Genomic DNA, 62,910 nt, shown 5'->3' on the forward strand with positions numbered 1-62,910 from the left:
ATTTTCTCAACATTATCCACATCATTTAACCTTAATTCCTGCAGACATATATCACATTTCTTTTTAAATGATATAGGAATTGAAGTTAAAATCAAAGACATTATGTCAAAAAAAGGGAAGAAAAGTAGGCGATATACATCATTCCTTAACCTTTTTTGCATTGTCAACATTTCCAGGAGAATTCCTCTTTCGCCTTTGGCGTTTATATGGATAGTCTAAAGTGTTTTTACCTTTCGCCAGCGTGGGAGTGTCCGCAGTGTCACCTGTGTTGTCGGCGATTGTCTGAGTTGTTCCACTTTCACCAGCTGGATGCGATGATTCCTCTCGGCCCTGTAGGCTTCCTGCAGGTGTAGAAATGATCTGGGTCGCTCCGGTCTCTCCCTCTGAGCACGTAGGCTCCTCTGGGGCTTGTGGACCTCCTTCAGGGGTTGAGCCGATCCGAGTCTCGCCGACTTCTACAGCTGATAGCGCAGGAAACTCCGATGCTTGCCGTCTCTCCACAGACGAAAGACTGGGCGGAGATGCTCCGCTGCTTCCAGCAGGTACTTCCGGTGTCTTCCGTCTCCCTCCCGGGATCAGAGATTCGGCGCTGCTCTCAGAGTCCTCGCTGTCTTCGCTGTCGCTGGTATCGGTGCTGCTTGAGTCACTCCCAGATGTCGAGTCGTTCTCACTTGTGTGTAGTTTATTTTCTTCCCAGTTGTTATCCTCTTTATCGTTTGTTTTGGTTTCTGTGTTATGTGCGTTTTGTGTTGCATTCTGGTCAATGTCTTTTTGATTTTTCGGCAGTCTTAGTTTATAGCTGTAAGAATTTGGGCATTGAAAATATATATGCCCAGTTTCATTACATAAATTACATACTTGTGTATTTCTACAACTCTTTCCTTTGTGGCCAAAGCTTCCGCATTTCCAGCACTTTGTTTTCTCACAGTCCTTTGCCTGATGGTCGGAATCGTTACATATAAAACATCGCTTTGTTTGGCCGGGGTATGTAATCGTTCCATTGTATGGTCCCATGGAAATGGAATTTGGTATCTGGAATATACTTCCGTCGGGGTTTTTCTTGAGTTTTATTTTATATCTCCTGACTCCATACCATATCCCGAACTGGTCCAGCGGCTTGTCAACAGGGTTCAGTATCTCACCAAACCTTAAGAGGTATTGTTCTACATCCGAGTCAGCGATTCTCCCAGTCCAAAACTTGACTACAATGCTCTTTACGTCTTGTGGAGCTGATGTAGTCATCTCCCAGTTTTTCCAGAATTCACTTCCTGTATTATTATTAAAAATTTGAGAAAATGTTTGAAGTGCCTGTTCTTTGGTAAAACATATTTCATACTCTTTTCTGTTAGGCATTGCAATAAAAGAGTATACATCTGTAGTCGATATCCATTGACTACTTAAAAGGTTTACTCCGACTTCAGACCTGTCTGGCGCTTCTCCTTCTCCACTGTAACGTAGTCTGACCCAGTGCCTCCCCGCCGACGGCGAGGAGGCCACACGGGGTGACATACCGAACCCCGGGTGGCGATAATTATCACCTCGTTAAAGGTGTTTTTGTTGTTGATGTTGTTGTTGTCGTTAAAGTCTTTAGTTTCAAATTACGAACGAGGGTACCACTTGCAAAAAGAGAGTATTAATTACCACCCTTGCCTCTGCCAGACATGATGCTGCTCTCGAAGTCAAGTCACTCAATAAAAGTTCTCGCGCAGCGCCCACCTATTTATCCACACTCGACAGGACCTAGTTGAGAACAGGCGAGGAAGCGGGCCTTACACCAACAGTCACACAATGGCTCTCTTTTTCGAAAACAATCACTAGGCACTGCTTTTCACCTGCTAACGTCTTCTTCTTCCCCATTCTCTCTCTCTCTCTCTCTCTCTCTCTCTCTCTCTCTCTCTCTCTAAATACACACACACAGATGCAAAACATTATTAGTATTATCAGTACTAATGTTTTCATTAGTAGCAGTAGTAGTAGTAGTAGTAGTAGTACAACACAATAGTCAGGAACTTTGGGTAAAACATACATAGTAAAGCATACAGCCAAAACACTCATCAGCGTAAGGAGGTTAGAAAAAGCCGTGTGTGTTTGTACAACATTGACATTACTGTTTCAAACACAAGACGTTCCTTTTGAGCACGTCCTTTTGGACTCAAGGCCCATATATACTACAGTCCTACGTCCACTGCAACTACAGGTCGCACATAGTAGCACAAGCCTTTATTAGTAGGCCCAGCATTCAGCGGATCAGCACCAATGTCTATGTTCACTTTGAACCCAGTCCACATTCTACCACACAAGTACTTCACTAACTTACAAGCACCACAGAAAGGAATGCAAACACAACTCTCAGGCCTTGCTTTATCAGCTCTCGCAAATGCACAATATAATAGACTCTCGAATGTTGAAATTAGCTACATTGTCTCAAACCCTTATCTCATTCTTAAAAAGTGTCACTCACAAGGAAAGCATATGCACTTCGACAGTTGTGCAAGAGAAACTAACTTAACACACATCACACACAAGTAGGAATACAAAGTCAGCCTTCGCACTGTCTAATCACTGGCCTTCTCTTTTCCCATATGCACTGTGTTTGAACCTAAATGTCATGCATCAACCAAAACTGCACCTCCAGAATGACAGCTGAATTTAAGATTGGCAAAATATGTCACAGCAGTTGCATTCGTCAAATAAACTATGAGCAATTAAGTAGTGCCAATGAGATAGTTACAGCAATGTGATATGTCCAATGAGCTCAAAAAGAAACGGACACTTTATTCTACTTGGCCAATCAAACACAATTATGAACTGGGATTCTGATGGTTGTGCGCCTTTTAACTCACTGTAGGAAAATGAGGTCAGCTATATAGACAACACCTTTCATTACGTATTTAATTACTTCGATTGAGGTCATTACTAGAATCAGTAGTAGAAGTACAATACCTACAACCTACCTTCTGTTTTAGGCGGCGTCGTGTGTTGTGCCGGATGGGACATGACTGCCCTCGTGTGGCCAAACTCGGGAACGGCAATTTCCCAAAAATTGCTGTATTCTGTTATTAAGCTTTTATTGGCGGTGTTCAGAAGTCTATATTTGTAGTAGTTAGAAAACAGTGGGGTAAGAAGTAGTAGATGCTATGAAAACTCACTCACTCTCTCTCTCTCACTCACACACACACACACACACACACACACACACACACACACACACACACACACACACACACACACACACACACACACACACACACACACACACACACACACACACACACACACACACACACACACACTCTCTCTCTCTCTCGCTCGCTCTCTCTCTCGCTCTCTCTCTCTCATCTCTCACCCCATACCCCCTCTCACTTCCACACACTGGGGCAGTGGTGGCTTAGCGGTTAATGCTCTTGCTTACTGATCAGTAGGTTGGGGGTTCAATCCTGTCAAGCTGCCCACTGAGCAAGGTCCTTAACCCTCTCTGCTCCTGGGGTGCCATATCATGACCCTGCACTCTGACCCCAGCCTCCTGACATGTTGGAGTATGTGAAGAAAACAATTTCACTGTATATGTGACCAGTAAAGACTCATTATATAGACTTATACATGACTTTTTTTATTCTAAAAAAGCAAAGCTGCTAAACTAATAATTATGTGCAGATGTAAAAAAAAAAAAAAAAATGCTAAACACATTCTCTATTTGTGTGTGTGTGTTTTTTTGTACTGTATGTGTATTTCATCAGTGTTGCTATGAGCTTATTTCTCGTAGTAGCAATCTTCTTATAGCCTAGGCCATCTTTATGTAGAGCAACAATTCTTTTTTTCAGATCCTCAGAGAGTTCTTTGCCATGAGGTGCCATGTTGAACTTCCAGTGACCAGTATGAGGGAGTATGAGAGCGATGACACCAAATTTAACACACCTGCTCCCCATTCACACCTGAGACCTTGTAACACTAACAAGTCACATGATACCGGGGAGGGAAAATGGCTAATTGGGCCCAATTTGGACATTTTCACTTAGGGGTGTACTCACTTTTGTTGCCAGCGGTTTAGACATTAATGGCTGTGTGTCGAGTTATTTTGAGGGGATGGCAAATTTACACTGTTACACAAGCTGTACACTCACTACTTTACATTGTAGCACAGTGTCATTTCTTTAGTGCTGTCACATGAAAAGATATAATCAAATATTTTTAAAAATGTGAGGGGTGTACTCACTTTTGTGAGATACTGTAGAAGGGGAAAATAAGAGAAAGAACGTGACAAAAACCTCAGTCTTCCACGCACGCTCTCACCAACACGCTTCACTTACTCCACTGTACTCACGCATGCGCACACACACACACACAGAGAGAGAGAGAGAGAGAGAGAGAGAGAGAGAGAGAAATGAGGGGAACTCTATTTAGTTTTACATATTAAGTTAAACCCAAAGTTAATAATGTTTAATAAATCTGTCACCACCCTGAAGTTGATTATTTTCATACCAGAGTGTGCAGAAGAATTTCTTATTTTATTAAAGAACGACACATCATACTTTTTCTCAGTTTATAGTCATGTCTAATGTTACAGAACACCTGTGAGACAAGTTAGTTCCTGTTATCCCTTACATTATAGCAGCTATAGACAGTCATTCGTGCACCACCCTCTATTTTTTCTCTCCCCCAAAGTTAATAAGAAAAATGCAGCCCTCCATTCTAAAGAATTTCCCATGAAAGGAAAATAAAATGAAATAAAAACCTTCCTAATTAAACCCTTCTGTGCTTCATACTGTGTCACTATTCATCCATCCATCCATCCATCTTCAACCGCTTACTCCTTTTCAGGGTCACGGGGAACCTGGAGCCTATCCCAGGGAGCATCGGGCACAAGGCGGGGTACACCCTGGACAGGGTGCCAGTCCATCGCAGGGCACTGTGTCACTATTCCTTCTAAGAAATAGACGGATTCCCCATTGACTGGAGGGAAGATGAGGAAATTTATTATGTAGTTAAGTTACTATGTAGTTACTGTATAGCACACACACACACACACACACACACACACACACACACACACACACACACACACAGAGAGAGAGAGAGAGAGAGAGAGAGAGAGAGAGAGACATACTGCAGTATTCTAATATCCATCCATGTCCTTGTATAAGTTTTAATTATAGGACTAACATGTTACAGTGAGAGCATTCATTTAAACCTGCAATTTGGCATGTAGCCAGAACGACTTTCAGTAAGTAGTAATTCATTCCTTGTAAATTTACATGTCAGAATTACACAATTTATACAATTAAAAATGTCCTCGCCAATCAGATAAAGATCTGCAGTAATATATTTTACCTACATTTTCTGTAATAAGTTTGTTTAAATGTTGCTGAGTTATACTTCAGTAAAATAAAGTGTACAGTACTAAATGAGCAATACTACAGTAAACTTATGAGTGACTATTTAAGCATTAATTAATTATCATTTATAATAATAATCATTTAAAATATTTCACAATATATTTATTAAGTCTTAAAGTGCTTTATAATTATGTATATTACATAAAGAACAATTTTACTGGAATGTTGTAATGCCTCATTAGAGTTGTAAATATATACAAATCTTTGTTACCAGATTGCAAAGCCTTATGTTCAGCAAGCTTTTTAAAATGTTAATAAAATTCTATAAATAAACTCTTACTCATTTAGGCCGATATTTTTATATAAATAATTTTTTTTTAATATTTCACCTGGGGTTGTTGTTGACCAAGGAGTTGCCAATGTGAATCTCAGCACCATTTATCTGTTCTGAACAGCAGTCGCCTCTGTTAGTGACGATTACACTGCTAATATCATACACCGCCAACAATCCACCCTCCACCATGGGTTATACTGAGGACTTGTAGCAGTACATGAGTCGAAATTCATGTTAGATGCTTTGTTGTCATCGATAGCAAAGTAAGCAGGATAATTGTTAGTGTAAAGAAGATTGTATTGCTATTCCTCCTAAGGCCACATCGACTGGATGGGAGAAGAGAACATATTTATTCATTCATTTATCTTACACAAAATTTTATTTTCATTAATAGTTTGTTTACATACACACAGACACACACACACACATGCACACGCACACACACACACACACACACACACACACACACACACACACACACACACACACACACACACACAGTCGGGGCCAAAAGTCTGAGAGCACTAGTGGAAAATGTTTCTATTTTACATTTTTTTTCTTATTTAATTTTATAATTATAATTTTCGTAATAAAATTACGAAATTGTATTATTAACTACAACTTCAGTAAAAAAAAAAAAAAAAAGTAGAACCTTTAAAATATTTACAAGATATTCAGAGTTTCTTAATGTTTACAGTTGCAGAATTTAAAAAATTAAATATCCAAAATATTAAACATTTACTTTCTTTCTTTTAAATATTAAAAAATTCTAAAACCTATTTATTTCAAAATGTAAAAGAGAAAAAAAATCCAGATTTTCATTGTGGTCTCAGACATTTGTGTGTGTGAGTGTGTGAGTGTGTGTGTGTGTGTGTGTGTGTGTGTGTGTGTGTGTGTGTGTGTGTGTGTGTGTGTGTGTATTTCTGTATTCTACTATACTGTATTCTTACCTTGCTGATGGGGTCAGAATCGACTGCAATGAGAAAATGCATATCACTGCGTAAAAAAATATATACATTATAGGAACATTTGATAGGTTGTGTTTTTAATCTATAAAAGGTATTGTCTTTTTAAATTATGACAATTTACAAGTGATATTAAATCAATCATAGTGTACTGTAAAACGAGATTTTTTAAAATACTTGAAATCAGTTTGATACTTGAAATCAGAGTTTCAAGTAAAAGAAAAAGCATGGGCCTTTGTGAATTCTCCATTTTCTGCTTAACTAGAAAGATACCAACTTTAGACAATTTACAAGAGCACTCAAGGATTAAAAAGAAAATAGCCAATTGAGGAAGCAATGTACCATTCACCACTTAATAATAAGACTTTAACTGTGCACATCAAATTATATGAAGTGCATCATATAACAAATATACCATTCACTGTGCCAAAATAAAGGCACAGTTTAGAGAGGTTTCTTACCTTCTTCGACATAGATCAGAAAGTCCTCTCTTTGACCCTTTAAACTCTGAGCTGTCCACTTGGTGTATCACTAAATGATTATTTAGTTTATTTAAAAGGCAAATGCACTTTGTGTTCTTCAAATGCAAATAAGTTTGACTCAAATGACAGTCTACAGCAAAGTTTAAAAAAACATGAAGCAAAAACCTTCCATTTACATTTTATACATATATAAATATATACATATATAATATAGGTATAGGTTTTATCCAGCAAGATAATTGATTTATGAATCAATCAATGTCTGATTCATAAAAACTGTTGTACAAATGTGTGACGCAAAAGCAAAAATGTCAGGCTAAAACTGATGTGACGGATCATCCAGCAATTCCCTTTAGTCATCTGATGATGCATTTATTATAGATTCTCCTTCAAACATTGTTTAATTGACTTTCAGAGTTAAGAGGTTTTCATTTTTGGCAATGAGACACAGAATCATTACTGTAACAAAACATTAATAACTTCTCCATTTGAACTGTTAAAATGTGCAGAATCATTGTATTTCAATATGAAACTGTTCTCAAAAAATAATATTAGACACCAGGATAATATTCATTAATAATAGCACATAATATTCAATAGTTAGTTAGTTCCGTCCGCGCAGCGGGGCGCATCGGGCAACAAGCATTCGCCAGCGGGCTCGGTCGGAAGCGTCGATTTCCACATCTTCCCACTTGACATCGAGCGCTCGTAGATCCTCCATGAATGTTCGTCGCCAAGTATTCCGCGGCCGCCCTACTCTTCTCTTCCCTCGTGGCGGCGTCCAGCGCAGCGCGATCTTTGCGTGGCGGTGGTCAGACATCCGTAGAATGTGTCCTGCAAAGCGCATTCTTCGCTCTACGACCATTTCTGCCAGGCTGCGGGAGTTTGTTCTTCTTAGAATTTCTTCATTTGAAATACTATCACGGTATGATACACCGAGTATTCTTCTCAGGCATCGTTGTTGAAACACATTCAGCTTGTGGATGACTGCCCTCGAGCTCTTCCAAGTTTCAGATGCATAGATGGCGGTTGGGATGATGATGCTATTAAACAGGCGAAGTTTGCTGTTGGTGTGGATAGTTCGCCTAGCCCAAATCGGTTGTAGCTGTTGGAAGACTGCAAATGCTCTGCCGATTCTGCGATTGACATCCACGTTAGTCCCACCATCCGTAGCCACAATGCTGCCAAGGTAGGTGAACTGTTTGACTTCTTCGATCAGCTGGTTGCTCACCGTGATCCGCACCGGCGTCATCCGGCCGACGGCCATGACGTTGGTCTTGTCAGTGCTGATCCGTAACCCAACTTTGGCTGCTTCGTGCTCCAGGCTAGTGGTCATCTCCTGTAAGACTTTCCCATTCTGCGCCAATAGCACAATATCGTCGGCGAATTCCAGGTCGGTCAGGCGTCCCTGGCCTGTCCACGGAATTCCAGACGCTGGCTGTGTTAGTGCTCGTCGCATGACGAAGTCCATCATCATGAGGAAAAAGAATGGTGAAAGAATGCAGCCCTGTCTGACTCCAGTCTTGATGGTGAAAAAGGCAGTATGACCTGTGTCCGAACCGGATGCAACAGCTAGAATCCTGATATAAGTTCTGGAAAATGGCGATAAACCGCTGTGGAATGCCATATAGCCGTGCGATGTTCCAAAGCGATTTCCGGTGGACGCTGTCAAACGCCTTCTTAAAGTCTATAAAGTTGACCAAGAGCGGTTTCTGATATTCGGAGCTTTGTTCAATGATGTTTCGGAGAGCAAAGATTTGTTCAGCGCACGACCGACCGCTTCTAAACCCGGCCTGTTCGTCCCGTAGAGCCTGATCGACTGCTCGCAGTATCCGTTTGAGGAGGACGAGACAAAATACCTTGCCTGGAACAGACAGAAGGGTGATGCCTCTCCAATTGTTACAGTCTGCGAGATTACCTTTCTTAGGTAATTTGACGATGACACCCTGTCTCCAGTCATTTGGGACACGTTCCATGTGCCAGCAGTCATTGAGCAGCGTAGTGAGCACCCGTACAACTTCATCACCACCCGCTTTCAGCATTTCTGCCGAGATTTGGTCAAGACCAGGTGCTTTGTTGTTTTTCAGATGACGAATCGCTGCAGCGACCTCAGCATCCATGATGTCGCTCATGTCCACTTCCAGCTCACAGGGAGGAGGAAAGACTGTAAAGTCGTGCGTGGCTACGGGAGCCGGCTGGTTTAGGGTGTCTTTGAAATGTTCCACCCAACGCGCGTCCTGCTCTTCTTTGCTAACTAGCATCCTGCCGGTTGTATCCCTTATCGGCCCAGTGGAACCGCTTCGGGCCCGAGTGAGATCTCTGACCACACGAAAAAGAGTCCTGCTGTCACCCTGGTCCGCAGCCAGTTGTGCTTCAGTGCCCTTCCGGTCCAGCCAGTCCTTCTTGTCTGCTCGGCAACTCCTCTTGACCCTGCGGTCGAGTTCTCGGTACGCCTGCGATGCTTCATTTCGCTCCTCTTCGGTCTTTGCTTGATCGCGCTGACGTTTCTTGACCCGTCTTTCATCGAGCAACGACCATGTCCGGTCCTGAATCCACCGTTCTCGCTGCGTTCCACGCCGTCGACCAATCGTTCTCTCTGCCGTCTCTATGGCAGCATCCTTGATCTGCGCCCATTGTTCTTCGATGCTGGCCGAGTTGTCAAGAATCTGGAATCGATTAGCGAGTTCAATGTGGAAGTGCTCGGCGTTCACGCGGTCCTTCAATTTCTCGGAGGCAAATGACCGAACGGTGTTGCGTCCGGCCACTCTTTTCAATTTTAGTCGGATTGAAGTCACAAGCAAGTGGTGATCAGATCCGACGTCGGCGCCGCGAAAAACCTGTACGTCACGTAAAGCCGAGCGCCACCGTCGATGGATGCATACATAGTCGATTTCATTGTGAGTGGCCCCATCTGGTGACCGCCACGTCTTTTTGTGAATCCGTTTGTGAATGAAATATGTATTCCCGATGCAAAGGTTGTTAAGATTGCATAGGGATAGGAGACGCTCTCCATTATCGCTTGTTACTGCTGCCGATCCATGAGGTCCGATCACGTTTTCCCAGCCCTGCCGGTCGCTACTGAGTTGCGCATTCATGTCGCCAAGGAGGATCTTTATGTCATGGTTGGGGATAACCGTGATTGTGTCTTGCAGCTGGTCGTAGAAGGCGTCCTTCTCTTCATCATCTGCCTCATTTGTCGGTGCGTAGACTTGAATAACAGTAATTTTAGCATGGCGAGACTGAAATCGGGCGGTAATTATGCGATCACTGATCGGTTTCCATCCAACGAGTGCCTGTGCCGCGGTTTTGCTCAGGACCATCCCGACACCGTGCACGTGATGTTCTTTGGCTCCCGAATACAGGACGATCTTCCCGTCGCTTATCATTTTTCCATTACCCGTCCACCTCATTTCGCTGACACCAAGAATGTCAAGCCGGTAATTATCGAATTCGTGCAGAAGCTGCTCCAGTCTCCCACACTGGTACAACGTTCGCACGTTCCAGGTTCCAATTCGTGTGATCGTATTGGCGTCGAGTATCCCATTTTGCATCGGGCGCTGGACGACCTTTCGGCTTTGCTCCAGCACCGTCATCAAGGGAGAAACAGGGTCATCGCGCCGGTATTGTTTAGACCGCTGGTTTTTGCTTGTTGTTTCCGTAGCAAGATAGATTTTACGGGATCAGGGTGCTAGCCTGATGCCCAACCCTCCTCCTTTTTCACCCGGGCTTGGGACCGGCGTCGGCGGAGATATAATATTCAATAGCATTGAATTTATTAAAACACTGTGCTATTCTATCACACACCTTTGAATCATGTTAATTTAAATACTATAGTTATAGCACCTGTCAGTGCCAACATCCCCACAAGATTTCATAATGTAATGGATTTACATTAATACTACATGAATCGATCACGCTCACTTTATATAATTCAATCTTGTAATTAGAAACTTGTGTAAATTAAGCTTAGCATAAGCAGTGCAATCATGTTTTGATGAGAAATTTAATATTTCTTTGTAAACTATAAATCATATTTTTTCTCAAATCTAGTCTACCGCATGTTCCATGTTTTGTTGAAACATTGTAATTGTAAAGCGACATTGGTTATGAGTAAGGAGCTATATAAATTACACATATTATTATTATTATTATTATTATTATTAACAACAACAACAACAACAACAACAATAATAATAATAATAATAATAATAATAATAATAATAATAATAATAATAATAATGTATTTATTTATTTATTATATATTTTAACTGTTGAAGCATATGTAATTAAATGGTGATTTCAATGGTGGTAACACTGTATACTGTGCCTTGAATCCAGTTTCAGGTGTTTTGGAGTTCGTAAAAATAGTATTTTGAATACATTTTGCATTAGGCTACTCAAAGCAGATGGAGTGCCGATCTTATTTGCTTTTGCAGGATGTGTTTGAAAAAGAACTTAACTAATTCATGTGGCAGCTGCGCAATGCATAAAATCATGCAGATACAGGTAAGTATTTCAGTAAGCTTCAGTTAATATTCACACAAACATCAGAATCTCAGTGATCTCAGTGATGATGGTATGAATGTTGGTGCCAGACGAGCTGGTTTGAGAATTTTAGAGGCTGATCTGGGATTTTCACAGACAGCAATCTCTTGAGTTTACACAGAATGGTGGAGAAAAAACAACACCTTGTTGATGAGAGAGGACAGAGGAGAATGGACAGACTGGTTCGAGCTGACAGGAAGGCTATGGTAATGATAATTCTTTACAAGTGTGGGGAGCAGAAAACCCTCTTGCAACATACAATACGTCTAACCAAATGAGGTGGATAAGCTACAACCATATTAGGTTCCACTCCTGTCTGTGAGCCAAGAACAGGAACCTGAGGCTAGAGTGGGCGTTGACTCACTGGAACTGGACAGTTGAAGCATGGAAAAACATTGCCTGATTTGATGAATCTTGATTTCTGTTGTGACATGTAGATTATAGGGTCAGACATTGGCATCAGCAGCATGAAAATGCCTTCCTTGTGTCAACAGTCCAGACTGCTGCTGGTGGTATAACGGTGTGTAGAATGTTTTCTTTCTATTATGTGATCCTATGTGAACCTTTGCTTTCAGCATATGGTGTGAACCCCTTGGTCAGAAATAACCGAAACTAAACATTTTCCCTGTTTTTACTGTTGATCAGTCCTGCACATCGGCTTGTAAGAATTTTAGCTCGTTTCTCAGTACAGAACAGCTTCAACTCTGGAATGCTGGTGATTTTCCTGACATGACCTGCTTGTTTGCGGTCCTTCCACAACATTTCTATTGGATTAAGGTCAGGACATTGACTTGGCAAATTCTGAAACATGAATTTTATTCTCTTTTAACCATACTTTGGTGGACCCATATATGCTTTTTGTGCTTAGGGCTGTTGGCCTGCTGCATGACCCCTGTCCAAGGACATGCATGGTAGGCTGATTGGCATGTCCAAAGTGTCTGTAGTGTATGAATGGGTGTGTGAATGTGTATGTGAGTGTGCCTTGGACTGGTACTCTGTCCAGGGTGTACCCTGTCCAGTGCCCTATGATCTCTGGGATAGGCTCAAGGTTCCTGTATGATAGGAGATGCAGAAAATGGAAGGGGGGGGTGGATGGAAAACAGAGTGAAATTTTATTATCCTGAGTATCCAGTTACACAAATGGAGAGGTGAGTTTAGATTTGGCTAAATAAATCATACAATCTAGAAACAAACAAGTGGGATATAATCAGTGGTTGATTTTAGACACAATCATTCCTGATATTATTAATAATACTGCTGTTGGTTTGAGTTGAGCACTGACAATCAAATTAAAAGAAGATGAAGCCAGCATTTAATGGTTTGGGGTTGTTGTTTTTTTTTGTTTTTTTTTTTACAGTGAAGTGATAAGAAGAAATCCTCAGAGACTGCTACAGTGTCCTCCCAGGAATCCATGGCTAATCATAGGCTAAAGTGTTTCGGAGACATTCTGGACACTGTGTAATGAGAATTTCTTTATTGAGTCTTAGTTACAGATTATTGAATATGTTGCATGTTAAATAAGATTCTGATACTAACAATGGGAAATGTTGATTTAAGAGAATGGAATGCTCTGAACCTTGATGAGCCAAATAAGATAAGGTGTAAAATCATGTAAAAAAAAAATAAATAAAATGTTCGCATATTATATAAATTAAAAAATCCCATAATTGTCACAAATAAATAAATAAATTAAAATCCCATTAATATTTGGTAATGTGCTGTACTGAGAATCATCATTCTACAAACATTGGAAATTCTCAAGCAGGTAAGTGTTTAAGGGAAGGAGCAAAGTTTAAAGTGAACACATTTATGCCAGTGAGTAAAACCTCATTCTTACATGATCTCAGCACTTTCTGTGTTTTAAACATGCTTCCAACCATACAAAAATTCATCATGACTGATGACTGATTGGCTGGGAGGTGACAAGGATTCTGAGTATTGTTCAATAAAGCTGATGATATATCTGCAGTGAAAACTGTAAAGGTGTACAGATGAATGAGCAGTTCTTACAACCAGGATAATCTGAGTGTTTTCTTTTCTACTATATTAACCTAAATTCTCACTATCCCAGAAAAGCTACTGAATATACTTTATCTACTCAATAATATTTCTGAGAGAAACTTAACTAGCAATATTCTACCAGTAAATCTAGCTATTGTTTTAAACTCAAACCGAGGTATATCTATGCTAAACCCAGAAATCAAGAGGCATGTTTAATACATCAATCACATAGTACATATAACAGGGTCTGTACCGATGCTTCATAATGAAATTCCAGGACTTTCAAGCACTTTTCAAATACTGTGTATGCTTTTGTTTTCACAGACTATACAAGAGATGTCATTCAAACATATTCTTTATTTCTTCTTTTTAAATTCCAAAAGATATTATTATTAATAATAATAATAATAAAAACACAGCCAATTTTAATATAGCTCCTTTTCCCAGCCGTGATGGACTAAATTTGTATTTCCCAGGCACTGATTCATCTTCACTATAATGTTAAAATACTCCAAGTGAGTGACAGGAGCACTGTGTCCACACGTTTCTAGATGATGTCATGCGCTAATTAGCATATTCATTACATCATTACATCGTATTTTCATTCTGCCTAAAGTCAGCCCTTTACAGCCAAATTCCCAATAAAGCTGTTTTCATTTACGTATTTTTTCTGTTTCTGTTGTCAGACAACAGGACGAGTATGAAATAGTGACTGAACCACGGCCCAATAAGAGACTACATGTTCACCAGCAGTCACTTTCAAACCTTTTCCAAGCTGCTGATCTACATTGTTAAAATCCTGATTTTATAACCGTGATGTCATCTGACTAAACCACCACACACATAAGTTAAAGACAACGGGTGCACTGTGATTTCGTGCTATATTTCCATGTAAAATAATCTCTCAGAGAGAAAGTTAGAAGTGAATGAATGTGCTGCTCCTCTCTTCCCCTCACTGAACAGAGTAGCCGCAGAGAGAGGCGTGTCTCCGGGGGGAAAGCAGGACCTCACACTCACCGGGCAGTACTGGCCATTCTCTTCTACAGAAAGTAGCTAAGGTTTGGCTAAAAAGTCGCTAGATATGACGCTAGGAGCTTTTTTGAAAACGTCTGCACGGGGAGTCCTATTTTGAGTGAAAGGATTGTATTCATGTTCTGTAGAAAATAAACCCTTTAAAGTTATTTAGTGATTTCGTATTTATTGACTTTTTATCATCCAAGCAATTTTAAGCCTTTATCTCTGTAATGTTCTTCCCTATTTGTGGATATTCTCGAGTGAAATAGACGAGGCCACCTAGGGAACACATGAAGTTACGTAGGAGCAGTGATGAGAATGAAATGACTAATAAGATTAGAAAGACATTAATAATGTTACTATTAGCAGTAAATTTGTGTACTTTATTATGATAACTATACTGCTATGTACATGATATAATGTTAATGTGTTAATATGTTTTAAATGTGTTTGTGTGCTGTCCTTATACCGTGTCTAGGTCAGTCTCCCGGCGCGCGCGCACAGACATATATAGTCAAATCGGAGCAGCGAGCCATAAGATCTGTTATGACGTCACATTCAGAGTTCCATAAGTTTCCTGATGGTATGCTTGACGGTTGTTCCGTTTATGACGCCGCAAATGTCGAGGTTTTTAAACGTTGTGGTATCAGAGCGGGCCTCTGTATTCATTGAACGGAGTAGTATTTAATCATTGGTCTATCTAACCTTTTCATGTGGTTAGTTTCTTTGTTTGTTCATCTGTCATGTTTAAGAATGGACACTGAAATAATATATCCAGATATGTGTACAGCTGCTGTGTGACAGTGTAAACTTAAAAAACCCCAACATTTCCATGTCTAGAGAAGAGGGTGCGTTCTTTAAAAATTAAATCATAATGATGATGCTGTGAAACAGTTCAGAAGCTCCGTGTATTGTCCTTGATACGTGAAAACTAGACAATGCACAGTAATAACACTGATGAGCTGCGTCAGTGTAAAATAGCCCAAACCTACCTTCTGTTTCAGGCGGCGTTGTGTTGGATGGAGCTTGACTGCCCTCGTGTGTCCAAACTCAGGAACGGCAGTTTCCCTGAAGGGGTATTCTGTTCCAAGTTTGTGGTAGTTAGCCAAGAAATATTACATGATTACTATTACTCTCTCTCCCCTTTTTAAAACCCGTTTACGATAATTATTGTATACATCACCTTTATTTTTGTAATCTTCTCCCCTATTTGTGGATATTCTTGAGTGAAATAGATGAGGCCACGTAGGGAACACATGAAGTTACCTAGGAGCAGAGTCTAAAATATCTTTTTGAAGGACCTCAAACTATTATCATTTGCTATACTATTGATCATTACGTTACATACATCTTATTCGTATATGGAAAGTACTTAATGAAGATAATATACTTTAGATTTTTTTATGTAAACATTCAAGTATTTGTTGAAATGCTTTTGTTACTGATAAATACATGTACATTTAAATTGATTTTGTTCTGTCTGTGATTTTGTAGATCTGGATGTTCAGCTGGTCTCAGTTCAAGCATCCTCCTCTGTACTGACTCCACTATCCCCAGCTTCATCCCATTCATCAGATTCCACAATTGTCCTGGAGTCCACAAGGAAGAGGAGGAACCCAACAGGGTTAATGGAGCAGAATGAAGCAAGACAGGTAAGCTTTGAATAAATGCATTTAAAATCCTCAATTACATAATTGTTTATTATTGATACTTATCTGTAGAAGTGTTTTGTAAATGTATTCTCGACATAAAGGAAAGGCATTAAAAATCCTCTTAAATTTCCATGAGCATGTCATAACGATGTAAGATGTTTTGGCAGAAAGTTGATTGTGTTCTGAGGGTCAATCCAAAGGGTGAGGAAATCTTCAAGGAGTATGAAAAGACCAAAACACTAACAGATGTCACACATAAACAGATGGTGAACGTCCTGGTTGCAGACATGTTAGAGCTACATGGGTAAGAATTGGAGGTCACTTCCCTCCCTTTATCATCACAACAGATTCATGTGGCACAGATAAAGAATGCTATTCTGTGTTGCTATAAAAGGGGAATTTATCCTTTAACTTCTTGCAAAACATACACACTTGCAAAGTAAACTGATTTATTTTGAAAGGATGATTCCATGGTCAAGTGTGAAGACCAATTATGCACTGGGAATTGTGACACTTTTTCCATACCTCCAAGATCCTTTCTCCAAACATGGATATGTAAGTTCTGTCTGAAAACCCAAACCAGTGTGTTTTTATATTTTCTTCCCTTTTATAGTTTTAAAGTTAAAATGATCTTGTTTTAGATGAGTGTTTATAGGTTGCTCAGCTTTGTATTTTCCACTTGTTTTTGTAATGTTATATAGTCATTGTGTGAACTTATTGTGTTGAGTAATTCATTCTTGAAGCCAAGCACGAGATGCCTCTGTTTGGGTCTTTTCTTAAACAGGAACACTACTACGATCCTTTAGGGTAATACTGGCTTCATTGCATGGAGGATCAAGACAGTTCAACATAACACCTGTGCTGGCTCCCGGTGTTATTCCAAGACTGTTCTTCAGGATGGTCCAAAAACCAGACGAGAATCTCTGTTATTCTGTCAACAGCGATTTGGTGAGGAGTGCAGGGAGGCGATATCTACAATACGATATTCCACTGATGAATCTGTGGTCAAAGAGAAGATGAGAGCGACTTTCCAGTATCGGCAGAAGATGGTCGGTGAGGATGCATCATCTTCTGTCCTGGATTTGTTCACTCGTTTCCTTGCTGTATCCAGATTGGTAAGAAAATATTTAGCTTTGGAAGTAGTTTTGAAAAGGAAATGACCTTCTCTGTAGTTATTAAATGAGTTCACTGGTACAGCAGAGAAAGGAGTTGTTCAATGATCACCATAACAACAACATGCCGGTCCAAACTGAGAAATTCAACGTTCTAATCTTTTATATCCCAAATGTATGCATAAATAACACAGCAGATCTTAAGTTTTAGTATTTGACCTTTTATCCATTTATGTCCGTTATGTTTAAACCTGTATAAACCTTATTTAAAGATCGACCACGATTTCTCCATGATGTTTGGTGACGAAGTGTCCAAGAAGTTCCTGGCAAAGTGGTCAACATTCTTCAAGCCAAACATCATTGCAGACTGCAAGACTCTTAAGAATATGGGCGAGCTGCTGTCAGGAACTGAACCTGAATCTGAGGACTACAATGGTCAGTATAAATTGTTATGTATTTTAAAAATGTTCCAGTCTTTAAAAAAATAATTAAAGAGAGATCATTTAATTATTTTGTGATGTCTTTAGGATGAGACAGCGATATGTCCTCAATCCTTTTGCAGCTGCATCTGCTCCCTCCAACCTCAAGAGGCCAGAAAAAAAATATCCAAGATCAGTTCAGCTCAAGCAACCAGCCATCTTGTGAGCTATCTTAAGGTATGCAAAAGTTAATATTTAAACATCAGATCTTAATTTTACGAACTCTTGAGGTGTAGGTTATTTTGGGATTCTGAGACCTGCATCTCATTTTGCTTACTCCACCTACAAACAAGATGTGACGGTGCTAGTGATAATGTAAAAAAAACATGCAGTTTTATTTTAATATTTATTTTATGTCCCTTTGCTGACCTTCAGGAAGGAGCCAGTGTGACTACCTTCATTGAGAGTGCTGACACAAGACAACCATTCCTCCTCTGTATCAGTGAGCGAAAGAAGAATATCCCAAAGTTCTACGTTATTATCGACCAAAAGGCGATCCCATGTAAGGCGCACACGTCAGTGGCAGCTTTTGATGAACTGAAAGCTCACTATGTCTTCAGTTTCTCATATGATGAAGCTCTTTGTGATTTCTACACATTTATCCAAACCACCATCTATAACATCGATGTCAGAAGAGCAAAGCAGAGCCCGCGTGTTAAAGAACTTCGAGCACGATTGCTGCAGCGAGATTAACAGTCTTGAAGATGTTCACGTGTTTTGTATGTAAAGCACACCTCAGAACTTGTTTGGCTCTTCGTCAACATTTAAAATTTCAACATGGTTTATATCCTAGCAAAAAGTTACATTTAAAATGTGGAGAACCAGGTCGCCTGTTATCATTTCCAAAACCATGCACTGTTCTCGCAGCAAAAGCACACTTTACAGATTCTACTCTATTACAAAGATTTTGAAATTGCTAACCCTCTAGATTCCAAGAGTGGGATCCACAAACTTGGTTGTATCTATTTTACTCTAAAATAAATAAATAAATAAATCTTCCATCCAAGTGTAATTCTGTACTGATTAATGTACATCTTGCAGCTCTATTCTACATGGAAGATCTTAAGACATATGGTTTTGATGTGATACTAAAGCCCCTTATTGATGACCTGAAAATCTTAGAAGCCGAAGGCATACAGCTTCCTTGTTTTGAACAACCATTGTTTGGCTCAGTAATTCAAGTAACAGGAGATAATTTGGCTTTAAATGGCTTACTGGGATTTGTGTAATATTTCAGTGCAACTAATTTCTGTAGGCTTTGTTTAATTAGTAAGGAAGAAGTTCAATCTATATTTACTGAAGATCATTCTGGGTTAATTTTCCATTCCAAAGAGGTTCATACTGAACATTGTAAGGCACTAAATGAAAATCCTGAATTGCGGTCAATATATGGTGTCAAAAAGTCATGTGTGCTCAATTCATTACAGTATTTCCATTGTACTGATAACTATGCTGTTGACATCATGCATGATCTGCTAGAGGGTGTGGTACAGTATGAACTTAAACTGGTTTTTGAGTACCTGTGTTCATATGCACTGGATGTACCTATGATCTCCCTGTGTTCAAAAAGATCTGTTATATAATAATATATGAAGAGAGTGCTTTCATTATTTCCTGCAATGTAAAAATGATGTACTATGATGACCACTTCAATGCATACTGTATAGAAGATAACCAAATGGATGAGTTTTCTGTCATCTCTGTGAATGAACTGACACACTTTAGGCTATTTGATCATCAGTGCTCTAATGAGAATAATCAAAGAGAGTACATAGTGCCCAATTGTTATATTTAGAAAGACTTGACCTGAGGGGTCAGTAATGTTAACGCCCTTGAAAAAAGAAAACTATTAAAGCAACCAACTTGTTTTTTTTCTTTATTTGCCTTTTAGATTTGTAATCATTTAAATGTTACTTTAATTGTGCAGTAGCATATTAACACTTTATAGTGTTAGAGGCAACTCATTTAATAGTATGCAATTAACACTATGAGATTTAATGAATTACTCCTATGAGAATTAATTTCTAACACTACACACTGCTGTTGAGAAACTAACACTTGAGTAGTGTTCAATTTCAACTATACAAAGAGTTGATGTGAACTCTATTAAAGTGTTAAAATGACACTGTGGAGTGTGGACCCCTCCGGACACTTAAAAGTGCTGAAATGAAACTCCAATAGAGTGGATTTGTTTCTGTGGATTTTGCTGTGTATGTATATTTTATAATGTTAAAGTGCACACCTTGATTTCTATTATAATAACATTATTAATGTATTTCTAATGTTATTAGACATGTCATTCTCATCACTGCTCCTAGGTAACTTAGTGTTCCCTAGGTGGCCTCATCTATTTCACTTCGAGAATATCCACAAATAGGGAAGAACATTACCTTTATCTTTGTAATGTATACAATAATGATCATGAACGAGTTAAAAAGAGGACACAGTAATATAAACCATATAATATTTCTTAACCAACTCGGGCCTAACTACAAATGTACTCTTATGACAGAATACCGCTGCTGGGAAATTGCCGTTCCCGAGGTTGGGCACACGAGGGCAGTCAAGCTCCATCCAACACAACACACAACGCCACCTGAAGCAGAAGGTAGGTTTGGGCTAATTTACAGATACAGCTCATTACTGTGCATTGTATTGTTCGGACATAACCACAATTAACGGCTCTTCTATAAAAACAAACATTATGTAATATTCATAGCACTATATTTATATTAAAAATACAAAATTAATAACTAACCTTTTTCTAATGTTGATAGAAAGCCTTTTACATCATTTACACACACACACACACACATATATATATATATATATATATATATATATATATATATATATATATATATATATATATATATATATATATATATATATATATATATATATCCTTTTCTCTCCATAACACGTTCTAATATTTAAACTGGACACACGAGAGCAGTCAAGCTCCATCCAGCACAAGACACAACGCCGCCTAGAACAGAAGGCAGATTTGGGCTACTGTACACAGACACAGCTCATCGGCGTTATTACTGTGCATTGTCTAGTTTTTACATAAGGACAATACACGGCTCTTCTGCACTGTTCATCATCATCTATAAAATAAACAAACATTATGTAATATACATAGCAGTATATTTATCATAATAAAGTTCACTCATCAATAACAAATAGTAAACATTTCTATATGTTGATAGAAATATAAAGCATGTTTATTTATATATATATATATATATATATATATATATATATATATATATATATATATATATATATATATATATATATAAACATGCGTTATATTTCTATCAACATATAGAAATGTTTACTATTCGTTATTGATGAGTGAACTTTATTATGATAAATATACAAAATTTACAAAGCGAAGGGGACACATATTTATTTATATATATATATATATATATATATATATATATATATATATATATATATATATATATATATATATATATGTATATAAAGCATGTTTATATATATATATATATATATATATATATATATATATATATATATATATATATATATATATATAAATATGTGTCCCCTTCGCTTTGTAAATATTATCTAAATATTCAAACAGCCCAAGAAATAAAATTAGCTGTTTTCTGAGACGATGAAGTGACTCTTAAAAGAGCCTTTGTGTATATTAGACGGAGTTGTCGTTTAAGCGCATTCTCCGCGAATACGGCAGGCCAGCTGAATATCCTTGAGAGAGATGGAGAAATGTGAAAAGCTAGCACTGTGGCTACATGTTTTGCAACCATGAGCTGTATTTCAACGCTTTTTGGCCACAGCATGCTGCCTCACAAACGTCCCAATTCATGCCCCCCTTTTCCACAGTCGTTGTGTTTATCCAGGTAAGGATAAAAGTTACGTTTCCATCCATCCATCTTCTATACCGCGTAATCCTTCTCAGGTCACAGGTAAAAGTTACATTTTCCAAAGAAATTTAACTCGCTGAGATGGGCAGTCCATAGGTAGTCGGTACCTAGCCGCCCAAGGATTGGATTGCATTGCGATGGCTCAACTATGGAGTTGTCCCGTTCTGTGAGACCTTTGGGCCGTCTCGCCGCATCGTCACCCTTCAGTTTATATGACGGCACAGCTCATACCCCAAGACTTGAATAAAATCTATTTGAGAAGCAGTCATCTAGTCAGCGAACATTAAACCCTCATTTGCATAGTTTTCGTTAAAAGTGGGCGGTCTCAGACGAGGTGGCTGAGACTTTAAGGCGATGGACTGCTAATCTGTTGTGCTCTGCACGTGTGGTTTCAAATCCCATCCTCATCGCAAGCTTGTTACTTTCCCTCCTCTTTCCAGCAATATCTGGCATTATTGCAGTCTGTCTCACACCTACAAGGCCTACAAACGGGAAGCTTTGTACAGGTCCCTGAGCTAGCACTAGAGAGGGTGGAGAAATGTGAAAAGCTAGCACTGTGGCTACACATTTTGCAACCGTGTGCTGTATTTCAATGCTTTTTGGCCACAGTTGCTGTAAGGCTCTGGCGTCTCTGGAGGTCCATCAATGCAGAACGCATTCCGCAGTCCAGACGACAGGGGCAAAGAACCTGCACCGAAACCTCTTTATTGCTCCTCACACCGGGATGTAATTTCATATGCGTGAGCTATGTCCGCAAGAGGTTAAGGTGATGAACTGCCAATCCGCTGTGCACAGCCCATGTGGCTCTGGATCCTATTTTTCTTGTAAAGACCTTGCTTAAGCGCATTCTGTAAAGGAAGCGTGCATGGTGCAGACATTGTTGGCGTCTGCATGAGAAGTTAGTCTGAAGGGGAAATTAGGGTCAGGTGTTTTCAATCAACGGGATGACAATCAGGTGTGAGTGAGCACCCTGTCTTATTTGAAGAACAGGGATCTATCAAAGTCTGATCTTCTCAACACATGTTTGTGGAAGTGTATCATGGTATGAAAAAAGGACATTTGTGAGGATCTCAGAAAAAGAGTTGTTGATGCTCATCAGGCTGGAAAAGTTAAAAAAAAACAAAAAAAAAAACCTTCTCTAAAGTGTTTGGACTCCACCAATCCACAGTCAGACAGATTGTGTACAAATGAAGGAAATTCACGAGCATGGTTACCCTCCCCAGGCGTGGTCAGCCAACAAAGATCACTCCAAGAGCAAGACATGTAATTGTCCACGAGGTCACAACGGATCCCAGGGTAACTTCTAAGCAACTAAAGGCCTCTCTCGCATAGGCAAATGTTAATGTTCATGAGTCCACCATAATGAGTACACTGAACAACAATGGTGTGCATGGCAGGATGGCAAGGAGAAAGCCACTGCTTTCCATAAAGAACATTGCTTCCTGCATGCAGTTTGCTAAAGATCACATGGACAAGACACAAGGCTACTCAAAAAAACGTTTTGTGGACAGGTGAGACCAAACTAGAACTTTTTGGTTTAAATGAGAAGGGTTATGTTTGGGGGAAGGAAAACACTGCATTCCAGCATAAGACTCGTATCCTATTTCTGAAAAATGGTGGTGGTAGCATTACAGTTTGGGCCTGTTTCGCTGCATCTGGGCCAGGACGGCTTGACATCATTGATGGAACAATGAACTATGAATAATACCAGCAAATTCTAAAAGAAAATGTCAGGACATCTGTCCGTAAACTGGATCTCAAGAGAAAGTGGACCATGCAGCAAGACAGCAACCCTACGCACACAAGCCGTTCTACCAAAGAATGGTTAAAGAAGAATAAAGTCAGTGTTTTGGAATGGCCAAGTTAAGGTCCTGACCTTAATCTAATAGAAATGCTGTGGAAGGACCTGAAGCAAGCAGCTCATGTGAAGAAACCCACCCACATCCTAGAGATGAAACTGTACTATAATGAGGGATGGGCTAAAATTCCTCCAAGCTGACGTGCAGGACTGATCAACAGTTACTGGAAACGTTTGTTTGCAGTTGTTGCTGCACACCGAGGTCACACCAGATACTGAAAGCAAAGGTTCACATACTTTTGCCACTCACAGGTATGCAATATTGGATCATTTTCATCAATAAATAAATGACCATGTGTAATATTTTTGTCTGGTTTCATTAATTAGGTTCTCTTTATCTACTTTTAATACTTGTGTGAAAATCTTATGATGTTTTAGGTCCTGGTAATGAAGATGTATAGAAAGTTCTAAAGGGTTCACAAACCTTCAAGCACCACTGTAAGTGGGATGTAAAGCCATAGCAGAAGAGCTTTTCCGCAAACACTACCGATGTGACCGTGGACCATGGGGTCTTAAGCCTAGACGAATCGTGTCCAAAAGACCACGCTTTAGCTCTGTCTTCAGCTGGAAATGGTTAGATGTCTCCGGCAGAGCTGGTTAAGCGAAAGACACTTGAGTCTCACAACAGCCCATTTGTCGCACCCATGCCAGATTTCTTGTTGTCCGGCAGAATGACCCGGTCACCTTCTTACCATGAACGGGTTTACCACCACGTCAGCCTGGGGTAGTGTGGCCGAGTGGTCCAAGGCGCTGAATTTAGGTTCCAGTCTCTTTGGGGGTGTGGGTTCAAATCCCACCGCTGTCAGGGTACTTAGCTGCAAGTAGTTATGCTCAACTTTCCTTAACTTCTCCAGTTAATTCTCAGTGGTAGTCCTTATCACTACGGATGCAATATATTTTTCGCCACATGTTGATTCCATGGTGCTGTTCCGAAGCTTGGTGTTTTCTTTTTTTTTGCTTTTTTTTTTTTTTGAAGATCTACATTTTGAATTGCCTCCGCTACCGCGTAAACCAGTTAATACTTTATTGGCTTTATTTTTTCGGCTTTCATCTCTTTTTGTTTATTTCTTTTTATTTGTTTTAAGTCTTTTGGTAACAAGTGAGCAGATCACAGTTATGTTAGATTAGGTTAGGAATATATTAGAGTAGATGTGTATCTTTTCAATAGTTGTATATTTAAATTTTGGGTCATTGATCTTTTACTCTAATATGAAACCTGTCAAGTTATTTTAAAAGAATCAGTTACCATAATTTTACTTTACAAAACATAATGCATAACTAAGTAAATTCTTTTTATATATTTATTTATGTTAATTGTTCATATCTATGGGTACTATTCAGGCCATCAGCATGAAGAAAAAAAAAATCCCTGGGAGAATCAACGTGTCCTTCAGGAGAGGCCCATCAGGTGATTTACTTCGGGACTCATCTGAAGAGGCAAGAAGCATTAAAGACAATCCTTCATTGCAAGAGAAGTCAACACCTCAAAGAGAAGATGTGGTCAGGAACAATACAGCCTCCCACTCCGTTCAATCCAACAGCTAGTGGTGTTCCTGAAGACGTACCTCTGACACAGGCAGCAGTTGAGAAGACACCAAAAAAACAAATTAGATCCTGTTTAGCTTGTGGTCAGCCAAAATCTCGTTACATGGGTGATGGCTCCTCTGTACATTTCTTTTAGCAGGCTGGTGATGTTAAATTCTTCTACTGCTCCAGGAAAGTCTTTGAGGCATACTCTGCAGAGGGCCTTCTGGTCATCTGTGCAGGTTCTGACACCAGCCACTAAAACAAGGACCCAATAGTCCTCATATCCACCCTGGTTTCCCTGGAGCGGCAGGCAAATACATTTACTGTCCTTCTAAAGTGCTCTCCCTGTGTCAAGTACAGGGAATGAATGCAGAGACGACATGGGCAGAGTTTCAGCAGTCCTCATTCTATGAGGCTGAGAGGCAGAGGTGGATTGTTGAAAAGAGAAAATAACTTTGTTGTGAAACACAGAATTTATGGTCTGTGCATGGCATGTCTGATTGCAAGCCAAGCACAAGGTTGGATTTTGGTAAATAGTTACAAATCCTGTGTAATACTGTTGACCATGAATCTCATTCTACGTTTTCTCTTTCTTTCTCTCTCTCTCTCTCTCTCTCTCTCTCTCTCTCTCTCTCTCTACCATTGTGGAATTGTGTATAGACAACATTGTATTTAAAAAAACAAAACAAAATTGTCCTCTGTATTTGTAAATATGTTTTATCTAGCTTGTATTTGTAAATGCTTTAAAATATTAGTCCTTATTTGGAATACATTTTCAATAACTTACACACTCTGTCAAAATTAAAATAACTATCTAAATAATATATGCAAACTGTTAATTTCACATTCTTCTTTAACAGTTAATTTTACACACTGAAAGAGTGTCGGAATAGTAAATGTTGACAATGCCGCTTTTAAAAAATTACATAGATACAATATGTAACAGATAATATAATATAAATATTTGAACGGATGTTTTTATGTTAGGTTCGTCCGACCCTCCTCCTGGATTTTCCTCGCTTTCTATTGGCTAGTCAGTGCTCTACACCTACGTGTGACTGGCCCCCGTGTGGCAGGTGAGAATTCTACCACTGAACCACCAATGTTAAAAATCCATGGACTTCGCAGTGTGATTTAAAGCTGAGTATTGTGCTGCATCAGCAATTTGGTTTAAAATTCTAAAGGAGAATCTCTTCCATATTTCAGCAGCATGGAGTTTGTCCATTACCCTAGTTTTGGGCGGAATTGATAAGGCTTGTGAAGTGCTTTGGGTGAAGGCTCAAGCAACACAAACGTCTCCAAAACTCAGTTGTGCATTGGCCTGGAATCTAACCCGGACTTCACAGAGGACGCTTTCCAGGTAAGTATTGTGCTGACTCAGCAATTTGGTTTCAAAATTGACAAGGAGCATCCTAAGGCTCTTGTATATTTGAGCAACATGGACTGTGTCTGCTACCCTTTTTTTGGACAGAATTGATAAGGCTTGTAGAGTTCTTTGGGTGAAGGCTCAATATTCAAAACTCAGCCGTGAGTGGCCGGGAATCGAACCCCGGCCTCACGCGTGGTCGGTCAGAATTTGACCACTGAACCACCAATGCTTATCTTAAAGGATTAAGGACAATGCAGAGTGTGCTTTTCATTAAGTATTGTTCTGATTAAACAGTTTGGTTTCAAAATAGAAAAGGAGCATCCTAAGTCTCTTGTATATTTCAGCAGCATGGAGTTGGTCTAGTTTGGGCAGAAATGATAAGGCTTGTAATGTTCTTTTGGTGAAGGCTTAACTTTCAAAACTCACTTCTGCATTGGCCGGGAATTGGACCCGGGCCTCCCGCGTGGCAGGCGAGAATTCTACCACTGAACCACCAATGCTTAGTTTAAATTACTAAAGACTTCGCAGAGTGTGCTGTTCAGGTAAGTATTGTGCTGCTTCAGCAATTTGGTTTCAGATTTGAAAAGGAGAATCCTAAGTCTCTTCCTTATTTCAGCAGCAGTCACACACTATATTTCCAGATACTGTATAATATTATAATATCTCCTCTCTGCTCAACACGCATGTAATACAGTCTACATACCGTAGAGCAGTGTTTTTCAACCACTGTGCCGTGGCACACTAGTGTGTCATGAAAGATTGTCAGGCATGCCGTGAGAAATTGTCCAATTTCACTTAGTCTTAAAATTCTTTTTTATTAAAATTTATTCATTATTATCTGCAAATAATAAGCCATTGTTGAGTGTCTGTGCTGTAATATAGTGACTGGCAGAGTAATGTAATATTCGTCCCTGTGGCAGCAGGTAATTGCCTCCTACCTTCTTAGAGACAAGAGAATTAGTGACGCATGCGACAGTTCGTGGTGACAGTGATGGAGAAGTTTTTAAAAAGGAAAAATGCAAACTCCGAACTGGGCCCTAGACAAGATTGTGACCCAGGTGAAGGGCCTAGTATGAGTGGTGGTAAAAAGAAAGCAAAGACGGTGAGCTCGAGGCAATACAGCGAAAGTTATCTTTTGTTAGGATTTACTTTCACCAGCGATGAGATGACCCCGACTCCATTATGCTTGGTGTGTGGCGAGAAGCAGTCCAATAGCGCCATGGTGCCAAGCAAGCTTAAACGCTATCTCCAAGCGAAACACCCGTTGCTTCAAAACAAGCCGATGGACTATCTTGTTTGCCTGCGTGAAAACACCGAAACAGGCAACATTAATGAGAAAAACCACAAAGGTAAATTAGAAAGCCCTCAAAGCTAGTTGCTGCACTTGTAGCTAAATGAAAAAAGTCCCACACTGTGGCAGAGACGTTAATACTACCTGCCCGCAAACACACTGTCAACGAGATGCTCGGCCCTGACGCGGTTAAAGACATATCTAAACTCCCGCTGTCAGATAACACAATCGCCAGACGTACTGATGACATGTCTACAGACATCGAAAGCCATGTTTTGGAAAAGATACGTATCAGTAGGAAATTTGCGTTGTAACTTGATGAGTCTACGGATATTCTCAACTCTTGGCCAATGTGCGTTTTGTGGATGGAGATGCCATTAGAGAAAACTTCCTATTTTGTAAGGCACTGCCAGAAAAAACAACAGGAGAGGAAATTTTTTGGGTCACATCAGAATATCTTGAGCAGGGAGGACTTACATGGGAAAATTGCACAAGTGTTTGCACTGATGGAGCTGCAGCCATGGTCGGGCTTAGTTAGCAGAGTGAAGGAAAGAAACCCAGATCTTATTGTTACACACTGTTTTCTGCACCGTGAGGCCTTCGTTGCAAAGACTTTACCAGCAGAACTAGTTCCTGTGTTGGATGATGTTGTGCGCATAGGGAACTTTGTAAAGACACGACCTTTGAAAAGGTATATTTGCATCTTTGCGTGAGGAAATGTGAGCGGAGCATAAAGCCTTATTGTTCCATACGGAGGTCCGATGGTTGTAGCGTGACAAGTTGCTGGCCCGTGTGTATGAGCTGCGGGAGGAACTTAAAGTGTTTCTGACAAACGAGAGGTCTGATTACTCAAATCTGTTTGCAAGTGATGAGTGGTGTGCAAAGCTGGCATACCTGGCAGATATATTTCATCATCTGAATGAACCGAACACACGGATGCAAGGCCGAAATGAGAACCTGCTTACAAGCATGGATAAAATAAATGGATTCCATTTAAAGGTGCACCTCTGGCAACAACATGTGCAAAGTGCCAACCTTGAGATGTTCCCACTCACAGAGGAACGGCACGATCACCCTGCTGCACTGTGCGAGGTAATAGGTAAACATCTGAAAACTCTTGAGGAGAAGTTGTCATTTTATTTCTCTTCAGCCTCCACTGAATGCCTTGACTGCTATTGGAAAGGACATAACTTTACAGGAGCAGGAGGAACTAACTGAACTGAAACAAGATCGTGGTTTAAAGCTAAGATTTGCTGAACTTCCTTTGGACAGTTTTTGGTTGACTGCTCCCAAGGAGTTCCCCATTCCGGCCAACAAAGTTTTGACATTGACATTTGACATAGCTCAAAAAAGACTGAAAAACACTGCGTTACACTACACAATTTAAGAAGCTACACTTACTTCTGCTTCCATTGTAACACTTTTCAGTTTTGGAGCAACAACAACAACAACAACAAAAGTGTTGGAACAAAATAAATCTTATTTTCCATTCCAGGTTGCAGGTATTCGCGGGTGCAATGCAACACCGTTCCACACACAAATAACTATTTTGAATGTTTAAGGGACTAAAATCAGAAAGCGCCACCAGCATATCTGACAAAGATGACTCATGAACCAATTCTTTAATCACTAGCTGAAAACGACGTATTGAATTTACACAAACGTCAAATAACAAATACAAAATTCTACTTTCTCATGAATATGGTATAGTGCACTGCTTAATCAGCAGTTTTTCTTAGAAAGACAAGATATTTAAATTGAATGAATTTAATGAAACCACACATCAAGCTGTCTTTTCGAACAGAACATTAAATTTAGCATTAGCTCCCAGTTCCAGAACAACACCACCGATGGACTCTGCATGGTCAGATGGGAGAACTATGCAATAATAAATTTTATTTGTCGCCGCCTTTCATAACACTCAAGGATACCTTACAAGAAAGACAACATACAGATATAGCCGCAAGCGGTGATTATCGGGATCCAAGCACAAACTGCTTGTGTACAGTTATACGATTGACCATGTCTCTTTTCAAATATAATACAAGTCTTTAAGTGTCTCTACATGGAAGTGTTATTCTATGTACTATATTACAATATACAAATAATACTGTCTTCATTTTAATTGGACAGCAATACATTCAGTCATGTCTAGCAACTTAACAAATGTTTTCAGTATTTAGGATATATAAAAATGAAGGTATTTTGAAGATCACAGATTTCTTTTGCAAACGGATTAGGCTTAGATGGTTTTAGACTTTATTAAACTTTATGAAACTATAATGAATTTTATGCATAGTGGACCAATTGAACTATTTATACTGAGATTTTAAACTATGAGACCTGAAAGGATTTGTTATCATGTGGCTCCCTCTGGTGGACAACATTAGTGTTATGCCTTCTTCTCTCATTCTCATTGATTTAAATGGCTGATATTTAAAAAATTGTTGTTGGCGCTCAGAGCATCAGAAATCCATGAAACATGACATGCTTACTCAATGTCTTGTTGTCCATGTATACCACATTTTGTGAAGTTTGAATATTGTGTTTAGAAGGCCAATTAGTCATTATGGGCCACACCCAGAATCAGCCTGTATCTCAGATAAAACTGTTACAAAGCGGTTTTGCTGCTGATCATCTATAGGTGGCCCTAGGGGTGTTTTGATGTGGCTTATTGTGCGTATTACTTAAAAGCTGTATGTCAACATGAATATTTAAATGACATGTAAGGATTTCTTACTACACAAACTGAACTTCCATGCACTGTGATGTATGCATTTTATTTCCCATATAGTGAAAACTGTCAGGACACCTGCACCAGGCAGAACATGTACATATAAAGGCCATGGTGTAGGCCAAGGCTGATGATGTATTGTAGTATGTACTTTGAAGAGAAACAGGCAAATTAAATGTTAGTAAAATTGTAATGCATCTTCAGCATTTAATGGTATGGTCTGTGTGTGTATACTTTTTAGTGCACAAATGTGTTCTATTGAACATCTGCTTAGTTTTGCAAGACTTTGTGTGTGCATGTAGTTCTAACTGCACTGCTGTATCGTTTTCTTGTAAAAGTATTTTCCTAAATTATGTATCTTTTTCTACACAGATGGTGGTTAGCATTAAAACGATGCGTGAGTGCACAGCTGCTGCACCTCCCTGTGAAGGAACAGGGCACTGTCACAAGGAGGTCACACTTTGAGCAACTTTCTATTCCACAGACATATTAACCATTACCCTTTAAAGTGTTGAAGAGCTTAAATCTACGTGTGTGTGTGTGTGTGTGTGTGTGTGTGTGTGTGTGTGTGTGTGTGTGTGTTGCAGACTGTGTGGGACAAAGACAAAGCATAGAGAAAAAGGAAAGCTGAACTGTGCTGGAAAAAGACCATGGCTCAAACATTTCAGAGTCATTTTATCAATAAGTACATAGATCTGCTCACGCAGGATTCAGAGGATCTGGACGCCTCAGCCTCTACATCAGCAGAGCATAGGTACCTAAGCATGCTCGTAGTGACGCAGCGTTCTTAATAAGTCAACTTGTATTGTATTCTCAATATCCAGTCAGTACATTTATGTCAGTAAATGCATACATCAACACTTCCTTGACTTTGCTGAGCAGTTGTCTGTTCTTTGTCTTAAAAGTTCTTGCATATAATGGTGGTCTTCTCATAACATAAGTAAATTCCCATCCTTAAACTCCTTTATCTTGCACATTCATTTAGAGCATTTTCTGTTGGGGTAAATGAGTAGAGAGGATCCTAGGCCATTTTTAGCAATTTCCTGGTGATTAAAAAAAGATTAACCCATTTATTCAACATTGATTATTTTAACAAATTCAGAGGGACCTTAACATAAAATTAAGGTTATAGTGTACTTGTAACCATCCGTCTCTGCTTGGTACAGCCCCGGTTCATGTGACGGTGCTCTGGTGTGTGTGGGACCTCGTCGTTGGCGTGCCAGAGGAGGAGAGAGGAGGCAGATGGAGATGTGTATCCTGTGTCACGAGGTGCAGGAGATCCTACCTGATGGCACCGCCATGGTGCTCGCTGCCTTTGTCCAACGCTCTACGGTCATGTCCAAGAACCGCAAAAGACCCCCTCACAATCCAGGTAAGGTTATGGTTTACAGTGTGCAAGTCAAGTAATTGGATAGGTTTGAGTAGCCAGTGTGCTTATTTCTGGAGGATACATGTGTGTTACAGAGAGCTATGATCCCCTCTTCATGCACCCTGACCTGTCCTTTGGTACCCATACCTGCAGCTGTGGCCACATCATGCACTCTCACTGCTGGCAGAGGTGAGGAGTTGGGCAAAATGTTACTTCTAGACAGCCTTCTACTTAATCCCAAATAAAAAGTTTTGCTGCTTTCAAATGTTTGTGGATATAGGCAATAGATCAGCAGCTAACAGTAAATAGTTTGTCTAGAAAATATGACCTTTATATGAACAATTAAAAATAAATTAGCTAGTATTAATCAATCAGTCGGAATGTTTTGTGACCGAAAAGTCAAAAACCTAATCTGTGATGTACAGGAAAGTCTTCATGGATGTGTGGTGATCGATAAGATGTAGATAGAAATTGGATGTGTTTGGCTTAAATATGCGATCTGCAGATTTTTTTTTTGACCCAATACAGTGAGCTGATCATCGACACAAAGCATGAAACAAAGCTGGCTATGTGCACTTGACTGTTTTTCACTGTCTTAGATCAAGCCAGTGTTACTTTCAAAGTCTGTAAACTTATTGTGCCTCATGGGGAAGCAAAGAACGTTAACCGGATCTGACCTTAGGAGTAAGTGCAGTGAGTATCAAAAGCTAAAGAAATCAGGTGATGGAACTTGTTACGCTTGGTAATCAGCAATGCTCGGTTGTTGAGGACGTCAGATTCTGCTATGTGTTGTGCGCTTCCCAATCAAAAATACTTTTCATATGTTCCCGTTCTTCAATGGAGGGGAGCGCTGTCCAACAGTTTACACTCCTGAAGAATGTTACCTCGGATAGCTTTACAAGCAGTATATGGTGTTCCCACGTCAATCCTACATCCATGTCAAGCTTAACAGCTCAGTGGATCCGTTTGCTTGTCACTGCTTAATAGATCTGACCAGTTCGGTCATTTCTGTGATTGCATGGTACATATAAAGCTCATGGAAATTTGACAGGTTGTCAAATAATGGTCTCTTAATCTTCGAGTTATTTTCTCTTACAGATACTTTGAGACACTCCAGAGTCAGGATGCGCGGTGGCTGCATGAGCAAACCAGTTACGATGTAGAGAATGGGGAGTACTTGTGTCCACTCTGTAAGTGTCGCAGTAACACTGTCATTCCTCTCCTGCCCCTCACTGAGACCACCTGCAGGTACTCGCATACAAACTTGTGCTTGTGATTATTCTAAGTGGAGTTGCTCTGAATCCGGACCGCTTAATATTTTAACCATTGCATTGGCGAATTAGTTGTAGTGGCTCTGTAACCAATGCAAACTTGCCTATGAAATGCCATGGAAGGGTACAGAATGACACTGTAACAGTGCATACCCCATTCCATTATTCCTCTTATTTATTTATATATTTTATAGCAAGGGAATTGATATCGGGCGCACGGTGGCTTAGTGTTTAGCACGTTCGCCTCACACCGCCAGGGTCGGGGTTCGATTCCCGCGGCTCTGTGTGTGTGGAGTTTGCATGTTCTTCCCGTGCTGCGGGGGTTTCCTTCAGATACCCCGGTTTACCCGGTACCCTGGTATCTCCCCCAGTCCAAAGGCATGCATGGTAGGCTGATTGGCGTGTCCGTAGTGTATGAATGGGTGTATGAATGGGTGTGTGAATATGTGTGTGATTGTGTGCCCTGCGATGGACTGGCACCCTGTCCAGGGTGTACCCCGCCTTGTGCTCGATGCTCCCTTTGATAGGCTCCAGCTTCCCCATGACCCGGAAAAGGAGTAAGCGGTTGAAGATGGATGGATGGGACTTGATATCTGTAGATGAATTGCATGTCTTGCCATGTTGAGATCAGAGTATAGAATTTCTGCTTATGTAAGATGGCTAATCCACTGCTGTTGCAAGATATTTAGTCACACTGACTCAGTTTATTACAGTAAATTTGCCAGTTGTCCCATTGAGTTTGACATTTTCTCTGGTTAAATAGTAAAATGCATGCATGTTTGTAGTTACAGCAATAGTGAGCAGCCAGGTCTGGCTCATTGGCTGAATACAACGTATACAAGCAGATCAGAGCCTTGCACTCTGCTCAAAAGAGAGCCAAGCCAACAAGTGAGTCTCATCATATATAGCGTGTGTGCTCCTTATTTGTGTGTGTATGCGTGCACATGCAGTCATATTGTGGTGTTTGTCTTTTAGATGCTGGTGAGACAGAGACTGTGGAGGACTCTCCTCCTCCTGAGAGTTTCAGGCTGGACCACACACCAGAGTAAGCATACCCACGGTTTCCTTTCACAACTGCGTATCTGAGCGTGTCTTTAACACTGATCTGTGATGTGTTTTGATAGCAACCCTTATTCAAGCTCCATAAGGGAGATGCTGATGACATTTGGGACCGCCACTTATAAAGTTGGCCTTAAGGTGCACCCTAATGAGCAGGACCCCCGTGTGCCTATCATGTGCTGGGGCAGCTGTTCTTGCACCATCCAGTCTATAGGTCAGTCTGCACCCATTTCTTACAGACTAAGAATTCATATATAAGATTTGCAATATTCACTGACCTGTGTTAATGGGTAGTTAGTAAAAATGTTTTACTTTTTGGTAAAGAACATTATGATATGCATTTGTTGTTTTTCTGTGCTTGTATTTTGTACAGAGAGATTATTGGTAGATGAGGAGAAGCCTTTGTTTGAAAGTTTACCCTGTAGACAGGTATGACAACCCAACTTATTGTCATATCTCAGCCCAGCCAGGACTCGGTTTCCCGAGAAGCAACACAGTATTCTACTGTGTTTATTCGATAAGTGACTTTGGCCTTTGCATACGTCCCCGACCACGATTTCTGTCTTACCCCGTTTGTTTTGTTTGCATGATCGCCTGACCCTCGCTTGCTTCTTGACTATGGACTGTGTTCACCCCTCTGGATTATTCTGCCTGAACCTGCCGCCCGCTTCTGCTTCTGTATTCCCCACGGTACGTGACACTTATCATGCCAGAATGAATTCTTCTTTCGAGGGATGTGTGAAGATGTAATAAATTCTGTATCAGAGGTATTGTTAGTGCTGTTAAAATACTCCACTAAGCACTGTTTGCTTGCAGGATGTAGTAGTTAATTGTACACTAGAATAAATTCTTCCGATGATTGATTTGATTTGCTTTTCACTTGTAATTCTAAATATAAAAGCTTTATATATATATATATATATATATATATATATATATATATATATATATATATATATATATATATATATATATATATATATATATATATATATATATATATATATATAAACTGATATAAATGAAAATAGACTGCATCTGTCAAATCATTACTCAAGCTTCTGAGCATCATTCGCACTCTAAAGATATCTAGAAGATTGCTCAGTTATGTTCGGGGTTCATTTTGGTAGCATTACTAAATATTCTGAATCACAAATATCTGCAGGTATTATGTTATCCTTCCTCAGTTCTAATTCCTTCTATATCCTGTGATATTTATCCATATTTTGTATCCTAAATAATAAAAAATAGAAGTGTCATGAAACGTGCCCTTGTTTAGGAGACTATTTGAGTTCCCTGGCTCGGTTTGGCTCTGCATGCTGGACTGTCTCCTCTCACTCCTCTGTGCAAAATCACTTCATGCGACTGTTGGCAGGTATATTTATTTCATTATTTATTTATTTTTCTCTCACTTGTAGTTTTTTAGTTCTTTAACTCTCTGTGTCTGTGCGCGTGCTCCGTGCAGCACTTGTTCTTGCTCCCCAGATGGAAAGTTCCCCCTGCATTCTGGATGTGGACATGTTCCACTTAGTGGTGAGCTGAAAAGCTTGTTAAATGATACTTTAGGCACTATTAAATGTATATTAGCATCAGATTAGAGTAACATTGTTGTCCAGAATCTAAACCTGTCTGTCTAACAGGTCAGTGTATGTGGTTTCTTTGGCTGTAGTCTCTGAATCATGTGTTGTGTTTGTATGTCGGGGGAGTCTGGTGCTGTCCTATTCAGCATTGTACTGCTTAGACTCCTCAGGGCTTAGTGCAGATACTGCACACCTGCATCTCTTCCACTTGGTCATTGTTGCTCACCTGGTCCAGATCATCCTCACCTCTGTGCCAGGTTAGAGCATATTCTACTTACATCTGGGTAACAACAGATCTTGTGAAAAATTTCATTATGGATTTATATGAAGTCTGTATGGCGTTAGGAGCAGCCGTAGTCCCAGCAGTCTGGAATTAGAGAAGATTTGAGCTCCATCCAGAGGCAGAAAGAATCTGGATCTCTAGTATCTCCATAAATTCGTGTGGGGCTCGGCGAAAGGAGAGAGGGAGAAAAAAGATTATGACTGCGAAGTAGTAGAACAGAATCTAGTCAGGGTAGGCTTGAGTAAACAAATACGTTTTAAGCCTAGACTTAAACACTGAGACTGTGTCTGAGTCCCGAACACTAATAGGAAGACTGTTCCATAACTGTGGGGCTCTATAAGAGAAAGCTCTTCCCCCTGCTGTAGCCTTCACTATTCGAGGTACCGTCAGATAGCCTGCATCTTTTGATCTAAGTAGGCGTGGCGGATCATATAAAACCAAAAGGTCGCTTAGATATTGTGGCGCAAGACCGTTTAGTGCTTTATAGGTTAATAAAAGTATTTTATAGTTAATGTGAGATTTTACTGGGAGCCAATGCAGTATTGATAATATCGGTGTGATATGGTCGTATCTTGTAGTTCTAGTTAGGACTCTAGCAGGTGCATTCTGGACTAACTGGAGCTTATTTATATTCCTACTGGAACATCCAGACAGTAAGGCATTACAGTAATCTAATCTAGAGGTGACGAATGCATGAACTAGTATTTCCGCATCATGTAGTGACAATATGTTTCTTATTTTAGAAATATTTCTGAGATGAAAGAAGGCTATCCTAGTAATATTATCTACATGAGCATCAAATGATAGGCTGGAGTCAATAATCACTCCAAAGTCTTTAACTGCTGCACATGATGAAACAGAAAGACCATCCAGAGTAACCATGTGATCAGAAAGATTACTTCTAGACGTGGGCCTAATAAAAGTATTTGTTTTATCAGAATTAAGTAAAAGGAAGTTAGTTAACATCCATCGTCTAATGTCCTTTACACAATCCTCAACTTTACTAAGCTTATGTCTGTCCTCTGGCTTCGCTGAAACATACAACTGTGTATCATCAGCATAACAGTGGAAGCTAATTCCATGTTTACGAATAATTTGTCCTAAGGGTAGCTTATATAAAGTAAAGAGCAGTGGGCCTAAAACAGAACCCTGTGGAACTCCAAAAGTAACCTCAGTACGCATGGAGAAATCGCCATTTACATCTACGAACTGATAAAGATCGGTCAGATAAGACCTGAGCCAGGAGAGGACTGTTCCCTTAATACCAACATTTTCTAATCTATCAAGGAGAATAGTGTGATCTATAGTATCAAAAGCTGCACTATGGTCGAGTAACACAAGCAGCGAGACACAACCCTGATCAGAGGTCAGTAGAAGGTCATTTACTAATTTAACTAACACTGTCTCTGTGCTATGATGAGGTCTAAATCGTGACTGATACATTTCATGAATGTTATTCCTATCCAAGTACGAGCATAGCTGCTGTCTACATTTTCTAAAATCTTAGAGATGAAGGGGAGATTTGATATTGGTCTATAGCTGGACAATTGAGACGGGTCAAGATCAGGTTTTAATAATAATAATAATAATAACTGCTAATTTAAGTGATTTAGGTACATAGCCAGTGCTTAGGGAAGAGTTGATTATATTTAAAAGTGGTTCAATTACTCCTGGACAAATCTGTTTAAAGAAACATGTAGGTACGGGATCTAGTATGCAAGTTGATGAATTGGCTGAAGAGATTAATGTAGCGAATTTGGTCTCTCTAAGTGGAGCAAAACACTCTAAACATTGATCTGATATTGCTACATTGTCATGTAATGGGTTTGTTACAGTACTGTCTGGTTTTAGTTTAATGGCCTGTATTTCACGTCTAATATTTTCAGCCTTATCAATGAAAAATGTCATGAAATCTTCACTGCTATGTAATTGTTTCTCTCTGTAGTGGTTTTATTCCTAGTTAATTTTGCTACTGTGTTGAAAAGGAATCTAGAATTGTTTTTGTTGTCTTTTATTAAGGTGGAGAAATAGATTTTTCTAGCATCGCCAAGAGATTTCCTATATTTCAGTAGGCTCTCCTTCCATGCTGTTTGAAATATCACCAGTTTGGTTTGACGCCGTTTACGTTCTAATTGCCGAGTTGTCTGTTTTAAGGTTCGCGTTTGATCGTTATACCAGGGTGCTAATTTTTTCTCTCTAATTATTTTCCTTTTGAGTGGAGCCACTCTATCTAGCATGTAGCGGAGTGTTGACTCCAAGCTTTCAGTTGCCTGATTGAGTTCTATCGGATCTGGCGGTGATCCAAATCTAACTGATGTCTGTGCAAGGTTATTGATGAAGCTCGGTGCAGTAGCTGATGTGAAAGTACGTTTTACGCGGTAGCGAGAAGAGGTGGAAATATTATGATCAATACGTATTATGAACGAGATAAGATAATGGTCTGAGACAACTTCAGACTGCGGAAAAATGATAATATTTTCTATACATAGTCCGTATGTTAGTATGAGGTCAAGAGTGTGACCACCATTATGAGTAGGCCCGATTGCGTTCTGATTAATCCCTACTGAATCTAAGATGGACACAACCGCTGTTCTCAGAGGGTCTTCTGGGTTATCAAAGTGAATATTAAAGTCTCTGACGATTAATGCTTTATCTACAGACACAACCAGGTTTGAGACAAAGTCTGCAAATTCACTAAGAAATTCAGTATATGGCCCTGGGGGCCTGTAAATAATAGAGGAATTTACTTATGTAGCCACAAAAAAAAACTTTATACTGGTATAAAGAATTTCAAAAGAATTAAATTTATGCTTAGGTTTTTACTATAGATGAGACCAACACCTCCTCCTCTACCAGTTGAATGAGGCTGATGTACATAACTGTATCCAGGAGGACTGGCGTCATTTAATGCTATGTACTCGTTTGGTTTAATCCGAATTTCCGTTAAACACATTAAATTACATTCCTGATCAGTAATGATTTTGTTAACAATAAGAGCCTTAGACGCAAGAGATCTAATGTTTAATAGTCCTAGTTTCAGATTAAAGGTGCTGGATGTGCATTCAGTATGATTTAATTTTAGGTTAATTAGGTTACGAAGACAGATTTTCTGAGATTTTCTATATATTTATATAGCTCGGGGAACAGACACAGTCTCTATAGTATGTATTACCGGGCCCGGATTTTTAATTGAACATTGATTATATTGAATGTCGTTATTGTTGGAAGATGTGCTTATGGTAGACAGTCACTTGGAGTGTAGCGCCTTGGAGATGTTGTCAGACAGCAGTTCCGCTCTGAGGCTGCTGGGGTGCAGGCCATCAGGACGAAACAACCTAGGACGCTCCCAGAACAGATTCCAGTTATTGACAAACATCAGATTCTGCTCATTACACCAAGAGACTAACCAAACATTTAAAGCTAGAAGTCTAGTGAACTTTCCTGCTCCACGTCTGTATGTGGGAAGAGGTCCAGAGACGATGATCTTTGCGGTGGGTGATCTGCCTCGTACCGTCTCGATCAGGCTGGAGAAGTGCCTCTTCAGAACCTCCGTCTGCCGCACCTGGTGTCGTTCGTCCCCGCGTGCAGCACAACCGCTCCAATGCACTCGTCCTTCTTCAGGATTCCAGATACCTGCGCAGCGACATCAAGGACATGAGCACCAGAAAAACAGAGTGTGCACCTTACCTTTAGACGAGGCTACACGGACGTTCCGCACAATGGAGTCCCCGACGATCACAGCGTTAGGTCTGGTCGGAATCTCGAACACCAGAGGTGGCGAGCTCCTCACCTGAGGTCCAGCCCGCGCCTTCCGCCGCTGGTTCACCCAAGGCCCGAGGTGTGTTGGCGACCACGGCTGGGAAAGTCCTAGGTGCACGGTCCCTGCACAGAGAAACACACGGCGTAGAGGGCCTGTGAGTGGAAATAGCACGCTGTGTGCTTACCTTGGATATGTGGGCAGAGGCACAAGATGTTTCCAGCGCAGTTTGTCGCTCCAGCAGCTGGGCCTGCTTGTCGAGTAGGCCGCGGATCTGCTTCTCCACATCCTCCAGTTCCAGCCGCACCATGTGAAGCTCAAGCGAGTCCTCATCTGCACTCAAAACCGGAGAGACAGCAGACATATTTGTTTTTTAAACAAAACAGCGGTAAATGAGAAATAAGGAACGTAAACAAGGCTAGCGGTAGGTGATGCTAGCGGGCTATGGGCTACAAGCTAGTCACGGATGTTTGTAAAAACAGATCAAATTTAGTGACAGCGCAACGTTAGGTATGATTAGGTATGATTTTCTTTCACGGAATTTTTTTTTGGTTTGGGTTTCTGTATATCAGAGTTCATGCCACACGTGTGTGTGTGTGTGTGTGTGTGTGTGTGTGTGTGTGTGTGTGTGTGTGTGTGTGTGTGTGTGAGAGAGAGAGAGAGAGAGAGAGAGAGAGAGAGAGAGAGAGAATGACAGACTGAGACTATGCTCTAATATTGGGTGTGTAGAAAAACTAGTGTATAATTATATATACAATAATTTACTGGCCATTTTTACAGTTGTTTACCGTACAAACTACAGTAAGGGTTAACAGTGTGTATTGAGTGTTAGAAATGAGAGTGCTGAAGTTCAGAATTAAGTCAATATTAGAGAGTGAAGTAGCTAGAAAAATCAGTGGATCAGTGCAAACAGTGGCGGCTCGTCCACAGGGGCAGTGGTGCAGAGTCCCACCATTTATACCAGGTGTTCATCAAATGTTAATATTCATAAAGTCCTCATTCACAACTCCATACAGACAAAAAGAGAGCATTTCCACTGCAAATTATTCAGTTTATCTGCTATTCTAATATATCTGAATTCACCCAGTCCCCTTTGTGTGTGAATAACACCACTGGGGCGCAGCACTAAACCATGAACAATCCCGTTTTAATCTAAAAGTTTCATATCAGTGGCATAAATCTAAATTACCTGATGGTACTGAAGGTGCTGAAGTTGATCAGTGATCAACAATGCGGTCAGATAACCATCTTTATCTAGCCTATAAATAAAAAGCGATTGACACATTACAGCTGTGCATTTTAACAGCTGTGCGGCTTTCAGCTGGTGACAGGATGTGTTGCAAACATTCTTTACGCGGAAGCCGTCACTTTTATTCACTTTCAGTGAGCAGACACAGGCTCCAGAGTTCATCTGTCTAAAAGGCTGAAGGCTCCGGGATTCAGCCCCCACGTGTACGGACACCATGAGGACGCTTTTACTCGGGATATTTATTCTCTTTAAAGGAGCAATTTGCACGTCTGAGTACAACTTTAACGATGTGATCAGACACTTTGCTGTGGGAAACGGTAAGGTGTTTGTTGTTACCGACTCTCAGCTCCACCAAATGCGGCACGATCTCGAAGTGGAGAAGATTAAAGTCATATCAAACACCACGGACCAGAACGCAGTGAACATCTTGTTGCCTTTCGAGGCGAACGGAACTCTGATCACATGCGGCACTTTGAACTGCGGACACTGCGAGGTCCTGGATATAAATGATATAACACGAACTATCTACATGGAGAACTTGCCGGTTGGACCGCTTGTGAACGAATCATCCGTTGCGTTCCTTGTCGATTATCCAGGCGACAGTAATGGCACATACATGTTGGTGGGGAGAGAGAATAATGATGAAAAGAAAATGTGTACCGATGCCGGTGTGGTATTGTACAACACTCTCTACACTCAGCATGGTGATATTTTTTCTAAATCAGACTCTGCTACAACTGAAGCCTACATTAAGATTCCTGGTGTTGAGTGGGTAAACGGTTTCCAGGTATCTTCACAGTTTCAGTCCTACCTCTTCGCCAACATTAATTTAACCAGCAAAATGAAAAAAGTGGTTTTCTTTAAGATGGATAACAACCAGAAAAAAACAGAAATGACGAGATCTCTGAAAGTTGCAACTTTACGCTGCTGTGATGACCAACTTCGCCAGAAACTTGTGTCCTCTGCCTTTATCTCGTCGGAGTCTTCTCTTTTATGGATGGGAATATTCACTGCAGAGCGTCCAGACCACCCTGAGAACACTGTGTTGGCTATTTACAACATTACTGCCAGCAGACCAGTGAATCCTCCTGAAGAAATCAGATGCAGTCCAGACTGTCCCAGATCAACACAGGTTTGAAACACTTAGATAGTTGCTCTAAAACTTAAAACATTTTAACGTAGACCTATTTATAATCTCCATGCAAGCAACATATATATGTTATATAGGTTATATATGTTATTACCAGGGTTGGGAGGGTTACTTTAAAAATGTATTTCATAACACTTACAAATTACTTTAAAAAATGTCATCAGTAACTTAATCCAAGTATCACAATATGAAAGTAATGTAATCTGATTATTTTTGCATTACTTCAAGGCCACATATGTAAATAAAGTCAAGTGAAAAGCAATATAATCTAAAATACTTTTATTTAGAGCTTAAAACATGTTCAATGTTTTTTTTTAAAAAAATAAAATAAAAATAAATAAATAAATAAATAAATAAATAAATAAAAGATTATTGTCCCTGATGCGGGCCACTTCTTCGTGTTCAGAAGTCTTTGTTTTGGTCTGTTTTTCAAACTAAAACGTTTCCAAAAGTCTCCGTTTTCGAGGGCCGGAGTGTAGACATAACTGTAGCAAAAGTTATACGTTTTAAAAACAAAAAGCACTGGTGTAAACAGGGCCTAAGTCCCGCCTTCTCGCCCACCGATTGGTCGATTATAAAAGACTTGCCGCAACTATTGGCCAAATTCCTGCCTCTCAACCATTATCCTACTCTCAGAGTGAAGATGAAGCGCTGTTGTGTACAGTGTTAAACAGTTGCTTGACAATAGCAACAAATGAAGCTGTCCTGAGTCGAAACAACACCCATGACCATATAAGGTCATTTTAATTTCATGTAATCACATTACTCGTATCACATGGCCATTCAAATGTGTACAAAGTGGTAGAATGTATACTCATGGCATCTGATATTTTATTTTGTTCCATGGACATTCAAAAGAATTTACGAATTTATATACATTTATGTGATGCTAATAGTGCTAATGGTGTGTCCTTTTCAGTGCATTTAAATCTGCATTCATTATTTATTTATTTTCTTAAAACTAATCCAAATATTGAACATGTTTTAAGCTCTAAATAAAAGTATTTTAGATCATATTGTTTTTCTCTCGACTTTATTTGCATATGTGGCCTTGAAGTAATCCAAAAATAATCAGATTACATTACTTTCATATTGTGATACTTGGATTACATTACTGATGACATTATTTTGAAGTAATTTGTAAGTGTAATGGAATACATTTTTAAAGTAACCCTCCCAACTCCGTATATATTGTGTTACGTCAAAAGATTTGCTGTCCAAATAGTATTCCTTTTTTAATTACATTAAAATTTATTATCATTATTTTTTTTTACCTGTAATCTGATTAATTTGTTTCCTGACATAACTGTAACTGTTTTTTTGTATCCTGATTACGTAACGTCGTTACATGTACTCCGTTACTCCCCAAGCCTGGTTTCTACTGATAACCATTTGTCTTGTTCCTGTAGAATATCGAGGCTGTTGTAGATCCCCTTGCTGTGGTATTCAAACACAATTCAATGACATCTGTGGCAGCGAAAATTAAAGGGTCTTGGACTGTGCTGTACATCGGAACTGCAAATGGCCAACTGATGAAGGTCTGATTCTCTCTCGCTCTCTCTCTCGCTCTCTCTCTCTATATTTCATGGTAAATGGTACACCCAAACCCTGTACGCACAGTCAGCCAGACAACACTTGCAGACTATTATTGTTCAAGCACATGTACTAGATATGTTTTTGAAGATTGAAGACAATGCAAAAAGAATGTTTCTTATGTTATGTACAACAACAGTATATTTATAAACACAGTGAAGACAGCACACTTTTTCTTTTTCTTCATGTATTTTTATTATTATTAATTCTAATACAAGTTTGCCTATGTCTACATCTATCTACTATGATATGTACACACTTTTCCTCTCTATATGAGAAGCTGGTAAATAAATCTTTACAGTGGCTGTGAAGGCCATGCATTGTGTTGAAACTCCACATAATGATTCCAAGCCTTGTTTTGTGTCATATGACAGCTTGTACTGGACACAGATTACAGGTCTGGCTGTGCAAAAGTACTATACAGATCTGATGATGACAGGATGGTGTTTCCCAGAATGTACTTTGACCCAGTGGATCATAATTACATCTACATAGCTTTGAGAAATCAGGTGAGTTTTAGCTGGTCTGAAGTTAAAGCTGTGCCTGCACACATGGATTTTTAGGATGAAATTGAGACAAGTGACCAACTCTATTCATTATTTATGCCAAATGATTTAAGAGGCAGTGCTCAAAGTTAAGAATCAGCCAGTTCACTTCAGCAGTTTAAACAAATGGTTAACTCCTAATAGCAATAAGACAAATAATAGCAATTAATGCCATAGCTTAATAGTGTTTGTGTGTATGTGTGTGTGTGTGTGTGTGTGTGTGTGTGTGTGTGTGTGTGTGTGTGTGTGTGTATGTTGTAGATTAAACGTGTTGCAGTGACTCAGTGTGGTATGTATGGCACTTTAAGAGACTGCATTGGCAGCATGGACCCTTTCTGTGGATGGTGTGGGGTCACAAAAAGGTAACCTTCTAACCAACTCTTTTACATCTCTCACTAATGAAATGTTTATGTTCATTGTTCAGTTCTATATTCAGTTCATTAACTCTTCCAGCAACCAATGCCTTTTTTTCAGCTTTCTTTCATTAGTTAGCTCTTACTGCCTTATATGCTCGTGCATCACCAACCTGATGCAGTGTAATTGTCTGTAGTAACAGCACATATCTTACAGACTGAAATACACTCACTGTCCACTTTATTAGGAACATCTGTACATTCATGCAGTTTTTACCTAAACTGCGCAGTTCGTTTTTAAGATTATTTACAGCATATATTATGTGCTGTACAAGATTTCAAACACTCCATCAGCAATAAACAGAACGAGTCACTTCATTTTGTTGCTGTCGTTTTTCTTAGCTACTTCCTGGTGCTTTTTTAATTAGCACAATAGACACCAGAAAATTGTTCTCACCAGCATGGAACTACACATTGCAGCTATGGTAACCATGCAACCAAACAGTGGAAAAGAGGCTGTTTTTCTGTCTGTTTGAGGGGTTATTTCTCTCATTAATGATCAGTGGAGTGAGATAGACAACTGGGGAGATACACGGGAACCTGGAGAATATCCCAGGGAGCATCAGACACAAGGCAGGGTACACCGTGGACAGGGTGCCAATCCATCGCAGGGCACAATCACATACACATTCACACACCCATGCATACACTACGGACACTTTGGACATGCCAATCAGCCTACCATGCATGTTTTTGGACTGGTCAGGAAACCGGAGTACCCAGAGGAAATCCCTGCAGCATGGGGAGAACATGCACACACACACACAGGGCTGCGTTTTTGGAATTGAACCCCCAGCCCAGGAGGTGTGAGGGGAATGTGCTAACCAGGTCTCTACAGTAACAATTATTTTTACGGTTGAAGTTCAGGGTTTTTTTTTAGAGATGCTAATGTTAATGTGCTACAATATAACACACAAGTAGGCATGAGAGAACTTGAGCTGGTCAATTATGACAGAATTTAAGAACATAGCGTGAGCCATGACAAATTCATTTACCTTCTATAAACTAAATTGAATATTTTCAGTTAATTTTACAGTTAATTTGCTGTATGCAAAAAAACAACAACCATTAACCTGTTTCATCTTGTAAACAAATACAAAAAACCTCAGTGTTCACTCTTTGAAGTCTGCTCCTCTTAAATATATTTAAAGCTACACTATTAGACATTTTCCACTGTCATGGTTCTGGGCTGGAGTCAGTTCTCGAACCGCTCTGTGTATATTGTGTATATATCTGAATAATCTCATATAGGATGTGATTGGATGAGTTAATTTACCCGTCAGATGCAAAGCGCTTTAGGTTAATGGTGTTCATTAGGGATGCTCCGATCAGGATTTTTACAGCTGATACCGATCGAGATGCCAATCTTTTTTCGTTTAAGCTTTAATCAGGAGGTCATAAACAGTTAAATGTAAGCTCTCTGCTCATGGTCACTGTTATTTGAATTAAAATAATAGCAATGAGAAATACTGTTGGGTAATTGATAAATAAACAAGCATAAAATATTTATTTTTAAATATCTTAAACAATAAAGAGTCCTAATTAAAAGTAACTAACACAAAAATGAAGGCTAATAGCCTTCTAAGGAAATAGCTTACTAAGCTTAATGTCAAACTGATATTAAATGCAACCCATAGTAATTAAACATTATTTCATTTGTCATTTTATTTATATTTTATGAATTAATTATAATATCTATTTTTTATATTAACTGATTTATTTATAACTAAGCACATTTTCTGTCTTTAGATTTTATTATTTTTTGTTCATCAGTTGTTCCTTTTAGATTGGTCCCCCAGTAAATTGTTGCCATGTCTGCTGATAATATTGTGTCAATAAAAGATGGCGGTTTATGAGATCAGCAAGTTGAGAGAAGCAAATGATGTTCAGTGTTACTCTTGTCATCATAATGGCTTCTTTGTTCGTTTGACTGAGGTGATGAAAAGCAGTCTGAAAATTGTTGCACGGTGTAGATGCATTTTGGAGTTGTAGTTTTTATTCTGATTTTATTATTCAACTTTAAACAGGTCACTCGCAATGTCTATATATTTTTCCACAGTCGCACAAAATTGCAAATGCTACTGAAATGGTCGCACTGTAGAGCCCTGCTAACCACTAATCTACTGTGCACGACAATTCCAAATCGAAAGGCAAAAACATAGTCAAAAAGCAAGTGAGGAGTCAAATTGGCAAAACGGCATAAACAGGGCTTAGACAAAAATCGAGAAATACGAGGACAAAACAGGACAAAATCCCTTTAACGAGGAACTAGGATCAAGGGCTCGGTATGGGTCAGGTGAAAAACACACAGAAACACACAATACTTTGCACTGAACAAAGAAACATGAGGGGTTTAAATGATAAATGTAACCAAAGGTGGAAACAATAACAGCTGAGACATTAGGGAGGAACCAATGCATAACAAGGGCGGAGACAGGACAGAAACAAACAAAAAAACCCACAATTGTCAAAAGTAAACAAAATCACTGTTGACCCGGAACTGCATGCTGTTGCGCTTCGGGCAGTTCATACTCGGCACATGCTCCGGCACACAGAGTGAGGGGAAATCCATCACACTGTGAGAGAAAACATACTGTGAGTTCTGATATATATATATATATTCCTTCAAAACATGACCAGACTTCTCAAACCACTTGCTTATTCGTGTTATCCACGGGTTTTAGTGGTTATGTGTTCAACAAAGCAGCCCTCTGACATTAGGCATTTCTTTTTGTCCCCTCATTTTTGTTCACTCTAGATGCTGTTTGCAGAAGGAGTGTACAGCACCATCTTGGATCTCCATTGCTAAAGATTCTTTTCAGAAAGAGCTGATTTCCTTTCAGGTTATTTCTTTGATCCCTGGAGAGGTAAATGTTATTGAATGAAATATGAAAAACCTCTTATCTTTTTATGGAAATGTACAGTATTTGTTTCTTTTTAATGTTATTAATTGTTGTCCACTCTCAGATCAATCTGACTGTATACCTGCACCTGGAGGCCACAGAAAGTCTTCCTTTAACATGTACATTCAAGGCAGGAAGTGTGGATCTGTGTACTAGCCCAGTTGCACACTTTCCCAGCTGCTCCTGCAATTTCCCTGAAAAGGACCTGTCTTCTGATAGTCAGTATTTTCACAGTATTCTTCAGAATTGTGTGGGTCATATCACATTTTATTGGCTAAGTAAAAAAAAAACCTTTTTTTTTTTTTTTTAAAATGAATTGATTTTGCCCAACAATATGTAACTCTGCTCTACTTCTCCAGGACTCAAAGTCACAGTGACAGTCAATATTAGTGATCAGATCTTCACAGACAGCCTGACACTGAGGAGCTGCCCAAATATCACAGAGAATACACAATCAGATGCTCAGTAAGAAGATCCATTATTAAAAACCAAATATCTGTAACCAACCATCTGTCACTTTAACATGTTATTGGCCTATATAATAGATATTTGATGACACCGTATATATCATATTCTGGATGACACCAAGAGTCATGGTATGGGCGTCTGGTATAGTTTAATGTCTATTTAATATTTAGGTGCACAGCCTGTGTCTCAGCTGGGTGTTATTGGAACAACAGTGGCATGAAGTGTACCTGGACTCCTAAATCTGCACCATATGTACACATACAGGTGAGTCTGTGTAATGTACTCAGCTACATACAGCATACAAGTGAGACATGACACACGTCTCACTACTTTCTATATTACTTTTGGTTATTTCAGTTGAGCTTTTGCTAACTTTATTTTTAACACATGCAGTTTTTTTTATTAGAGAATTGTTTGCTCCCATTTGTGAATTTCTTACACCACCCTTTCCGCAATCATTGGTTTCATTCGTCTAGTTTGTTCTGTATAGTTCCTTTCCTGTTTCATTGGGAAGTTTTCATATGTATTCAGTGATTCTGTTTCTGGGTTGGTTGTTCTGTCTTTTTTATACTGATCTTGGGTTTCAGAAGTACCTCAATAATCAGATTTATTAGCTCCATGGATTTTATGTTTTAGTTTCATATGTAGAATACAGTGCTGTGAAAAAGTATTTACCCCATCCTGATTTCTTCTGTTTTTGTGTATTTCTCATACTAAATACATTTAGATCTTCAAACGAAATCATACATAAAACAAAGGCAACCTGAGAAAACACACAATACAGTTCCCTTTCAAAGGGAACTTCGACGTTGCGTTTAGCATAACACTATGGGGAGCGCCTGACGCGCGACCGGCATCTGAAGCTTGTGTAAAATCATGCCTATTTATAGGCCTGCCATGATCAGGTGACGTGGTAATTAAGTGATATAAATATGGCACCTGTGAACCTCGCCATCAGCCTTTATTATCTTCAGCAAAGACTGCATGTCAGTTGTCTGTGTAAAGAAACAAAAAGACGCTTCATTTAATTGCTATCTTTTCTCAAAATCTCAGAACTTTTCTATCCCTCTAAAAAAAAGAGAAGAAAAAAAGGAATGAGCGACAGAGAAAAATATGAGTAAGAGAATTCAGGAAGTGTGTTACGGCTTGCTCCCATTTCATCACGGGGAATAGTGCACACTTTCTGGGTGAAGTGTCTAGTCATGTAGCATGCGATGGCAGCCTCGAGAGGCTGCGCATGGTAATGTCTACATTAAGCAGCTCGGCTCGCGACTCGCGCCCTTATAGGCGGAAGCCGAAGCGAGTTGGGTTTCAGAGCCTCGCGATCTGGGCCAGCCACTGCCGAGGCAGCTAGCCATCTCAGGTTTGGGGGATCTCTTATGGATCTAGAAGAGGAGCCGGAGACGAGCGCTGCTCTATCTCTTGCTCTGTCTTCCGGGTTCGGCTCTCCGCTGGATTTTGGAGCTCACGTCGTGACTCCTCCTTCCGCAATGGAAAGCCAAAAGGGGGAGAAAAAACACACACCCAAAAATAATAGTAATAATTCCTCTCTGACTCCGAGGAACCAGAAGGATGTGCTAAAAACTGAGAGCAGAGTATAAAGAGCTGTTTGAAGTGATTACTAAGGCTGGATGAGCCTTTTTCTCCCCAATGAAAGTAAATCCCTCACACTGCAGAAACTCCCCTTTCTTCCAGAAGTGCATGACAAAATATCAGGCTTCTGGGGGAAAACCACGTATAAGCCGTATTTATAATCCCACGATGTTGGATTATTCAGCCATTGTGGGGAATGAACGGCATGGCTATTTAGTTATGCTGAAGGTGGAGGAGGTGCTTGCGAGCTACCTCTCTCCATCGTTGGCAGGTAATTATGGGGGCCGGCTTTGCCATCCAAGCCACCGTGTAAGGCCACCGTGGCATTGGTGGGCAAGGCCTATGCAGTAGTAGTCTTGTTTGAGGGTCACTGCAGACAATGACAGTGTTGCAGGCCTACCAAGCAGACCTGCTGAGTGAGCTCAACATATGGCAGCATTCAGCCAGTTCCTTCCCTGTTGTCTCGAGTTCACCCGGGCATCCAAGAGTGGAGCCCGGGCCAGCACTAGTGCGAGGGAGACCCAGAAGGCGAGTATGGCAGCCCGCCAACCCCCGCAGACAACAAGGGGAACCGGGCAGCCACGGTCGTGGCCTGCTACTAGGCCTGATCTGAGAATGGTCATAAAGGCCAAGCAGGCAAAGAAGAGCGGTCCTGAGGGGCCGTGGAGGGACGTATCAGGGGACATGAGGTTGTTAGGGCAGTTAGCCCTCAGTGCTACTGTAGGGCCTCCTCTAACCAAAACGGTCCCAAGTTTTCAGTGTTCTGTGGTCAGCAAGCTGTCACAGGGCAACTAAAATCTGATGCTTTCTCTCCAATAGAATGTGGACTAGTTAACGTCACTAAAAGACCATCTGGCAGCATGGAAGCTATTGCAAAATGTGTCTCCATGGGTTCTGTCTACTGTAGAAAAGGTTTCCCGGGTCCATTTTATAGCTTGCCCCCCCCGGTTCAGAGGTGTACTCACCACAGTAGTCAGCACAGACCAGAGCCCGACGCAAGCACAGGAAGTAAGATCCCTCTTGGACAATGGGGCCATAGAACATGTACCCCATTCCCTGAGGGAGGGAGGTTTTTACAGCCGTTATTTCCTGGTCCTCAAAAAATAGGAGTATGCGGCCAGTTTTAGATCTGCGTCATCTGAACTGTACTCTTCAGACATACAGGTTCAAGATGCTGATGCCCAAACTTAACATTCCACAGATTCAGTTTGAGGACTGGTTTGTGACGATAGAGCTAAAAGGTGCATATTTCCACATAGAAATATTGCTATCTTTATCCCCTCGCACCTTCACAAAGTGCATGGATGTCACTCTGGCTCCACTGTGACTCCAGGGCATCTGTGTACTAAACTACCTGGACGACTGGTTAATTCTAGCACGATCCAGGAAACTGGCAGTTCAACATCGAGATGTTGTTCTCGCCCACATGAAGAGCTTGGGGCTTGGGTGGAACCTCAGAAAAATATGCTTTCCCCAGTGCAGTGGACAACTTTTCTGGGGGTTATAAGGATTCTACTATGATGAGGGCATTTCTATCCCCAACATGCGTAGGGTCAATCCTATCAACATTGAGCAAGATAAAGTTGGATCTTGGGAGACTATTGGTGCTTATGGGCCTATTGCACAGGAGACCGTTCAGTGGTGGCTGAGAAGTTGGGGGTTTTGTCCAAGGTTGAGTGTCCCCGGATTCTAGCCTTGGGTCACACTCTAGGGATGTCTCCTTAGTGCAAGAAGGTAATGACAGACACCTCCCTCACGGGCTGGAGCGCAGTCTTAGAGCTGTCCAGCTCACGGTCTCTGGTGCTGCCCTCATCTGGAGCGGCATATAAATTGCCTAGAAATGTGGGCCATATTTCAATAACTGAAATTCCTTCTTCCTCAATTGAGAGGTCACCATGTGTTTACAGACAACACACCGGTCTCATATATTGACCACCGGGGAGGATTATGTCCGTGCCCCCTGTTCAGGCAGGCGCAACTAATTGTTCTCTGGGCAGAAGGAAAGTTTGTCAGTGAGTGCAATGTACATTCTGGGAATATGGGGGCAGACATCCTGTTGAGGCAGGGGAATTGGTGGCTCTATCCACAAGTGGTGGAGTCCATATGGCGAAGTTTGGCCAAGCGGGACTGCATGTGTTTGCCTCTGAGGAGACAACACACGGCCCGCTGTGGTTCACCCTCACTCCTCCTGCACAGTTAGGGCTGGACGCCATGGTGCACATTTGGCCAAGGTCACATCTGTACGCCCCCCCCCCCCCCCCCCCCACCCCATCGCTCTGTTCCCACAAGTTCTAGCCCTGCTAGATGGCACTCCTTGGGAGATTCCCATCCACAGGGATCCACTGTAGACCCACTGAACTGTGCAATAGCTACAGTCCTGGAGTTCTAACAAGAACATTTCTCAGTGGGGTGGGCTCCTTCTACAATCAGGGTTTACATGGCCGCATTTCGGCCAGCCATGCCCCTGTTGATGGAACCTCTGTGGGGCAACATCCTCTAACTTCGAGGTTCATGCATGGTGTCAGGCGGCTTAGGCCCATCTGCAGGCCAGGCATACCTTCCTGGGACCTTTCTGTGGTCCTGGAAGGTCCGTCAGGGGCCCCATTTGAGCCCTTAGAGTCAGCGTCTTAGAAGCTTCTGACTCTAAAGGTAGCTCTTTTGCGGGCCTTAACATCTCTCAAGTGAGTAGGTGATCTACAAGCTCTCTCTGTTGCCCCTTCCTGCCTTGACTTTGCCCCTGGATTAGCCAAGGCCTTACTGTATCCTATGCCAGATTATATTCCTAAAGTGCCTAGATTGGCTGCCCACCCTGTGGTGTTGCAGGCTTTCTGCCCTCCTCCATTCCCCACACTGGAACAAGAGAGAATGCACCTGCTGTGTCCAGTAACGGTTTTCTGTACTTACGTCCACTGCTCGGCCAGTGGCGTAAGTTGGAGCAGCTGCTGGTCTGCTTCGGTGTAATAACTTGAAATCTGCAAAAATAAATCAGACATGTGAACTCATGGCAAATAACTCAGCAACTCACAAGTTAATAACATGTTTATGGCCCAATCTGGACCACTGGGCTATAGAAATATGGCCGTTTAAAAAACAAAGCGAAACAAAAAAAACCTAGCCAATCACTCCTGGACCCTTAGGCAAAGGCAAATAATTCACCTTCTCTTCATGCAGCATAACATCAATCAGCCATAACATTAAAACCACTGACAGATGAAGTGAGTAACATTGATTTTCTCATTACAATGGCATCTGGCAAAGGGTGATGTATATTAGGCAGCAAGTTAACAGTCAGTTCTCGAAGTTAATATGTTGGAAGCAGGAAAAATGGCCAATCATAAGGATCTGAGTGACTTTGACCAGGGCCAAATTGTGATGGCCAAATGACTGGGTCAGTGCATCTCCAAAGCGACAGGTCTTTGAGGTGTTCCTGGTGTGCAGTGGTTAGTACCTACCAAAAATGGTCCAAGGAAGGACAACTGGAGAACCAGTGACAGGATCATGGGTGGCCAAGGCTCATTGATCTGCATGGGGAGCGAAGGCTAACTCGTTTGTTTCAGTCCCACAGAAGAGCTCCTGTAGCCCAACTTACTGAAAAAGGTCATGCTGGCTGTGATAGAAAGTTGTGAGAACACACAGTGCACCACAGCTTGCTGTGTATGGGGCTGCATAGCTGCAGACCGGTCAGAGTGTCCATACTGACCCCTGTCCACTGCCAAAAGCACCTACAATGGGCACGTGAGCATCAGAACTGGACCATGGAGCAATGGAATAAGGTGGTCTGGTCTGATGAATCACATTTTATTTTGCATCATATGGATGGCCAGGTTCATGTGCGTTCTGCTGGGAAACCTTGGGTCCTGGCATTCATGTAGATGTTACTTTGACACAGACCAAGCAACGGTATTCCATAATTGCAGTGGCTTCTTTCAGCAGGATAATGCGTGCTGAAAAACTGCAAAATTTGTTCAGGAATGGTTTGAGGACCATGAAAGGTGTAGACTTGGCCTCCAAAGTCCACGGTTCTCAGTCTGATCGAGCATCTGTGGGATTTACTGTACAAACAAGTCTAATCCATGTAAGCCCCATCTCGCAATTTACAGGACGTAAAGTATCTGTTGCTAACGTCTTGTGACAGATACCACAGCACACCTTTAGAGGTCTTGTAGAGTCCATGCCTTGATGGGTCAGAGCTATTTTGGTGGCACAAGGGGGACCTACACAATATTAGGCAACTGGTTTTAATGTTATGGCTGATCTCTGTATATTGGCAGCACACTAGGCTCCTATTTCAATGATGTATATAAATTTCACTTTCTCATTTATATGAAGTCAACCTATTAGTCTGTTTTTATTTTTCCAGTTTTAATATATTTATTTAACATTTGGGCTTAAGTTGCCAACTCTGAATATGGTTGATAATTAGTTTAAAAATTATACATCTGTATTTGAAGACGTTCCAAATGAAGTAATGTTTCTTCTTCTTCTACCTTTTTTCAGTTAATCATGACGTATTTTAACACAATGTTCTGTTTTAAAAATGTAATTTGGCATTTGGAGTTTGAATTGGATAAGTATAATAATGAAACGATTAAACATTAAAATGCGTTTCCATCCCCTATGCAGGACATTTGCAAGCAGTCTTCCTCTGAGAAAAACAACATGGTGAGTGATATATGGATCTGATCGCACAGCATTAACAGAAAGAAGATTTCTGTTAGGGAAGTTAAGAGGTGTGAAAGAGGAATTGGATTTGTGTTCATCAGACCTTTTAAATATTTATATTTTAAAATATAATTTTATATATATATATATATATATATATATATATATATATATATATATATATATATATATATATATATATATATATATATATATATATAATTAATATTAAAATATTAATATTTTATTTCTAAATGAATAGCCAGCCTACTTTCACAAAACATTTATACTTTTGGAAAGGAGCACAATATCTTGATTTATGCCTTTAGTATTTGATAGTTTTTTAATATTTTAATTCAAATTTGATATTGATCGGCATGGCTTTTTGCAGTGTCATGTGAAATAGTTTTCCATTCATACACTGGATATAAACAATTTACACACCCCTGTTAAAATGGCAAGATAAATGATGTCAGAACTTTTTCCACCCTCAATGTGAAATTACAACATATAATAATAAAGTGAAAAACAATCAGAAACATTTTAGGGAAAAATAGGAAAAATTACAAACCAATAACTTGGTTGCATAAGTGTGCACACCCCTAAATGAATATTATTTTATTACACTCAGTCTTTTGGGTCTATCAGTGTGGCACATCTTGACTTGGCAATATTTTCCCACTCTTTCTTGCAAAAGCATTCTAGATTCATCAGATTGTGAGGGCTTTTCTCTGTGCACAGCCCACTTCAGGTCACCCCACAGATTTCTAGTTGGATTCAGGTCTGGGGTCTGGCTAGGTCATTCAAAAACTTTGATTTTCTGTTGGTTAAGCCATTCTTTTGTTGATTTGGATGTATCCTTTGGGTCATTGTCGTAGTGAAAGGTAAAATTCCTTTTCATCTTCAGATTACAAGCAGACACCTGAAGGTTTTGCACTATAATTTGGTATTTGTAGCTATTCTTGATTCCCTCCATCTTGATAAAAGCCCCAGGTCTGGTGGGAAAAACAGCCCTAATGCATGATGCTTCCACCACCATGCTTCACTGTGGGTAAGGTGTTCTTTTAATGGTATTATTATACCTTTTGGAATTGGTCTCCTAAGACCAAAACACATGATTTGGAGTGATTCAGTTGGGTTTGGATGTTTTTTTGATAAAGGTCTTCTGTCTATCCACCCTACGCCATAGCCCAGACATGTGAAGAATACAAGAGATTGTTGTCACCTGCAGAGAGTAATCAGTACCTGTCAAATATTCCTGCAGCTCCTTTAATGTTGCTGTAGGTCTTTTGGCAGCCTCCCTGATAAGTTTTTGTCTTTTCCTTTTGTAAATCTTGGAAGGACGTCCTGTTCTTGATGTCAGTGTACTGCATTTTCACTGTTTCTTGACAATGGCCTTCGCAGTGTTCCATTATACATTTAATGTTTGGGAATTCTTTTATACCCCTCTCCTGATGGATTCCTTTCTACAAGTTAGATACCATGCATGCAATGTAAGCTCTTCGCAGACCATGGCTTCAGCAGTGAGAGGAAACCAAGAAGATGTGAAGAAAATCCTACAGAAACAGCTGAACTTTATTTAGGGTTAATCAGAATAATTTCACTGATGACAGCTATATGATAATTACTTTTGAATATGAGATCAAATGTGATTGTTTCATTCTGAACACAGCCACATCCACAATTATAAACGGATGTTCACACTTACTATTAATAAATACACTTAATAACCAGGGTATTGTATGTTTTATATTTTTCCTAATTTTCCCTAAAATGTTCCAGATTTATCTTAGTTTCAATTGTTTCCATCACAAATACGTGCAATTTTAACAGGGGTGAGTAGACTTTAGAGCGGAAGAGAATATCGTAGCGTCAAGACGGACTCCGTGCGTGTTTGCAGCGATTCGCAATCTCCGATCACGACGGTAACCTCACGCCCCATGCTAATCTCTCTCTCTCTCTCTCTCTCCCTCTCTCTCTCCAGGAGGTACAAGAGCGGACGAGACCGCCGGATAGTGAGAGTCGCACATATGGAGGACGCCGGCCTGGGAAAACCCCCGCCCCGCCTCGGGAATCCCGCCTCCGCCACGAGTAGACTCCGCTGGCCGTCACGCCTCCACAAAACCCCGCACTCATCCACTTATAACCCATTCACCTCACCCTAGCCACAATAAACCACCGTTTGCGAACATCCTTCTCTCTCCTGTGGGTCTGTACACTGCCCTTCCCCGGGCTAATCCCTCACAATATATATATATCCTTCCCTCCTTCCCTCAGCCAGGGCATTAAAAATGGGTCGTGGATGGGTATTCCAGCATGACAATGACCCAAAACACACGGCCAAGGCAACAAAGGAGTGGCTCAAGAAGAAGCACATTAAGGTCCTGGAGTGGCCTAGCCAGTCTCCAGACCTTAATCCCATAGAAAATCTGGAGGGAGCTGAAGGTTCGAGTTGCCAAACGTCAGCCTCGAAACCTTAATGACTTGGAGAAGATCTGCAAAGAGGAGTGGGACAAAATCCCTCCTGAGATGTGTGCAGACCTGGTGGCCAACTACAAGAAACGTCTGACCCCTGTGATTGCCAACAAGGGTTTTTCCACCAAGTACTAAGTCATGTTTTGCAGAGGGGTCAAATACTTATTTCCCTCATTAAAATGCAAATCAATTAATAACATTTTTGACATGCGTTTTTCTGGATTTTCTTGTTGTTATTCTGTCTCTCACTGTTCAAATAAATCTACCATTAAAATTATAGACCGATCATTTCTTTGTCAGTGGGCAAACGTACAAAATCAGCAGGGGATCAAATACTTCTTTCCCTCACTGTATATATCCCTGTACTGTTCTACTTACTATCTCTTAACTCTTCTTTCTTGGCTGCTGCTGTGACACCCTAATTTCTCCATCTAGGGATTAATAAAGTATCATCTTATCTTATCTTACTTGGCATCTAATTATCCACGATTACTACAAGAAGTAACATTCTTACTTTACTCTTCCAAGGACAATCAGCATCTCCATGATTATATCTGATCTCCTCTCCAGGTGTTATGTCTCTTAAAGCAAAAAGGCACAAATGTGGCTTTCCTTTCATGATGATTCTCTTCATTTTGCAGTTGGGGTTAACGTGGTCATCACTAACCGGTCTTCCAAGAGTGCCATCATCCCTTGCAGCATCAATACTGAATTTGAACAAAACAGAAGACATTTATTTAGTTAAATTAGAAATAGTAGTGAACTAAAGAATGACTACTGCGCATCAGAATCGCAGCACTGCGCATCAGAATCGCAGCACTGCGCATCAGAATCGCAGCACTGCGCATCAGAATCGCAGCACTGCGCATCAGAATCGCAGCACTGCGCATCAGAATCGCAGCACTGCGCATCAGAATCGCAGCACTGCGCATCAGAATCGCAGCACAGTGCCACTTAAAGTCCTGAACTGCCCTGCTGCGTTTCTGCGTTTCTGATGCGCAGTTCACCAGAATCACGCTTCGGACGAAATACACATTTAACAAAACAAAACAAATAAACAAACAAAAAAAAACCACTAAAAAGGCAAATAATAAAAGCTATTAAAATCGTTTTTCTTATAACGGACAATATTATTGTTAAACACGATTCAGAACCGAGGTGAATCACAGACTATACTGTAAGCAGCGCTACATTTATAAATATATCAAATATATATGTGCACTCACGTTCAGATTTTTCCGTGCCAGATGAAGTCGAATATAAATCCTTTCAAGTTGCTGTGGTAAATTCGTTGTCTTCTTTTACTTTCCAGAGAGTCAATTAGGTCTCTGTATTCCAGCATGACTCACAAACTATTGAACTCCACAGGTGCCTCATTAAACTGAGATATTCAACAACATACTACCTCATTGGCTCAAAGCTCCAGTGATTGCTTGCTGTTTCAACCATTCAAAGTTCATCAAGTTCTTCTGTGTCAACCAATCGGAGTTCAGCATTGCTGTACTACGTAATCAAGTGTGCGAGCGCAATTGTTTTTACAGTCTTTGGCCAGAGGGGGCCTTTACACACTTGACACCCCCCTACACACACACTTTATCGAGTAAATATCAATGTTGAGGACTAATGAGATTTTTGGTGGAGAAGTTCAACTCGATAAAATAAACATGCTGCAACGCTTAGTATTGTGGGGACTCGATTTTAGGTCCCCACAATCAAAAATGTCCCAATCTTATTGGTGTGTAATCAGGCCGATGTCCACACACACACACACACACACACACACACACACACACACACACACACACACACACCACGACTTGCTTGTCGGACTCTGGTTCCACCTCCATATCTTTGTCTATCAAATGAGCAAGCTCCTCACCACCATGGCAATCATCATCATTCTCATAATGATCAACAGCACCAACAGCCTCTGCCCTGTCCTGTCCTAGAGACCAAAATAAAATCCGGGTAATCAACAAAAAACAGGAAATTACTGAATATAAAAATCAGGCACTCTTGTAGCAGAGCAATGCTAGAGGATCTACTGAGCCAGAAGAAGCTAACACTACAGCTCATTCTTCCTCACTGCTCATATGCCCCACTGTATACAACAAACTACCACTATGGGCATAACAGAGACCATTACCTGTGTGTCCATTACCTGAAGCCTCTCTGGAATTGAACACAAGAGGAACCAAGACCCAGGCGCATGATTCCCAATGTGTCTGGGGTGAAGTTATTGATCTGAAAATCTTTACAGCTGCCAAGAACCTCTCCCTTAATACTGGAACAAACACAAACTTTTCAAAGGATCTGAATTACTGTTTATTTCTGCATTATTAAGTGCTTTGTTTATTATTCCTGCACAAATTAAGCACAACAAACTAGATTTTTAAAGCTTGTTTTGAATGCATTTTGTTCAACAGCCCCCAAAATTAATGAAACCACAATATAATTTTTATGAAGCATTCTCTATGCATACATAATACTGTGTTTTCCCCTTATTCTAGCCAGTGGAATTAAATATTGAAATAAATATTGTTTAGCCTGACTCTTTTTGCTTCTACTGCTTGTCCAGTGAAATGGATCCCATGTCCAGCAGAATTCCCTACCTAAAGTCAACAAATTAATGCCTTGCAGCTGGTCTTTACCTGAGGAGCGGATACTTTTGCTTTTCATGTGCCTCTGCAGGATTCAGAGACTCAAGAGGCAGCCGAACAATCTTCATTGGCTGAAGGAACATAGCAGGGGTAAGATGCAAACATAAACCCAAGACTTGAGAACAAGTACTTTTCATCATGTGCATAATGATATGTTACATAATGATATGATACATGTTACTTATAACTGCCTTATAAAAGGTATATGTGAACAATACCAGGTTAACTTGTGAGAACCAGCAAAACTGACCTAAGCTGCACATTTTCTCATCTTGCGATGCATACGTGCACACACACACACACACACACACACACACACACACACACACACACACACACACACACACACACACACCTACACCTTCTGGATACAGACCAGCACAGAATATATTATACCTGAATATATAAAGAATATATAAAGAATATATAAAGATGATGCACAAGAAAGCCCACAAACAGTTTGCTGAAAACAAGCAGACTAAGGACATGGATTACTGGAACCATGTCCTGTGGTCTGATGAGACCAAGATAAACTTATTTGGTTCAGATGGTGTCAAACGTGTGTGGCGGCAACCAGGTGAGGAGTACAAAGACAAGTGTGTCTTGCCTACAGTCAAGCATGATGGTGGGAGTGTCATGGTCTGTGGCTGCACGAGTGCTGCCGGCACTGGGGAGCTACAGTTCATTGAGGGAACCATGAAGGCCAACATATGCTCTGACATACTGAAGCAGAGCATGATCCCCTCCCTTCGAAGAGTGGGCCGCAGGGCAGTATTCCAGCATGATAATGACCCCAAACACACCTCCATGATGACCACTGCCTTGCTAAAGAAGCTGAGGGTGAAGGTGATGGACTAAACCCTATTGAGCATCTGTGGGGCATCCTCAAACGGAAGGTGGAGGAGCACAAGGTCTTTAACATCCACCAGCTCCGTGATGTCATCATGGAGGAGTGGAAGAGGACTCCCATTGGCAACCTGTGAAGCTCTGGTGAACTCCATGCCCAAGAGGGTTAAGGCAGTGCTGGAAAATAATGGTGGCCACAAAAAATATTGACACTTTGGGCCCAATTTGGACATTTTCACTTAGGGGTGTACTCACTTTTGTTGCCAGCCGTTTAGACATTAATGGCTGTGTGTTGAGTTATTTTGAGGGGACAGCAAATTTACACTGTTACACAAGCTGTACACTCACTAATTTACATTGTAGCAAAGTGTCATTTCTTCAGTGTTGTCATATGAAAAGATCCATCCATCCATCCATCTTCAACCGCTTACACCTTTTCAGGGTCACGGGGAACCTGGAGCCTATCCCAGGGAGCATCAGGCACAAGGCGGGGAACACCCTGGACAGGGTGCCAGTCCATCACAGGGCACACAATCACACACACATTCACACACCATGGACACTTTAGACACGCCAATCAGCCTACCATGCATGTCTTTGGACTGGGGGAGGAAACCAGAGTACCTGGAGGAAACCCTTGCAGAACGGGGAGAACATGCAAACTCCGCACACACAAAGCCACGGGAATCGAACCCAGACCCTGGCGGTGTGAGGCGAACGTGCTAAAGTCGAAGTGGGGGTGTGAGGTGAAGTGTTTCGTCGCCGCAAGATTGCCGAGGGTGTTCTAGGGGTTTCCCAAGTAACGGGATCCCATCTTGCCGTCAGGAAAAGCCACGGGTGCAGCCAGGGTGCGGGGTCTTCGCTTGCGTTGGGATTGTCTGTAAAACACACAGCAAAGGTTATCGCATGCACACTGAGAGCCTCCTCTCCCTTGTGAGTGTAGTATCGCCCTTTTTATACTCTCCCGTCGCCTGCTTGATGGTGGAATTTTTCCGTGCCGCCCGCCATTCAGCAGCCGTGTGTATGTCGGCGGCCCCGTCCCGCCGCCACGCGTTTTCCGGCTGTCCAGAGCACTGGTGGTGCTGAAGCGGAGCTGTCTCCTCAGCACCCCAGCGGCAGTCGCAGGAGGAGCGATCTTTGTTTCTTGTGCGTCGGCCGCAGTATATAGTCCAGCAATCGCCTAAAATCACTAAATCGCCTAAATTCATGGTACAAAATATGTTATGGTCTGATTATTCTAATTATGCAAGATATATTCATACCATTATTTCAAAAGGTATGTTTAATGCAAAAAAGCACATCAATAAAAGAACACCATACCCGTGGTGAAGCTTGGTGGTGGCACCATCATGCTTTATGGATTTTCTTCAGCCAGAACTGGGGCTTTTATCAGGGTGGAAGGAATCATGAATAGCTACAAATACGGGGTGATTTTAGTGCAAAAAAATTCAGTCATCTGCATTGTATTTCAGATTCCCCCAAAAAGAGATTCTTACTTGCAATATAATCTCACTTATATGCTTGCCTTACGAACTTTAGCTAATGCTCAGTAATGAGTACCCCTTCTTACCTTATCAGGCAGAGTCCGGGACCTCTTGGCTCAGAACCTTCTGTGTAGGAAGCCGGTCTTGTGGAGCAGGAAGAAAATAATAAAAGAAAGAAAGAGAAAATTGCCTATGACTCAATCAGGAGTTGTTACTAGTTATTTGAAGTGTATTCAAATCACCCACGATGAGGCTTTGGTTTATTGGTTCAAAATAACAATATTTAACATAGGCGTCTCATCACTCGAATGATGGTGCGTACATAAGCGTCTCATCACTCTGTTGATAATTGAGAGTAAATACATTTACATAAGTATGTAGTATATAGGATATAGGAACATACAGATACTTTCACAGAAGCATCTCATCACTGGGATGATAAATGCCTAAGTTAGGCATACATGAAGACATAAAAACATGAGCGTCTCATCACAAGAATGATAGATGCATAAGTTAGGCAAACATCACATACAAAGACGGAAGTGGCCTCATCACAAGGAAGATAAATGCATTATGTTAGGCACACTTAAAGACAGACAGACAGACAGACATGACAGGTTTACAGCCCCTTAGGGCTTGAGTGGCACAAGAGCAAAACCACGGCATAAATTTTCACCTCGCAAGTTCCATTCAGCTATATATACTCTTCAGACAGCCATTAAAACAGGAAGTAGTCTCCTAATATGGGTATGAGAGCTAAGTCACTTATTCAACAGTCATATTATTCAGAGCCTGAATGGTATCTTATACACAGAGTGTATGTTTATTTCTCTTCTTATATTATATAACATATATCTAGCTTGATCAACATGGTGTAGGCAGAAACTCATTTGATTAAGAGCTTTATGCAGCTGTTGTTTTAATATTCTTATCTGTT

General features: G+C 40.5%; 2 protein-coding genes and 2 non-coding genes across 4 annotated transcripts; 3 read left to right on the forward strand and 1 right to left on the reverse strand.

Moving 5' to 3' along the window:
* Positions 1 to 24,415: 24,415 nt before the first annotated feature.
* Positions 24,416 to 24,497, forward strand: trnal-uag (transfer RNA leucine (anticodon UAG)). Its single transcript has one exon. It is a non-coding gene; the product is annotated as a tRNA-Leu (tRNA).
* Positions 24,498 to 27,017: 2,520 nt separating this feature from the next.
* On the reverse strand, positions 27,018 to 27,088 carry trnag-gcc (transfer RNA glycine (anticodon GCC)). Its single transcript has one exon. It is a non-coding gene; the product is annotated as a tRNA-Gly (tRNA).
* A 4,617-nt stretch (positions 27,089 to 31,705) lies between these two features.
* Positions 31,706 to 33,640, forward strand: LOC108261280 (E3 ubiquitin-protein ligase UBR2-like). Its single transcript, XM_053678779.1, has 3 exons — positions 31,706 to 31,985; positions 32,078 to 32,171; positions 33,081 to 33,640. Exons 1-3 carry the CDS (start codon positions 31,856 to 31,858, stop codon positions 33,256 to 33,258), a joined length of 402 nt encoding a protein of 133 aa, XP_053534754.1. The 5' UTR covers positions 31,706 to 31,855; the 3' UTR covers positions 33,259 to 33,640.
* A 7,521-nt stretch (positions 33,641 to 41,161) lies between these two features.
* Positions 41,162 to 57,260, forward strand: LOC128630127 (plexin-C1). Its single transcript, XM_053678707.1, has 10 exons — positions 41,162 to 42,313; positions 43,741 to 43,869; positions 44,299 to 44,433; positions 44,731 to 44,831; positions 47,641 to 47,749; positions 47,850 to 48,003; positions 48,145 to 48,250; positions 48,424 to 48,517; positions 54,470 to 54,508; positions 56,493 to 57,260. Exons 1-10 carry the CDS (start codon positions 41,396 to 41,398, stop codon positions 56,601 to 56,603), a joined length of 1,896 nt encoding a protein of 631 aa, XP_053534682.1. The 5' UTR covers positions 41,162 to 41,395; the 3' UTR covers positions 56,604 to 57,260.
* Positions 57,261 to 62,910: the final 5,650 nt, after the last annotated feature.

The sequence above is a fragment of the Ictalurus punctatus genome, unplaced genomic scaffold (genome assembly GCF_001660625.3).
Source record: "Ictalurus punctatus breed USDA103 unplaced genomic scaffold, Coco_2.0 Super-Scaffold_100046, whole genome shotgun sequence".
Taxonomy (NCBI): domain Eukaryota; kingdom Metazoa; phylum Chordata; class Actinopteri; order Siluriformes; family Ictaluridae; genus Ictalurus; species Ictalurus punctatus.

What these genes read in the sequence shown, in the direction of transcription:
- LOC128630127 (XM_053678707.1), top strand. Translation starts at nt 41,396, where the DNA reads ATGAGGACGCTTTTACTCGGGATATTTATTCTCTTTAAAGGAGCAATT. An exon ending in ACTGTCCCAGATCAACACAG is followed by an intron (nt 42,314 to 43,740) that starts GTTTGAAACACT and finishes TTGTTCCTGTAG; the next exon opens with AATATCGAGGCTGTTGTAGA. An exon ending in AAAGGACCTGTCTTCTGATA is followed by an intron (nt 48,004 to 48,144) that starts GTCAGTATTTTC and finishes CTACTTCTCCAG; the next exon opens with GACTCAAAGTCACAGTGACA.
- LOC108261280 (XM_053678779.1), top strand. Translation starts at nt 31,856, where the DNA reads ATGGAGATGTGTATCCTGTGTCACGAGGTGCAGGAGATCCTACCTGAT. An exon ending in AAGACCCCCTCACAATCCAG is followed by an intron (nt 31,986 to 32,077) that starts GTAAGGTTATGG and finishes TGTGTGTTACAG; the next exon opens with AGAGCTATGATCCCCTCTTC. An exon ending in CACTCTCACTGCTGGCAGAG is followed by an intron (nt 32,172 to 33,080) that starts GTGAGGAGTTGG and finishes TTTCTCTTACAG; the next exon opens with ATACTTTGAGACACTCCAGA.